This window comes from Carcharhinus amblyrhynchos, chromosome 28 (assembly GCF_965287045.1).
Source record: "Carcharhinus amblyrhynchos chromosome 28, sCarAmb.v2.hapA, whole genome shotgun sequence".
Classification (NCBI taxonomy): Eukaryota; Metazoa; Chordata; class Chondrichthyes; order Carcharhiniformes; family Carcharhinidae; genus Carcharhinus; species Carcharhinus amblyrhynchos.
In genome coordinates, this window is record NC_137351.1 from 6,907,963 (window position 1) to 6,980,051 (window position 72,089).

A 72,089-nucleotide genomic window follows, 5' to 3' on the forward strand; every position below is an offset into this window, starting at 1 on the left:
ATAGTTGAGACAGTTTAGCATCAGTTCAATTGACATGCATGGAGTCGGACAAGTGAAGCAATTGTGCCCACTCAAACAACACTGATTTCTCCTTTAGTTTTAACACATTCTGTGCAGCAGAATTTTGTGGAACTATTGGGCAACAAAACAAGCTTTAGGATCCCCTTTGAAGAAGTGGTCATGGAACACTCATAGGAGGGAATGCTCTGAACCCCCTATATTATTAAGGTAGATGCTAAACATTCGCCATCACGGTTATACCAAATCGCACCGTCTTGGAGTACAGGTTAAAATAAAGCCAGTGCCTCTGATGAGAGTAGAACATCCAGTCGAGTGGCCAAAGCTGTTGGCAGTCATGTGGGTTATGATCAGACTTCATGCACAATCCCCACTGGTTCCCTGGCTGATTCCATGAGGGAAAAGGAGCAACTGGAATGAGATCCAAATTCCCAACCCAGCTCTCAGGTTGATACCGATGGGTGCCACTAATGGCCCCAGCAAAGGAGTACAGTCCCTGCAGCAGTGCAGGGTCAACAATGTCCTGGACTGTGAGGCCAGAGACGTACGGCTGAGGGGAGGGCGAGGGGGTGGGGTAGGGACAGCTGAGATGCCAGCGATGTCCTGGGGTGGAGGATGGAAATGTAAACCAATCTCCTGGTATACTGGAAGATTGGGCACATGAGCAATGGCCCCCTGAGCACACTGCTGCCAACCTCTCTGGCAGTTTAGTCTCTGCCCCATCCCTGCTGATGTGATCTCCTCTACATTGCACAGAGTGCCAAAACTCAACTCACTGAAAAACCAGGCGGGAAAATGGGAGGTTTGACACTTGGGATTACTTTGGGAAAATTGTGCCCGTGGGGTTAGAGTGATAAGGTGGGGGAGAAGGCCTGGATAAGATACTCAAGAGTTAGAGCAGATTCAATGGGCCAAATAGCCTTTTTTTGCATTGTATGGATTCTATGATTCTAAAACACATTTCCATTTCCAAATGCCTGGAACTGATGGAACTGTCAGTTATTCTCAGAGTCACAATGTTTTGCTGGCATCATTCGTTGGTTGAAATCAATTCAGCAGAATACAATCATCGTAAATTTTATTATGAAATGTACAAGAATTTACATTCCAATACAGAATAGTAGCTGCTATATACCTGTCTCTGTAAGTGCAGCTTTGCCTGATGCAATGGGTTACATTTCTATTCATTCCAGCAAGCCTCAACAGATGATGAATTCACTCAGATAATTTCAGAATCAAAGAAGGAGGAGCAAGCAGCATTGGGCTCGAGCCCGCTGACCAGAAGCATCTAAACACTTGCCTTGTCCTTGTCACTTGATGATCGATGGTTGAAAACTGTAGGCATGTTTTAAAGAGGCAGTGTTCATTCTACTGAGAGGGGAGGAGCCGTATAAAGTGGACTGATTTCATTGCTGTGACCCCCCCCAGCTCCATCCAAGGCAAGAACAACATTTGCAATTCATAATCAAAATTTGCCAAAAATGATGGCCAAAAGGATTGTTAAAGACTTCTCCCCTTTAAAGAAAACTGCCAAATGGACTCCGCTGCTAAATAATAAAAGGCCTAGCGTTTGCTCAGTGGCGAATCTCATTGATCAGGAAGTCATCATATTCAACATTTGCATCGTTGCCTTAATTATCTGCATAGAGTTTATAATACAAACAAATTGGTATGTGTCAGTATTATACTTTACACTTGCTGCCTCCCCCAGCCACCACCCTTTTCCATCTGTATATTCTTTTATTCCTTTTTCTCATCACAAACCCATCTCACATCCACTTGAATGCATGAATGCTATTCCTCTCTGCTGTGTGGAGCAGCACGGTGTTGTAGTGGTTAGCACTGCTGCCTCACAGTGCCAGGGACCTGGGTTTGATTGGCAGCTTGGGTCATTGTGCAAACTCCACACAGATATTCTCCCTGCGTCTGCGTGGATTTCCTCCGGGTGCTCCAGTTTCCTCCCACTGTTCAAAAGATGCATTCGTTAGGTATCTGGGGTGTACCTGAACAGACACCGGAGTGTGGCGATGGGGGGATTTACACAGTAACTTCATTGCGGTATTAATGTAAGCCTACTTGTGACATTAATAAATAAAATGTAAATTGGTAGCAAGTTCCATTCTCCCTGGGTAAATAAATTTTCTCCGCAAATCCTGGATTCATTGGTAATCATCTTCTACTGATGGTTTTTTAAAAAATTTGCATATGATATATGACACTGAGTAACAGAACAGGCGAAGGGAGAGTGCAAAAGTGATTCGATTTCCTGAAAACTGTGTTCCAGATAGTGAATGATACAGGCATCTCATTTTGCCTCTCACTATGTTACCCCAGCGAGGTTAATTTATTCTCAGGCAACCCAGGATTCCTGCACTTCTCAACCAGAATAATGTAGCCCGGTGGTTGCTAGGAGGTCAGGTGTAACCGGCTTCAGCCCATTCACAGATTCAACTTTTGGAAATTCAAGGATAAATTCGAAATCCTTGGTTGCTTCCAGGATAATCATGGAAAAGGTTATTCCCAGCTCCAGACAAGAGGGAAAACCAGCAATATAATGCAGCAAGTCTTTGATCTGAAGTTTGTGACGATAGTATGCCTTTAAAAAATGTATTTGTATTATGTTTCTTGTGAGGGACATGTTTAAAATTCAACTCTGGTTTACAAGGCGCTGATTTGTCTGCAAACTAGGCGGCTCAATGCTGAGAATGCCGGAGAATAATTGGTTTTAGATAATGGGGCTGTTTGTTTTAATTGAAGTTAATGTATTTTTGGTTCTTCCCCTGGATTTCAGAGTAGAGTTTGATTAGTTTGATTGACAAGAGGCTAATGGGAGGAGTTAACCTTATTGGGAAAAGCAAGCAGCCTCTGCTTGGTTCTGAAAGAAGAAAGAGGTATTTCTGTCTTTCTATCTCCAGCGGTGTACAAAGACCGTAGGACTGTTAACAAATACATGCACATAGGCCTGTGTGTCGCTAACTGATTTTGAAGAGGAGTTTAAGTCTATAAGAGGAATATTGCTTCAATTGGAACTAACAGAGATAGGTTAGCAGTTAGGAAGTGTACCTCACGATGTTTAAGTAATTCATACAGTATGGGTAAATTATACTGCTAAGTAAAGTTTGTTTTGATTAAAAAGTGGTTCAATAGAATCACATCTGGAATAAAACACCTTATCCTCTCACAAATGTCAAAATAGAAAAAGTGTTGGTGTCCAGTTGGACTTCACAATGTACTTTGGGGTTTCTGCTCAGGCACCCTAAGCAAGTTAAAAGCAAATTACTGCAGATGCTGAAACCTGAAGTTTTCGATGTTGAGACAGGAAGGCTATACCTTCCTCCCACCCACCTCCTCCCACATTTTCATCTGTTAGAGCTTGCCCTCTGATTTCAGCTTCTCTGCTATGTGGCCATTCACACCTTCTATTTTATGGACTGCCATTAGCAGCCTTTCCCCTTGTTTTTTGTGGCTATGACTCATCATTCATTCCCCCACTCTGCAGTATAAATCTCTCCCATTTTCTACGCCTTTTAGCTTTGACAAAAGGTCATCTGGACTTGAAACGTCAGCTCTTTTCTCTCCTTACAGATGCTGCCAGACCTGTTGAGATTTTCCAGCATTTTCTCCTTTGGTTACCCTGACAAGTTGTTAAACTTGATATTGAGCCCAAACGACTAATTGTGATGTTCCTCATTGGAATGGAGTGGAGGCTAAAGGCAGAGAGGTCCAGAGTGGGAGAGGGATGGAGAATTAAATGGTCTGACCTACAAATCTGCATTGCGGGAGTTCAAAGCGATGGCCAAAAAACAATTTTTCTCAGTACAAATCAGTACCTAGCAGGATTTTGAGGGGAGGGGAGAAAGGTGGGAATTACACCGAGCAGTATTTTGATTAGAGGGGCATCCACTATTATTTTACTTTATTTATTTTCCAACAATAATGAAAAGGAGAGGGTTAACCGAGGACATTTATGAACTATTGGGAAGAATGCTTATTTTGTTGAGTGAGCCAAAACAGACGTGCCAAAATAACCACTCCATGAGTGTCAGCTCCTTTACCTTACTTTATATGGATTGAAAATGAATAAACTTAAAATGAGAGCTATATTCCAAGAGACCCTTATTCGGTGAACCCTTCAATCAATCGCTGCTGTTATTGATTTTGAACTCAATCCTGTTCTAAGTGAGACATTTGAGGGGGAGACATATCAGCCGGGCCACAAGCCCCATCGTGGGCTGGAGAGGAAGGTGTTAATAAGAGTTGTCCTGTCTTTCCCCACACAGTGAATTGGAGCACAGTACCTTGCTTTTAACAAGCTGAAACATAATGAATCTGGGCATTCTCCGGATTGTTTGTGTTGGAAACCATTCAGGTTTTTTTCTCTCTACCACCCCCCCCTCCACCCCTCCCTCCCCCACCCAACCTAACAGCCACCCCCTCCCCCTCCCACCACCTCCCCTGACCTCAGGGGCTGAGGAACGTGAAGACAGGCTGCTCCTTGTGTCTGACCACATCCATAGAGCTGGGCTGGTTTATTTTTGAGAACAGCAGTGTATGTTCAAATTTTTGCGCAGGAAGCCCGTGGGGTTGGGGCAGTTTTCACTTGACGGTTGAGCCCAGGCAGAAATTCTTAGCAGAGCTTAACTGAATTTTAAAAATGGAATTGAACAGGTAACAAGCTCCCTCCCCACCGCCCCCTCCCCGTTTAACTCCTGTACAAGATTACAACACACCCAATTTGGGACAATGTAAATTGTTGATCAGTTTTATTGGGAGTGTCCAGAACAGTGGGTTAGGAGGGCATAGGCCAGGATTCTCCCAAGCCCCTGTGCTACTCGAGCAACGCAGCAGGTGATCGCGAGTCCCCCAGGCCTTTTTTAAATGACATAATCAGCCTTGCATCATAAATCGGCATGGGACTGATTACCACGTGGAAATCGCTACTACCATATCATTAGTAGGCCTGGGACTATAATCCCTGGGCCAGCTAATGTCTTCCCTGTGCCGGGAGAAGTCCCCATCAGTAGGGTTTCCAACTGCTCGCCATCAACGGGGATGAGGTGGCGGGGCCAGAGGCCTGGCAGTGCCAGCCTGGTACCCTGACACTGCCCACAATGGGTGAGATGATCGGTAGTGCTGGTGGGGGGGTGGGGGAGTGAACCTGCTGTGCGCTCTGCAACAGAATCGATGGGTGAGGGAGGGTGAAGGCCATTGGGGCTGGCCATGATGGGGGTGCGGTGAACCATCTGGAAAAGGAGGCCAATGGTAGGGAGGCTAGTGATTAGGGCCAGTGTACATGCGCGGATGTCCTCACTGACAGATCGGCGTATGTACAGTGGCCCACTCAGCACTAGGCTGTTGGCCTCTCTAGCAGGATGAGCCCCCCTCCCCGCAATCACCGGCATGAATCTCTCTGAGACACTCTAAGATGTACAGAGTGCTGGAGATTCATTCACGTAAGTACATCCCAAAATAAATGGGTAGGAAAATCTCCTGTTATCCTACCTGTTGGACACAAGTTTTTTTTTGTAAAATCCTGGCCATAATCGATTTAGGAGTCAAATACAAAATTACATAATGAAATGAGAAAATATATAACTCTCTCCCAAAAGGTTGACCAGGCTGGGGAATGTTGTGGTCAGTTGAAACAGAGTTTGGTTAGGCAGAGATATCAAGAGATATGAAAAAAAAAAGTGGATAACCAAGGTACAAAAACCACGAGCTGTTTGAGTGGTGAACAAGCTTGAGGAGCCAAATGGTCTCCTCCTGTTCTCATCACAGATGTGTTTGTTCTTAAAGCCTCTTTTGGAGGCAGGCAGCTCTCTGGGATTGCAGCCAACCAACCGGCCAGCGATTCATGTGAACCTCGGGGTGAACACAGTTAAGTCAGAAAGTCATCAAGGTTTACAGCGTGGAAACAAACCCTTCGGCTCATCTTGTACATGCTGCCCAGTTTTTACCATTAAGCTAATCCCAATTGCCTGCATTTGGCCCATATCCATCTATATCCATCTTATCCATGTAACTGTCTGAATGCTTAAAAGACAAAATTGTACCAGCCTCTACTATTACCTCTAGCAGCTCGTTCCAGACACTCTCAATCCTGTGTGTAAAAAAAACCCCCCTGGACTACTCTGTATCTTTCTCCTCTCACCTTAAACTTATGCCCTCTCATTTCAGATTCCCTACAGTTGGAAAAGATGTTGACCATCTACCTTGAATCTACCCCTCATTATTTTATGGACCTCTATAAGATCACCCCTAACTGGGAAAAAGCCCCTGTCATTCTAGGCTCTCCTTATAACTCAAACCATCAAATCCTGGTAGCATCCTAGTAATTCTTTTCTGGACTGTTTCTAGTTTACTATCATTTCTATAATAGGGTGACCAGAACTGTACCTCCCTAATGTAAGGTGTGGCCTTATCAATGTCTTGTACAACTTCAACAAAATGTCCCAACTCCTGTATTTGATGTTCTCAATGAAACCAAACATACTGAATGCCTCCTTCATTACACTGTCCACCTGTGGCTACACTTTCAAGAAGGTATAAATCTGTACACCTAGATCATTTTGTTCTATAACTCTCCCCAACGTCCTCTTAACTGAGCAAGTCCTTCCCTTGCTCTATCTACCAAAATGCATCACCTTGCATTTATCTAAATTAAACTCCATCTGCCATTCATTAGTCCACTGGCCCAGTTGATCAAGATCCCATTGCAATCCTAGATAACCTTCCTCACTGTCTACTATGCTACCAATCTTGCTATCATCTGCAAACCTACTAACCATGGCTATTAAATTCTCATTCAAATCATTCATATCAATGGCAAATAATAGTGGACCCAGTACCGATCCCAAAGGCACTTCATTGGTCACAGACCTCTAGTTTCAAAAACAACCCTCCACAACCATCCTCTGGCTTCTGTCATCAAACCAATTTTGTATCCAATTGGGTACCTCACACTGGATCCCATGAGATTTAACCTTTTACAACGACTTACCATGTGGTACCTTGTCAAAGGCCTTGCTAAAGTGCGTATAGACAACATCAACTGCACTGTCCCCATCTACCTTCTTGTTTATCCTTTCAAAAACTCAATCAAATTTGTGAGACATAGTTTTCCACTCACAAAGCCATGCTGACTATCTTTGCCTCTCTAAATGTCTGTAGATTCTGTCTCAGGTGTACCTTCTAACAGCTTATCCTCTACAGACATTAGACTCACTCGCCTGTACTTCCCAGGCTTTTCTGCCATCCTTCCCTGGACTGGCTCTAGGAGTGGGGTGGACATCTAACTGCCCTTTGAAAAGCTAATCACTCAAGAACAAGGACAATTAGGGATGGGCAACAAATGCTGGCCTTACCAGTGACACTGCCATCTACTGAAATGTGAAAAAAGGCATTTCTGCATCATGTACAGGTCATTGTGGAGATCCATGAGTTTCAATGAAATCATCGGAATCTTTTGACATCTGGATTGCAGCTTTAGGAATTTCCAGAATGTTACTCAAAACTTGAATATTCATCTAACACTGTGTGTGGCAAACCCAGTGTCCAAAAGTAGGGACAGGAGGTTAGCAAACTGCGTTAGAAACATAGAAATGAGAAGCAGGAGTAGGCCATTCAACCCTCCAGGCCTGTTCCGCTCTTCATCTTGATCATGGCCGATCATCAAATTCATATCCTGATCCTCCTTTCCTACCATATCCTTTAATCCCCTTTAGCCACAAGAGCTGTACCTAATTTTTTCTTGAAATCAGATGTTTTGGCCTCAACTACATTTTGTGGCAGTGAATTCCACACATTCGCCGCCCTCTGGATGAAGAAATTTCTCCTCACCTCAGTTCTCACCTTCAACATTGTTAGCGATTGTGTGGCAGTATGGAACCTGGGAATCATAGAATCCTACAGTGCAAAAAAAGGCCATTCAGTCCATCGAGTATGCACTGATCACAATCTCACCCAGACCCTATCCCCATAACTGCATACATTTACCTAACTAGTCCCCCTGAAACTAAGGAGCAATTGAGCATGACCAATCCACCTAACCCGCACATCTTTGGACTTGGGAGGAACCTGAGCACCCAGAGGAAATCCATGCAGACATGGGGAGAACTCCACACAGACAGACAGTCACCTGAGGCCGGAATTGAACCCCAGGCCCTGGGCTAACCAGTCTGCCACCGTGTTGTCCCAAGTTCTCATTTCCCCTCCACCTCTTACACTGAAGAAGCTGTTAACCTCCTAAGCTCCCATGATCTACCCCATCACTGACAGGAGAGCATAAGTTCATAAGATATAGGACCAGAATTAGGCCATTCGGCCCATTGAGTTCACTCCACCATTTGGTCATAGCTGATATGCTCCTCATCCCAATTTCCTGCCTTCTCCCCATAATCCTTCAAGACATTATCAATTAAAAGTCTTCTAACCCCTAAATGTACTCACTGTCCCAGCATCCACTGCACTTTGGGGTTACTGAGAACCCTACGTTCAGTCCCACACCAAATCATACCATGGGGGAAGAATGTTGAGTTGAAGCTCAAATCAACATTGCAAATCAGCATGTGGTGCTGTTTAAAGATAAAAGCTTAATTTTGGGGATAAAATCGTGATAAACAACCAATCACTTGCTGATCTGGGGATATTAGGGTTACTTTGTTGGGCAGAGTTGCTGCAGTTACTCTTCCAGTCCACCAGAGTGTGCAGGCATTAATTTGCGTACAAGTCAATGGAAAGAGCTGAATTAACAAACAAATTTCATATACAAGTCATTACAGTCTGCAAGCAGTAGATTTTGTATGTATACGGCTAAAAGCTCACAGATGGCAATTAAACAAAATGTCTACGTTTTGGTATTTTGGTTGTTTGCACCAGTTGAATCATGAACAAATATCCCAGCATCTTTCAAAAGGAGGAACCTGAGGCCCAGGCTGGAGACAGCTGGATAGAGTCATAACTGCGAGAGGGAAGGTGGGCAGGCCATTCAAGGCACGTGGCCTTCCTTTGGCATCAATGGCTCTAACCACTCATCTTATAACTTGCAGCCTTTCAGCAGAACTGTACAGATCTCTCCTCTTATGCTGAGCCACTTCAAATAACTCCTCCGAGACTGGTATCCCTTCGCCAAATTTAGATTTATTTACATTAGTTAGCAACACTCTAGATAGCTACTTCCTGGGTGGCACAGTGATTAGCACTGCTGCCTCACAGCACCACAGACCCAGTTCAATTCCCGACTTGGGTCACTGTCTGTGTGGAGTTTGCACAGTAAGTAATCTCACAACATCAAGTTAAAGTCCAATAGGTTTATTTGGTAGCATGAACTTTCAGAGCACTGTTCCTTCGTCACTCAGCTGATGAAGGAACAGAGCTCTGAAAGCTTGTGCTACCGAATAAACTTGTTGGACTTTAACCTGGTGTTGTGAGGCTACTTATCGTGCCTACCCCAGTCCGATGCCGACAACTCCACATCATAAGAACATAAGAAATAGGAGCAGGAGTAGGCCATCTAGCCCTTCGAGCCTGCCCCGCCATTCAATAAGATCATGGCTGATCTGTCGTGGCTCAGTTCCACATTCCCGCCCTCTCCCCATAACCCTTAATCCCCTCTCTTATCAGAAACCCATCAACCTGCGTCTTAAAAATATTTAACGAGGTAGCCTCCACCACTTCAACGGGCAGAGAATTCCAGAGATCATGTGTGGACTTTACATGTTCTCTCGCATCTGTGTGGGTTTCCTTCAAGTGCTCCGGTTTCCTCCCAAAGATGTGCTTGGTTAGCCATGCTAAATTGTCCCTTAGTGTCTGGGGATGCGTAAGTTAGAGGGATCAGCAGGGAAAATATGAGTAATTATGGGGGTGAGGCCTAGGTGGGATTGTTGTAGGCGCAGACTTGATGGGCTGAATGGCTTCATTCTGCACTGTAGGGGTTCTATGATTTCCTTGTGCAGAGCATCAACCCGGAATGCCAATAATCCAGACACTCCACATTATATACACAGGCAGGACAAGCCATTACTGCCTTAATCAGGGAGCTTGTATTCCAAGAATTCCACTTTGTGACCCCCATTAAAGTCAACCTCACACAGTGAAGTTATGGGAGGGTCGCACCTTCCATTCTTAAGGGGGCTCCCAAATCGACTCAACTCAGTAAACATCCAGGCTATTACTGCTCTCTTTCACCACAGTTGTTGTCTGACCTGCTCCAATATTTCCCACAATTTTGGGGTTTCCAGTATCTGCAGCATTCTGTTTTGGTTGTGGAGGAAAGGTCAGGCCTTGAGGAAAAGGACTAGGCAACACAGCCCTCGCGTAGGATCTTAATGATTAAATTTGCTGGTCAGCTTCTTGCAGTTAGCAAAAGAATTTTACTCATCTGCAAAAGGGAGAAGCAGATACATGACCCATGGAAAAGAGGTGTGACTGAATTAAAGTGAGTGCAACTTGACAAATTCAGAGCTGTTGGAATTGTGTTTCTGGGGAATGGTAATTTAATCCAATCATTCTCCATTCAAATGGTGACCGTTTGGTTACTTTGCTGCTGCAGATCTGCCAAGCGCTCCCCCTCCCTTCTCTCTCCCCTCTTCCTCCCAACCCCCCCTCCCCAAGTCCAAACTTGGAACAAGGGTGTGGCAAACACACCCTTAGATAACAGGAGTGTGCCTTATCAGTGAACGCCAGTCGGGACCCCAAGACAATATTCCACTCAGTAGCCAACTTATTGACTAAGACCACTCACGGATTATCTTCATAAATTGGCTGACTACCAAGACTACTATTTCAAGAGGTACTCAACTGAATTTTTCATGAATCATTAGCTCATGCTTCTGGCTTCCTTGTCTAGAACATCACCCATGCGTGTAAGTAACAGCAGAAAAATGTGCAGTGATTGGAGCAGAGTATTGGGAATCGAGGGAGGTGCATTTGTAGCCAGAGTCTGTTCCATGTTATATTTTATGGGAGATTGATGGATTTTGAGAGGGAAAGGGCAGATAGTCAATTTTCACTACTTGAATGGGAAAAAACATTTGAGTTAAAAAAATCTCTCTCCAACACACAGCTGCAAGAGTTCATACGGTTCAGAGTTAAATGCTGTTAAATTCTACTTGAGAGTTCCTGGGGAATGTTTAGAAAACGAATATGTCTGATAGGGAGTAGTGGCACTTTGCCAATGTACATGAGTGGCGCATTGTTTATCCTTAATTTATGTGACAGATCAGTGAGGCACAGAAGAACTCAGGATTAATGTTTTGCTTTATGTGCTGTTACCTAATCTTTTTGTGTCCATTCCAAGAACTTGGAAGCAAAGGTAAATGGCTTCCAAGAAACGATAGCCCGAAACTAATTGAGGCACCAGAAAGCTCCAAGATACCAAGAAAACTAGCACCAGGTGCCATTGCAGAGTAGCAAACATCGTGTGTCATCGTCCATTTTAGTTACGTTGACACCTTCCCTTCATTCAAAACTGAGCCATTACACAACCTACTGGGATGGCACACTGGCATAGTGGTTAGCACTGCTGCCTCCGTGCCAGGCAACTGGGTTGGGTCACTGCCCGTGTCTGTGTGGGTTTCCTCTGGGTGCTCCAGTTTCCTCCCACAGTCCAATGATGTGCAGGTTAAATGGATTGGCCACGCTATATTGCCCCTTAGTGTCAAGGGGACTAGCTAGGGTAAAAGGATGAGGTTATGGGGATAGGACCTGAGTGGGTTTATGATCGGTGCGGACTTGATGGGCTGAATGACCTCCTCCTGCACAGTAGGGAATCTATGATTCTCAGTGGGAAGCTTGCACATTCACAGTTTGACTCCCAGCTTCAAGTCCATACAAAGAGATTAGGAGAGGCTTTCATGCAAAGTTTTGAAATGGACATGTTTTTAAAATACTTAATGAATTAAGGAATGAACTTTATTTCATCTCACCACAGCTTTGGAGCTCTTCTCATGATGGATACTGGGTGAGATGGCATGGAGGGTGCGAGGACAAAAGGTGGTGGGCAGGGGCTGTGTGTTAACATACATTGAGTGGGAGCATGTGGAGGGTATGAGGGGCCGTGGGAGTGTGTAGATAGGCATGCGGTGGCATGCTGGAGTAGAGGGAGGATTGCACAGGTGATGAGAGAGTGGGGATGGTGAGCACTAAAGGATTTATTTGTTTATTTTGTTTTCATTACAATTGTAGGGCCTTTAAACAGCAGGCCCCAGCCCCTAGCAGCCAATGTGGAGTGCCTGCGAATTCATTTTCAGGTTAGAGGACCAGACACCTAAAAACGCCACCCCCAATATCAGTTAGTATTGTATTCACTGGAATTTAGTAGAGTAAGAGGGGATCATATAGAAGCTTCTAAAATTCTAACATGATTACAGAGGGTAGAATCAGAATGAATATTCCCTATGGTGGGGGAGCCCAGAACCAGGAGTCATAGTTTGAGGATTTGGGGTAACCATTTTAGGATTGAGGTGTGAAGAATTTTATCCACCCAGAGAATGGTGAATGTGTGGAATTCACTGCCACAGGAAAGTAGTGGAGGCCAAAATGTTATGCGACTTCAAGAAGAAATTAGATATAGCTCTTGGAGCTAAGGGTTCATGAGATATTGAGGGGGGGGGGGGAGGTGGGGTGCGGTGTGGGGGAGGCAGGATCAGGATATTGAATTTGATTATCAGCCACGATCAAAATGAATGGCGTAGCAGGATCAAAGGGCTGAATGGCCTACTCCTGCTTCTAGTTTCTATGAAGGAAAATCCAAAGATTTCGGAGCACTTCCAGATTCGTAGAGTTAGGAATTTTCTTGCCATTTGTAGGATTTAGAACATTGGTCAAACACCAGACCCTCGCTTTTCCTGTAATTGAATTGCAGAACCCATAAAGCCAGTGAAAGGGCTGCTGAAGATTTATGATGTGGTATCTCTTTAGAAAGCTGTTTATGGACTAAGCACAGAGTCATTTTGCTTCCTCAGTGAGTACGGCATTGTCACCAACGAGCTAAGGGTTGTTAGAATTACTGTTCTGCTGAATGTGACCTATTCATACCTCCGAGTCCTACGCCTTCCTGACTACTTGCTCATCACAGATGTGCTGTGGCAGCAGTGTTCAAGCTGACAGGAGTCACTTGTTAAATCTTGTCTTTCATCCGTCATTCTTTGGGGTGAATTTTCCCATTCCGCCCACCACGGGAATCGTAGCAGGCGAGGGGTGGACCATGGTAAGATCCGTTAGCCGAAAAATCCTGCCCCAGATTTTGGAGTGAACACAGCTGGAAAATCCTGCCTGTCTTTAAAACTCATCATTATTTGTCCACTCAGTCAGGAAGCCAGCACGAGTGTCCAGTATTCCGATATATAATGGACATCGGACTAATCTGAAAAAAAAACAACTTTTCTTGATAGCCACTCTTATTGGACATGTATAATTTATGGGAATAATTTAGTTTCAGATATTATTGCCATAGAGAAAGTGTAAAGAAAGCTCACCAGATTTGTTCCCACGATGGCTGGACTGTCCTATGAAGAGAGATTGGGGAATCTGGGGCTATATACGTTAGGTTTTCAAAGAATGGGAGATGATCTCATTGAAAGAGACAAAATACTTAAATAGAAGAAAGTTGCAGGGAAGATGCTTCACCTGGTTGGGGAATCTAGAACCCACGGACACAATTTCAAAATAAGGAGACAGCCTCTTGGACCCAGATGAGGAGAATTTCTTTTACACAGAGGGTTGTGGATCTTTGAAATTCTCTACCTTACAGGGCTTTTAAAACACTCAATGACTGGGCTTTTAAGTAGACATTGACAGATTTCTACATACCAATGATGTAAAGTGATTTTTTTTTATTTGCAGGAAATGGGGATAATGTTGGTATAAGGCATTAAAATGAATGATCAGCCATGATCATAATGAATGGGAGAACAGGCTCAAAGGGCTGAATGGCCTTCTTTTGCTTCTAGTTTCTGTTTCTGTGAAGAAAAACCCAAAAATTAGCAGAACTTCTAAATTTGCACAGTTAGGAATTTTCTTGCGACTTGTATGATTCAAACACAGGTATCTGGTCAAACACTGGATCCCTCGCTTTTCCTGTAATTGAGTTGCAAAACCCATAAAGCCAGTGAAAGGGCTGCTGAAGATTTATGTTGTGGTATCTTTTTAGAAAGCTGTTTATGGACTAACCACAAAGTCATTTTGCTTCCTCAGTGAGTACTACATTGTCACCAATGAGCTAAGGGTTGTTCGAATTACTGTTCTGCTGGGTTGGTAGATGAATGGAACCTATTCATAACTCTGAGTCCGATGCCTTCCTGACTACTTGCTCATCACAGATGTGCTGTGACAGCACTGTTCAAGCTGACAGGAGTCATTTGTTAAATCTTGTCTTTCATCCTTCATTCATTGCCTTCCAGCTCATCAATGCTTGTGCAGTCAGTCAGGAAGTCAGCATTAATGACCAGTATTCCAATATTCAATGGATATCAGACCAATGTTCCTTGATAGCCACTCTCATTGGGCACATGTAAATTTATGGGAATCATTTAGTTGTTTCTCTTTGGTTTAGATATTATTACCATAGAGGAAATGCAACAAAGGTTCACCAGACTTGTTCCCAGGATGTCTGGACTGTCCTTTGAAGAGAGATTGTATTCTCTAGATTTTCAAAGAATGGGATTTGATATCATTGAAAGAGACAAAATACTTAAAAAGAGAGAGACAAGGAAGATGCAGGAAAGATGTTTCCCCTGGTTGGGGAATCTAGATGTGGAGATGCCGGTGTTGGACTGGGGTAAACACAGTACAAAGTCTCACAACATCAGTTTAAAGTCCAACAGGTTTATTTGGTAGCACAAGCCACTAGCTTTCGGAGCACTGCTCCTTCATCAGGTAAGTGGGAGTTCTATTCACAATCATGGCATATAAAGACACAAACTCAATTCACAAAATAATGGTTGGAATGTGAGTCTTTACAGGTAATCAAGTCTTAAGGGTATGGACAATGTGAGTGGAGAGAGGGTTAAGCACAGGTTAAAGAGATGTGTATTGCCTCCAACCAGGATCTTGGGTTTATATCACACTGTCTGTAACCCCCACAACTTGCTGGCTGGAGACAATACATATCTCTTTAACCTGTGCTTAACCCTTTCTCCACTCACATTGTCTGGACCTTTAAGACATGATTACATAAGAACATAAGAAATAGGAGCAGGAGTAGGCCATCTAGCCCCTCAAGCCTGCCCCGCCATTCAATAAGATCATGGCTGATCTGTGAAGACTCGCATTCCAACCATTATTTGTAAATTGAGTTTGTGTCTTTATACACCCTGTTTGTGAACAGAACTCCTACTTACCTGATGAAGGAGCAGCGCTCTGAAAGCTAGTAGCTGTTGGACTTTAACCTGGTGTTGTGAGACTTCTTACAGGTTGAAGCCACTTGGACCAAGATGGGGAGAATTTCTTTTACACAGAGGGTGGTGGATCAATGAAATTCTCTATCTTAAGAGGGCTTTGAAAGCCCAGTCATTGAGTATGTTTTAAAGTAGAGATTGACAGATTTCTAATACCAATGATATAAAGTGATTTTTGTTTTTTTTAGTGGGATGTGGGCTTCACTGGCTAGGCCAGCATTTATTGTCCATCTCGAGAAATGGGAATAAGATTGGAACAAGGCATTGAAGTGGATGATTAGCCAGAATCAGGTAGAGTGGACTTGAGAGGCTGAATGGCCTACTCCTGCTTCTAGTTTCTATGTTTCTGTGAAGAAAAGTCCAAAAATTCAAAGCACTTCTGAATTTGCAGAGTTAGGAATTTTCTTGCAACTCGTATGATTCAAATCCCACTCCCTATAATTCTAGTGTGTTCCATGTGCCTATCCAATAACCGCTTGAAAGTTTCTAAAGTGTCCGACTCCACTATCACAGCAGGCAGTCTATTCCACATGCCAACCACTCTCTGAGTAAAGAATCTACCTCAGACATCCCTCCTATATCTCCCACCGTGAACCTTATAGTTATGCCCCCTCGTAACAGCTACATCCACCTGAGGAAATAGTCTCTGCACGTCCACTCTATCAATCCCTCTCATCAGCTTATAAACCTCCATTAAGTCGCCTCTCATCCTCCTCTGCTCCAAACAGAAAAGTCCCAGATCCCTCAACCTTTCCTCATATGACCTACCCTCCAAACCAGGCAGCATCCTGGTAAATTTCTTCTGCACTCTCTCCAATGCTTCCACATCCGTCTTAATGTGAGGTGACCAGAACGGAACACAATATTTCAAATGTGGTCTCACCAACATCCAGTATAGTTGCAGCATAACCCCACGGCTCTTAAACTCAAACCCCGCGTTAATAAATGTTAACACACTATAAGCCTTCTTCACGGCTCTATCCTCTTGAGTGGCAACCTTCAGAGATCTATGGATGTGAACCCCAAGATCTCTCTGTTCCTCCACATTCCTTAGAACCCTGCCGTTGACCCTGTAATCTGCATTCTAGTTTGACCTACCAAAATGAATCACCTCACACTTATCAGGGTTAAACTCCATCTGCCACTTTTCAGCCCAGCTCTGCAACCTATCAATGTCTCTTTGCAGCCTGCAAGAGCCCTCCACCTCATCCACTACTCCACCAATCTTGGTGTCATCAGCAAATCAGCAAACCACCCTTCAGCCCCCTCTTCCAAGTCATTGATAAAAATCACAAACAGCAGAGGACCCAGCATTGACCACTGTGGTACGCTGCTGGTAACTGGCCTCCAGTCTGAAAATTTTCCTTCCACCACCACACTCTGTCTTCTACGAGACAGCCAGTTACTTATCCAAGCGGCCAAATTTCCTTCTATCCCACATATCCTCATCTTCTTCTTGAGCCTACCATGGGAAACCTTATCAAATGCCTTGCTAAAATCCAAGTATACAACATCAACTGCTCTATGTTCGTTCACACACTTAGTTACCTCCTCAAAGAATTCAATCAAATTCGTGAGGCAGGACCTACCCCCCACGAAACCTTGCAGACTATCCCGGATTAAACTGCATCTTTCCAAATGGTCATAAATCCTATCTTTCAGGACCCTTTCCATTAACTTACTGGCCACCGAAGTAAGACTGACTGGGCTATAATTACCAGGGTCATTCCTATTTCCTTTCTTGGAGAGGAACAACATTTGCCACTCTCCAGTCCTCTGGCACTATCTCCGTGGACAGTGAGGACCCAAAGATCAAAGCTAAAGCTCCGCAATCTCATCCCTTGCCTCCCAAAGTATCCTAGGATGTATCCCATCTGGCCCAGGGGACTTATCCACCCTCAGGTTTTTCAAAATTGCTAATACATCCTCCCTCAGAACATCTAGCTCCTCCATCCTATCAGCCTATATCACGCACTCATCCTCAAAAACGTGGCCCCTCTCCTTAGTGAACACTGGAGAAAAGTATTCATTCAACGCCTCACCTATCTCTTCTGACTCCATGCACAAGTTCCCACTACTATCCTTGACTGGCCCTAACCTCACCCCCTAGTCACTCTTTTATTTCTCACATAAAAGAGTAAGAAGCCTTGGAGTACTCTTTTATCCGACCCACCAAGGACTTCTCATGCCCCCTCCTAGCTCTCCTAAGATCTTTCTCTAACTCATTCCTAGTTACCTTGTAACCCTCAAGCGATCCAACTGAACCTTGTTTTTTCATCCTTACATCCTTTTTCCTCTTGACAAGACATTCAACGTCCTTTGTGAACTATGGTTTCCTCACTCGGGCATTTCCTCCCTGCCTGCCAGGGACATAGCTATCAAGGACACGCAGTATTTGTTCCTTGAAAAAAAAACTCCACCTTTCATTTGTGCCCATACCTGACAGTTTCTGCTCCCTAATTCTTGCCTAATCGCATCATAATTACCCCTGCCCTAATTATAAACTTTGTCCTGTTGTGTGACCCTATCTCTCTCCATTGCAATAATGAAAGACGCCAAATTGTGGTCACTATCTCCAAAGTGCTCTTCCACAAACAAATCTAACACTTGGCCTGGTTCATTACCCAGTACCAAGTCCAATGTGCTCCCACCTCTTGCCGGCTTATCCACATAGTGTCAGGAAATTCTCCTGCACACACTGTACAAAAAGTGTTCCATCCGAACTATTCGACCTATAAAGGTTCCAATCAATATTTGGAAAGTTAAAGTCACCCATGATAACTACCCTGTGACCTCTACACCTATCCATAATCTGCTTTGCCATTTTCTAGATGGAGGAAAATGATCTGTGGATGTGCCACAATAATATATGAAACACACATCGGGTGTAACAATATTTCAAACAGAACATAGACGGAAAAGAGAGCGAGAGAATTGAAAGAGTTGATAGAGGAAACAGCAGAAGAGAACATTATAACCAAGGCCTAATTGGGAATTATTGGCTTGAGCTTGGAGTTAATCAGTCATTGGCAGGGCAGTGTGCAAAAATGTTCAAACATTCTTCACCCATGAAGTATCGAATTTACAGAGCCATTTCCTTGTGATCAGGTAGAGTGGAATGCCCTGTGGGTACATCATTGCGTCATTCCAATTGCACGACTTCCCAGCAATTTCTGGCCCATTGACTCTAATTTCAACAGGATAATAAACATCTCGGACACATACTGGTGTCTTTCAGTGAGGATAGGCAGACAACCACACACCCGAGGATTCACTGTCAAGGGATCGGCCGTTACATTGTGGTGTACAGCAGCAGCTCAGGGTGACGTGCTGCCTCCTTGGGGAAAATCATTTTGCTTCCAGAAACTTCTGCTGAGACAGGGAACTTACTGATCAGAGTTCGTACTCAGCTACCCTGTGACAATGAGTACAGTTATGGGCAAGATCGCGAGATAACATTTTCAGAAGCTGCAGAACTGGACCATGCATCTTGGATAACAGTGCTACTATTGGACAAGATAATCTCTCACTGCTTTCAGTCCACAATCTGCTGGAAAAACGCATCTCATAATACCGCAACAGACAGTAACATTGTACCCCCGACCGAGAGTGACTCACTTTAATATCTTGTCAAGTTTCAACAGTGAGTTTCCACAAGCAACAGAAACTAAGCCTATCCTGTTCTCAACTAACCTTCATACATGTATATCCATGATGTGGCGATGCCAGCATTAGACTGGGGTGGGCACAGTAAGAAGTCTCACAACACCAGGTTAAAGTCCTGATGAAGGACCAGCACTCTGAAAGTTTGTGATTCTAAATAAATCTGTTGGGCTTTAACCTAGTGTTGTTAGACTTCGTACAATGTGTATCCAGTATGAGCAATTTGGAATTTTTCCATTCAATTTGGGGCAGACAGTTGCCATAACTGCAAGATTTCTTTGCACAATTCATTCAAGGGCTGTGGGTCACATGATGTGAATGCAAGAGCAGTTCCATTGTTGTGAGCTCCGGTGCTACTCACTTTCTAATTTTTTTTATTCTAAAGCACAACCCAGAATTAATTGATCCTCATGTGTGTAATCTGTGCTATGTTTCTGGGAGATGCTGGTTAAATTTGGAACCAAAATCAAGAAAAAGTCAAAAAAATGCTTGTTTAGGTGATTGAAGATGGCCCAATTTGGAGTGGCAGTTTTGCTGGTCAGTGGGCTTACCCCTTGGCAGTGCTGTAAGCATTGGGGTGGTGGCTGCCAAAGTGAGTGAAGCTGTGGATGGTGATCTTAACTCCCCGATATGGTTTATCGGTGCTCACATTGATGGCACAGTGGTTAGCACTGCTGCCTCACAGCGCCATGGACCTGGGTTCAATTCTGACCTTGGGTGACTGTCTGGAGTTTGCATGTTCTCCCTGTGTCTGCGTGGATTTCCTCCGAGTTCCCCGGTTTCTTCCACAACCCAAAGATGTGTGGGTTAAGTTGATTGGCCATGCTAAATTAACAGGGTATTAGCAGGGTAAATAAAAGAGGAACAGGGCTTGGGTGGGAATTGTAGTTGTTGCAGAGTTGATGGGCTGAATGGCCTTCTTCTGCACTGTAGGGATTCTATGATTTGCGAGATATCATAAAGAGAATGGATGAAGCGGGGAAAAGAAATCTAGCAGTCAAGGGGCAGTATCCAGGGTGGGGACCTCACTTTAAGTCCTTGGAAATCCTACTGCATGGTGTTTCAAACCTCCTGGTTGATTCAGGGAGATGGGAGGCCGGAGAAGGAATGTCCATGTGCCCTGTCTCCCGAGGGGTGTTGCGGGTGAATTCTTGGCAAAATTTGATAACTGGCTGCCATGCTTTCATAATCTCAATTTAAGAGCCGCGTGTTTGCAGTTTGATAGAGTGCATTGTATCTGGTCTTCAAGGCCTGGAGCCAGTCAAAAACTCTGACCACTGCTCTTATATTATCTTGTCTTTGGTGTTAGGCTGGAGGTCACAGGTCTTCACCACCAGTCGGGGCTGAGATTTCTCTTTACCCGCGCTTTGGGACAATGAGATGGCGGACTTCAGTGAAACCCTGGATGAACCCTTGATGTTGATTGATGATCCTGTCATAGCCTTAGTCTTTTCAAGCCCCGTGGAAGGTAATACTAACAACCTAAGGTGGTATAAAAACAGCAGATCAAAAGCTTGGCCAACGAGATAAGTTTAAAGACCATCTTAAAGAAGGAGAAGGAGGCAACTTTGAGAAAATTGACAGCCCAGCACGAAACAGTAGTTGTTGAAGAATAAAAAGTTTGGGGTCACCTTAATGCTTTAAGATATAACTGCTGTATTATACGGAAGGTGGAAAGTTAGAGAAGGTGTTCTTTTTGGGGGAGAAGGGGGAGGGTGCACCAAGGGGAGATTGAGATTAATAGAGATGAGGATGTCGTTTCTTTATCACATTACTCCAAGCTCAAATTACCACTGAATTATTGCCCAGTAGTAACATTGTGGATGCAGCCACAAGATAAACCAGAGCGTGACATTTGTATTTGAGAGTTAAATCTTCTTGATTATTCTTACATTAGAAAATTGTGAAAACTGTAAATATCAGAGTGATAAAGTGCTGAAGGAGACAAATTGTGGATGTTCTTGTATTTGGAGAAACTTATAGATCAGGTAGCGTGTGCAAATTGAGATAGATCTGGTCTCCTGTGCTGTTACTCATTGGTAGTTTGAGTTGCAGCATTATCTAGTTGCTAACCTGGCCTGGAAGGCTGCACTGTCGGAAATGCCATCTTTTGGATGTGACATTAAATCCTGGAGACACTCCATCTACGCTATTGCTTTGTGTGTGTGGAGTTTGCACATTCTCCCCGCGTCTGCATGGGTTTCCTTCAGGAGGTCCTGTTTCCTCCCACGCTCCAAAGGTTTGGTTATGATAAATTGATCCTTAATGCCCCAAGATGTGTAAATTAGGGGGATTAGTGGGGTAAATACATGGGTTTATGGGGCAGGGCAAGATGCTCGGTTGAAGATTTGCGCAGACTCGTTGGGCCAAATGATCTCTTTCAGCACTGTAGGGATTCTATGTAAAATTATCCTTCAGTTCATCATTAATCCTGAACTCTGCTCGCTCTGTGTTTATACTCCTGATTGTGATTGGCTGGAATTTTACTGTCCCGCCCACCACAGGAGTCGGAGTGAGTGAGAGTTGGGACATGGAAAGATCCGTTGACTTTGAGCAGGATTTCACAGTTTTGGGATGAGCAAGGTTGTAAAGTCCCACCTATAATCTTTTATCCTGATAAGGGTGGTTGATGTACGAGCAGAGGGGCATTTGTCATCTATTACCCTGTTACACTGTGAAAATCAGGATTAGTTAATCCTGGACTGTATCCCCTGCAATTATATCCTTATCCTGATCCTGCCTCCTTTTTTTTTCACATTGATGGTGGGATAGGTGTCAATGCTCCTCTGTGGCAGCCATTTGCCATCATAAACCCGGTGCCAGACAGATTCAGGCAGCATCCTGGTGCGCAAGTTAAAACTGGACTTCAAACTATCAAGAGCTAAAAAGTTTCCCAGTTGGCATCATCCCTCTGCCCACTCCCCATTCGATTCTGGTTAGAAATTAAAAAGCGGCCTTTTGGTTAGAAAAACGTCTCCACTAAGACAGAATGAAGGTTAAAGGACAACCAGATTGGCTAACTGGTGATTCGATTGTTGGTGTCGTTAAGGGTTTGTAGGCTCACACAGAGAGGTTCAGAGGCCTGTAAATTGGAACAAGAGGGATTACTAGCAAAACAAAGAATTACATACATATTATAACAAAGAATAGTACAGTAGGTCTTCTGCCTCCAAAGTCCCTTCACCAAAATCCCTTTATTTACAAATCTAATAGGGGAGACAATGGCCTAGTGGTATTATCGCTAGATTATTAATCCAGAAGCTCAACTAAGGTTCTGGGACTCGGGCTTGAATCCTGCCATGGCAAACGGTAGAATTTGAATTTCATATAAAAACAAAACCTGAATTAAGAATCTACTGATGACCATTAAACCCATCTGGTTCATTAACATCCTTTAGGGAAGGAAATCTGCAATCCTTACCTGGTCTGGCCTATATGCGACTCCAGAGCCACAGCAATGTGGTTGACTCCCAACTGCCCTCGGGCGATTAGGGATGGGCAATAAATGCTGGCCTTGCCAGTGATGCCCATGTCCCACGAATGAATAAAAAAAAAGCAGTACACCCTGTGCTAGTTAACTATCTGTCTCCAGGGGTGTCAGAGGAACTGACACTCCCAGTTAAATACAAGAACTCCCTGAATGACCTATCAATTGGGTCCTTAAGCAGAGAGCTCATACTTCCAATAGGCCGACCTCAATGGCCTGACTGAAGTCATTACAGTCGCTCAAACCAGGAATTAACTTCAAGTTGACCTCTCTCAGACTCTCTGCACAGCAGTTTGACCATCATGTGACTCTCTTCATCAATGTGTGGGCGGTATTGTTCTCCAGTTCCCCATTAACCCCTGTCATGCCAAACGCCCTTGCGCTACAATTGGTGCATTGCTGGGGTGATAAAAATACATTTCAAATAAAGACAAGAATTAGATTAAAGAATTAAATCTGAGAACGTGACAATCTCTATCACAACTGTTGGTGATTGACAGTTCTTAACATTCTAATAAGAATTCAATCCATTACTTGAAAAGAAGGAATATTAAAATAAGCAGAGAGTTGGATTAAATGAGACAGCTCACACGTAAAGAAAATGCCAGTGTAATTTTGGATGAGTGGAAGGACTCATTTCTGTGCTGGAACATCCTATGAATAACACAAAGAGGAATTTGGTATGACTGTGTTAAGTGTTCAAGTACATCACAGGATGGACACCTTTGCAAACACATTTATGATATCCCTACACTTAGTAGCTGAAGGAATTCGTAAATTGTTGCACATTCAGGGAACTTGTATAAATGGCACTGAACTCTGCCCTTCTGGATTTCTGGGTCAATTATGTTGTTGCTTTATCATCCCCTCCACAGGATATTTACTGCACCACCTTGTTTCAAATAAGAATAGCAACTTTTAGTCAATTAACAGAATTTTACTGTCTTTTTTTAAAAAACTGTGGACTGAGGTTTTGCCTTGAACATCTGGTTTCAGATATCAAGCCCCCAGCAAGGCACTGCTATGCATGGTTTTAGTGTGCGCCTGTCGACAGATTACAGACAATGCTCTCTTTTCTGTGCAAGTCCTTGAGCAGGAAGATGTGGCCCCTGCAATGTGGCAGTGCTGGCACCAGGAAGCTGCACCGTGTGCTTGTGCTAATAGCTGCACGACCCAGTTCACAGAAGCCGTGAATGAATCTCTCCCGTTTCTGCAGACGTTACATAATCAGGGGGCTGTGGTATCGTTGGCTGGGACTGCTGATGTTTGCAACAGTGATTCCTTATGTGCCGCACAGCACTGCCATTCTTTTAAGATGCTCTCTGACAAATCTGGTAAACTTGCTTTTTATTTTGGAAGGGGAGGTCTCTTCACCATTTCAAGGTAAGTATAAGAAACCAGTTCCACCAATCTCAGTGTCACACCAACCATGGTGTATTTCCATCAGTATCCGGTCAAAAGAGGCAACTTTAATCAGTTCGAATTAGAGAAAAAAAACACATTTACAATCATACGTTAATTTTTTTCTATTTCAAAAAATTATAAACAAAGAATCAGCGGAAGAGAGAAGGCAGACGGGGTGGGGTGAGAAAGAGAGTGTGAGCGACAGAGTTTTTTAAAAAAAGTTTATCCGTTAGTCACAAGTAAGGCTTACATTAACATCGCAATGAAGTTACTGTGAAATTCCCCTCGTCACCACACTTCGGCGCCTGTTTGGGTCAATGCACCTAACCAGCACATCTTTCAGAATGTGGGAGTAAGTCGGAGCACCTGGAGGAAACCCATGCAGACACGGGGAGAACGTGCAAACTCCACACAGCCAGTGACCCAAGGCAGAAATCAAACCCAGGTCGTTGGTGCTATGACGCTAACCACTGTGCAATCCATGTATTGTGTTCGTATCATAAAGAGACCTATCAAAGATAGAAGGATACATCCTACTTATCACAAGGTTCAATGTCACATTTTGCTACATAATTGCTTCTGCGAAGCACCTTGGAATGTTTAACAAAGCTAAATTTCTATATAAATGCAAGTTGATTTTTTTTTGAAAAGCTTATTTATTATTGTCACAAGTCTGCTTACATTAACACTGCAGTGAAGTTACTGCGAAAATCCCCTAGTCACCACACCCTGGCACCTGTTTGGCTTCACTGAGGGAGAATTTAGCACGACCAATGCATCTAACCAGCATGTCTTTTGGACAGTGGGAGGAAATCCAGAGCACCTGGAGGAAATCCACACAGATACAGGGTGAATGTGCAAATTCCGCACAGACAGACAGCTAAGGGGGGATTGAACCTAGGTCCTTAGTGCTGGAGAACAGCAGTGCTAACCACTGTGCTACCATGCCGCCCATGAGTGAGAGTATAAATGAGAGAGTGTACAAGAGTATAAGAGTGAGAGTGTTTGTGTATGTGAGAAAGATCCTATGTACAGGAGCTATGAGAAATGGCCCAGGTGAGTTTGGATGCCAAGCTTAAATCCAAGCTCAGTTATCTGGAGAAGGCAATGCACGAATCATTTGTCACAATATTACACAAATGCAGATTTTTAAAAATCATTCACTGCTGAATTAGGCCTTGATGGAATTCCATTTGGTTTTAGGAATATTTTAACTCAGTTTTAAAATGTAAAGTTAACAAATGGATGAAACAGTGTGGATGTACACTACAAAGTATGAATTTAATAGATTTAAGATTTATTAATACTTGGGATGCAGGTGCTGGAAAGGGTTTGCAATGTCGAAAGGGTGAAGCACCCCCATCATTACCTGCACATACCAGAAATAAAGCTTCAACTCAAAGGGAGCCTGTCAAAAATTTCACTCTTTAATATTTGGAGTAAATACTTCAAAAAAAAAGTAAACATCAAGGTCATCGACCTCAATGTCAATCCACTCAATGGTGTTGTTCTCGGAATCACTTGCATTGTGATCTAAACCTTAATGAAAGTGAATATCCATACACAGTTGTTTGAGGTGAAGGCATCCTCTCAGGAGATCACTTCCTGAGTTCCATTGACTTGCATTCAACTCACTAATTCCACACCATCTTCTTTCAACTTGCTCTTTCGTCATTAATTTTACTTCCCCGATTGGCCCTTATCCACTTATTGTGGGTGATATCTCACACAGGTCCATGAGTGGAGAGACACCTAATGGAGCGTGCTTCTCCTTTAAGCCTGAACGCTGAATGTTGGCCTAAACAGTCAATCATACAAAGAGCATCACATCTATAAATCATGGACTCCATACAGTGCAGAAGGACGGAAGCCATTCAGCCCATTGAGTCCATACCAACTGTCTGACAGAGCATCTTACCCAGTAACCCTACATATTTACCTCACTAATTTCCCTAACCTATACATCTTGGGACAATAAAAGGACAATTTAGCATGGCCAATCAACCGAACCTGCAGATTTTGGATAGTTGGAGGAAATCGGAGCACCCAGAGGAAATCCATGGAGACATGGGAAGAACGTGCGGACTCCACATAAGACAGTCACCCAGTATTGAACCCCGGTCCCTGGCACTGTGAGGCCAGTTAGTTCCCTCTATCCACGCAAGCTATCCATCCAGACATGTGCAGCAGAGACCACTGGAAAGGGCAGTGGGAAGCCCTGGTGGACCTTTGTCCAGGATGCTAATTCCAATTGCTTTGCCGGGATCAGCTAACTCCATTGAGATTGAGGAGATAACCCTGTTCCGAATGACTCAGCACCACATTGCTCCAGGCCGCAACCAGCACTGTCGTTATTAGCAGGACATCTGCATCTCTTTTATGTGGAGCAGGGGGGAAAGTTTAGATCTGAGCAAACATGTATTTTATTGAACTGTATGTGGGATGTGAACAGGAAATATAGGATTATTTTGAAATTAAAGACTTGGATGTATTGTGGTCACAAGTATCATGAAGATAATATATATGTATAGGGCATTGGTGAGGCCGCAGCTGGAGTACTGTGTGCAGTTTTGGGCGCCGCACTTACGCAAGGATATTTTGGCCTTGGAGGGAGTGCAGAGGAGGTTTACTAGGCTGATACCAGAGTTGAGGGGGTTGAGCTATGAGGAGAGGCTGAATAAACTGGGTTTGTACTCGTTAGAGTTTAGAAGAATGAGAGGAGATCTCATTGAGACGTATAAGATGATGAATGGGATGGATAGGATAGAGGTGGAAAGACTCCTCCCGCTCAAAAAAGACAATAGGACTAGGGGGCACAGCCTCAAGATAAAAGGGGGGCGGTTTAGAACGGAGTTGAGGAGGAACTTCTTCACTCAAAGGGTGGTGAATCTCTGGAATTCTCTGCCCGTTGAAGTGGTGGAGGCTGCCTCGCTAAATATTTTTAAGACGCGGGTTGATGGGTTTTTGATAGGAGAGGGGATTAAGGGTTATGGGGAGAGGGTGGGAAAGTGGAACTGAGCCACGACAGATCAGCCATGATCTTATTGAATGGCGGGGCAGGCTCGAAGGGCTGGATGGCCTACTCCTGCTCCTATTTCTTATGTTCTTATGTTCTTAATGGGTGGCACAGTAGCACAGTGGTTAGCACAGCTGCTTCACAGCTCCAGCGACCTGGGTTCGATTCCCGGCTTGGGTCACTGTATGTGCGAAGTTTGCACATTCTTCTCGTGTCTGTGTGGGTTTCCTCCAGGTGCTCTAGTTTCCTCCCACAGTCTAAAGATATGAGGGTTAGGTTGATTGGCCATGCTAAAATTGCCCCTTAGTGAGTCCTGAGATGCGTAGGTTGGAGGGATTAGTGGGTAAAGTATATGGGGGTAGGGCCTGGGTGGGATCGTGGTTGGTGCAGACTTGATGGGCCGAATGGCCTCTTTCTGTACTGTAGGGATTCTGTGACTATGAGGCCTGGGGAGCTCTGATTGCTCAAGACAGATACAGTTTCATTTAGCAGTTACTCATTTTATGCTAATTTCCAAACCAGGGCCCTTTTGACAATAATACATTTTAAAAGAGTAGGAAGCATGGCCCATATTTGCTTCACAGAGCTAAATCACATTTTGTATCTACTCTGAATTTGGCCCATTTTGGAACACCGGCCCACTGTGTAAAAAAGTAAAACAATGCAGGCATTCAAAAAATATTCCAAATCTGATAATAATAAATAATGGAATGTAAGCCAGACTTAAACAACAGGATTCAAAGGTTGAGTAAGATGCGAGTCAAGTCCGTAGTGGAATATATACCAAAAAATAGAAGACAATCTAAATTTCGTCATTGGGTGGCACAAAATTTTGCTTTAAAACGTCTGGGGATAAGTTTTGAGATGTTTTTTGTTAAGGATGTGATTGCACTGGACGGAGTGCAGGGAGATTCACCAGGATGCTGCCTGGGATGGAACATTTAAGTTATGAAGAGAAGCTGGGTGGGCTTGGGTTGTTTCCGTTGGAGCAGAGAAGGCTGAGGGGCGACCTGATGGAGGTGTACAAGATTATCGGGGTGGATGGGGAGCAGCTGCTTCCCTGAGTTGAAAGGTCAGTCATGAGGGGACATAAGTTCAAGGTGAGGTGCAGGAGGCATGGGTGGGGCGGGGGTGGTGGTGGGTGGGGGATATGATTCTATAAGAGATAAAAGAAAGAGTGAGTGACTTGTAACAGGAGATAATGTGATGAACACAAGCGGAGGTAGGACCCCATCAAGTTGAAATTTAGAAGAAGCCAAAGAAAGAGTTCAGATGATCAATGATGATTGCACTAATAACAATTTTTTTTCCATTGATTCATTGGTGTTATAAATAGGCTGTGTGGAGTTTACACAATCTCCCAGTGTCTGCATGGGTTTCCTCTGGGTGCTTCAGTTTCCTTCCACAGTCCACAAAATAAATGGGTTAGGTTGATTGACCATAATAAATTGCTCCTTAGTGTTAGAGGGATGTTAGAGGAATTAGTAGGGTAAACATGTGAGTTTAAGGGGATAGGATCTGGATGGGATTGTTGTCAGTTCAGACTTGATGGGCCAAATGGCCTCCTTCTGCTCTGTAGGTATTCTATGACTATATTCTAGGCTTACATTAACACTGCAATGAAGTTACTGTGAAAATCCCTTAGTTGTCACATTCTGGCATCTGTTCAGGTACATTGAGAGAGAATTTAGCATGGCCAATGCCTCCAACCAGCACGTCTTTTGGACTGTGGGACAAAACCAGAGTATCCAGAGGAAATCCATGTCGACACAGGGAGAACCTGCATAGTCACATAAGCTGGGAATTGAACCCGGGTCTCTGCCGCTGTGGGGAAGCAGAGCTAATAAAATCAGGCAGATGTAAGATTTTTTACTGGGATGTGATATCAGTTTGAAACGTTTCCCTCTGGGTTCTGGGGAAGTGCTTCCTGCTGTTCAGAAATAATTTTTCCTAATTAGTTTTCTTTCCCGTTTCAATACTTCTGAGCAGCTTGCATTACACCAGAGTGCAATTATCCTAATCCTACCGTGTGACAGCAAGGAGTATTTGGACACAAGAAAAGTTAAACAGCCATTTTACTCGCTGCACTGCGTGTAAAGTACAACAGGCACAGAGTGAATAGAAATAGGTGGCTATTCTGAGGCTGTCACATTTTCTTATGTTGTCAGTTGTAGCCTGTTCTTGAGTACAGTCAAACATTGCGGGTTTATGGTTGAAGTTTAATTTCACATTACTTGTAATGAAAACCAATGACATTCTTATTTTCCTTTTGCTTGATGTTGAAGGACATTAGAACCTTCAAGGTTTAATATTTATTTTCAGTAGCTTTTGTTGGACTTTAGAAGGATGAAGCGGGGAATCTTATTGAAACTTATAGGCCTGGATAGAGTGGACAAGGAAAGGATGTTTTCACTAGTAGGAAAAACTAGAACCAGAGGGCACAACCTCAGACTCAAAGGCACAATCCTTTACAACAAAGATGAGGAGGAATTTCTTCAGCCAGAGAGTGGTGAATCTGTGGAGCTATTTGCCGCTGAAGGTTGTGGAGGCCAAGTCATTGAGTGTCTTTAAGACAGAGATGGATAGGTTCTTGATTAATAAGGGGATCAGTGGTTATGGGGAAAAGACAGAAGAATGGTGATGAGAAAAATATAAAGGAAAAAAGTAAAGTTTATTAGTCACAAGTAAGGCTTACATTAACACTGCAATGAAGTTACTGTGAAATCCCCCTAGTCGCCACACTATGGAGCCCATTCAGGTAAATGCACCCAACTAGCATGTTTTTCAGACTGTGGGAGGAAACCGGAGCACTCAGAGGAAACCCATGCAGACACAGGGAGAATGCGCAAACTCCACACAGACAGCGATCCAAGCTGCGAATCGAACCTGAATCTCTTGTGCTGTGAGACAGCAGTGCTAACCAGTGTGCCATCATGCCGTCCAGCCATGGTTGAATGATAGAGTGACTCGATGGGCCGAGTGGCCTATTTCTGTTCCTATGTCTTATGGTGTCTCTGATACCTGCACAAATTATCTGCTTTAATCCAGAACAGTGGACACTTACATACTCTTCAATCCTGTGGTTCATCAAGTGGAGGGTGATCTTGGTTACGCAGGTCATCAGACCCTTCCCATAGGGATAGTAGGATCTAAATCAGGAGTAATCCTGTTGGTGTTGTTCCATCCATCATCTGCCCTCATTCAGGATAGTGAGATTAATTGTGATATCCTCACTGCTGTCACATGGCTTATTCAACTCAAGCAAAGGTTTGCCTGTGAAACCCATTCAGTACCAAAGTAGGCAGTCAATTTTATCAACATTTGAGGACTCTGGGTCTGTATTCAATAGAGTTTAGAAGGATGAGCGGGGATCTCATTGAAGTTGACAGAATACTGAAAGGCCTGGATAGAGTGGATGTGGGGAAGATTGCTCCATTAATGGGAGAGACTAGGATCTGAGGGCACACCCCAGAGTAATGAGATGACCCTTTAGAACCGAGATGAGGGGGAATTTCTTCAGCCAGAGGGCGGTGAATCTATGGAATTCATTGCTACAGAGGGCTGTGGAGGCCAGATCATTGAGAATAATGAGGGGGGTGCAGAGGAGATTCACTAGGTTGATTCTGGAGTTGAGAAGGTTGGCTTATGAGGAGAGACTGAGTAGACTGGGGCTATAATCATTGGAATTCAGAAGAATGAGGGGAGATCTTATAAAAACATATAAGATGATGAAGGGAATAGATAAGATAGAAGCAGGGAGGTTGTTTCCACTGGCAGGTGAAATTAAAACTAAGGGGCATAGCCTCAAAATAAGGGGAAGCAGATTTAGAACTGAGTTGAGGAGGAACTTCTTCACACAAAGGGTTATGAATCCGTGGAGTTCCCTGGCCAGTGAACCAGTTGAGACTACCTCATTGAATGTTTTTAAGGCAAGGATAGATAAATTTTTGAACACTAAAGAAATTAAGGGTTGTGATGAGCAGGCAGGTAAGTGGAGCTGAATCCACAAAAAGATCAGCCATGATCTTATTGAATGGCAGGGCAGGCTCGAGGGGCCAGATGGCCTACTCCTGCTCCTACCTCTTATGTTCTTATAATTAAGACAGTGATAAATAGGTTTTTGATTGGTAAGGGGATCAGAGGTTGCAGAGAAAAGGTGGAAGAATGGCTTGAATGGTGAAATAGTTTCGATGGGTTGAATGGCCTAATTCTGCTCCTACATCTTATGGTCCGAAGGGAGGGAGGATTGCATTTAATGTTGTGTTCTTGAGCACGACAGGATATCCCAAAGCTCCTTATAGTTAATTAAATACTTCTGAAGTAAAGTCGCTATTGTAATGAAGGAACTACAGAGCAGTCTGCATTCATATGCAGCAAGACCGGGACAACATTCGGGCTTAGATTGACAAGTGGCAAGTAACATTCATGCCACACAAGTGCCAGGCAATGCCATCTCCAACAAGAGAAATTCCAACCATCTCCCCCTGATGTTCAATGGCATTTAAGTGGCTGAATCCCCCATTATCACTGTGGTAATGCCATTGAGTCACATGAACAGCAGTGGTTCCAGGCAATGACTCACCATCACCTTAAAGAGGAATTAGAGGTTAGCACTGCTGCCTCACAGCACCAGGGACCTGGATTCAATTCTCCGCTCACTGTCTGTGCAGAGTTTGCACATTCTTCCCGTGTCTGCGTGGGTTTCCTCTGGATGCTCTGGTTTCCTCCCACAGTCTGAAAGGCGTGATGGTTAGGTGCATTGGCCATGCTAAAGCCTCCCTCAGTGTACCCAAACAACTGCCAGAGTGTGGCGACTGCGGGATTTTCACAGTAATTCATTGCAGTGTAAATGTAAGCCAACTTGTCACTAATAAATAAACTCCTATTTTTTTAAATAAATGCTGGCCTAACCATGACATCGACATCCCATGGATGAATATTAACAAAAGAAGTTATATCGTGCAAAGCAAGTTTCCAGAAACATCCGTTTTGTGATGTTGATTGGGGAATAACAAAAGACCAGGACACGGGATTAACTTCCCTTCTCTTGTTTGAAATAGTGAACCTGACCTTGTGATCCTCCTTCTCCTCCTCTCTTTTCCTCCTTGGTTGCTTCCCAGTGGAATATACAATCGCCAATCTGTTAATGTGGAAATGACACTGTCCCGCATAGTGATGGCCACTCAATGGAAATAGAGCATAGAACATAGAACACTACAGCACAAACAGGCCCTTCGGCCCACAAGTTGCGCCAATCACATCAATACCTACCAATCCATAGACCCATCTATAACCCCCAATCCCATTAAATCCCATATACTCATCCAGAAGTCTTTTAAAAGACCCCAGCGAGTTCGCCTCCACCACCACTGATGGCAGCCGATTCCATTCACTCACCACCCTCTGAGTGAAAAACCTACCCCTAACATCACCTCTGTACTTGCTTCCCTGCACCTTTAATCTGTGTCCTCTCGTAGCGACCATTTCAACCCGGGGAAATAGCCTCTAAGAATCCACCCCATCTATTCCTCTCAACATTTTATAAACCTCTATCAGGTTGCCTCTCAACCTACGCCTCTCCAGGGAGAAGAGTCCCAGCTCCCTCAACCTACCTTCATAAGACATGCCTCCCAATCCAGGCAACATCCTTGTAAATCTCCTCTGTACCCTTTCAATAGCTTCCACATCCTTCCTATAGTGAGGCGACCAGAACTGCGCACAGTACTCCAAGTGGGGTCTGACAAGGGACTTATAAAGTTGCAGCATTACCTCCCGACTCCTAAACTCAATCCCAAAATGCACCAGCAGAATCAACAAAGCAGAGATTGCAAACTAAAGCTGAGAAAGCAAATACTTCAGAAAAATCGTCAACAATGAAGCAGCAACAAACTCACTGAATTCCTAACAACTCACACAGCCAATGTTCATAGTCATAGAAACTCTGCAGTGTAGTAATAGGCCATTCGGCCCATCAGGCCTGGTCCGACAAAGCATCCCACCCAGGCCCTAACTCTATAACCCCACACATTTACCATCAATAATCGATCTAACCTATCCATCTTTGGAGTGTCGGAGGAAACCAGAAGACACTGGGAGAACATGCAAACTCCCACATGGTCACCCAAGACCAGAATTGAACCCAGGGCCCTGGTCCTGTGAGGCAGCAGTGTTAACTACTGTGCTGCCCCAACGAGCCCAACCTTTCCTCCTAAGAAAATCCCTTCATGCCCAGGTTCAACCCTGTGAACCTTCTCTGGACTGCCTCCAATGCCACTATGTATTTCCTCCATTTCCCCCTCCCACAGCCAGATGTGGAGGACAACTGCAGCATTCTCGGTTGTCACCTCAGCAGGGATCAGCTAATTTCAGCCTCGCGTTCTCTTGCATTTCACCACAATATTGATTTTACCCAGCAGGTTGTGAAAGAAACATGGGGCTACTTTCTGTAATGTGTCAATGTTCCCTCAGTAAAATCACCAGCACATATTGTGCTCTTTGTTACTTTACCTTGTCTCACTTACAGGAACTCAATGCCCAAGGTAGCAGCTGAAGACTGCAGAGTGATGAAAGCATCTTTATATCGACCACAATAGCTTTCACTTTCGAGTGACTGACTAAAAGCTGACTCACGAGTAAAGTGGCGTCGAGTCAGAGACATAAAAAACAGTTACCCAAAAATAGTGCCCAACAGATGTTAAGCTACAGGCATATCGGGAAATCAAGGTGGATTTGAGGCAAAGGAATTTTTTTTTTCAAAAATGGACGTGTTGAATGTTTAAATATTTTGCTGAAACATTGGAAACTAAATTCTCAAATTAATATTGTGCAGTGGATTATCCCAGACCTGTTTCTGATTTGATTTGCTTTATTATTGTCACATGTATTAGCATACAGTGGAAAGTATTGTTTCTTGTGTGCTGTACAGACAAAGTATACTGTTCATAGAGAGGGAAACGGGAGAGTGTAGTGTTACAGTTATAGTTAGGGTGTAGCGAAAGATCAACTTAATGCAAGGTAGGTCCATTCAAAAGTCTGATGGCAGCAGAGAAGATTTTGTTCTTCCGTCAGTTAGACTGTGACCTCAGGCTTTTGTATCTTTTTCCCAAAGGAAGAAGGTGGAAGACAGAATGACCGGGAGTGTGTGGGGTCCTTGATTATGTTAACGGGTTTATATTTAGTCTTTTTTCTATACAATGTATTAACGATGAAATTCTTACAAAATATTCAATTTATTGAATCCTTCACTATTTGTGCATGACAGCAAGACTTTAAGAGTGCGAGTGAGCTTTAGGAGAAATACTTAAATGCTGTATTATTTGGTTGACACTCCCAGTGCAGTTGCAGAGCAGGTGGCTTCTTGCAACATAGCAAACCATAGGAAAGGTTGGGCCAGTCGAGGCAGCACAGTGGTTAGCACTGCTGCCTGACAGTGCCAGGGACCCAGGTTCGATTCCAGCCTTGGAGTGTTGGAGCAGACCCGATAGCTTCTTGCACCAATGTCTGCCCTCTTTGTATAGATATAAAAGAATACAGGCAACCATTACAGAGAGAGAGCTGTGGGAGGAGAGGTGCAGGGACAGGGGGTGCAGGGTCAGCAGAGAGAGAGAGAGAGAGAGAGCAAGATGAAAGGGGTCATATATCTACAGATGAAGCTGTGTATTTAGATGTCCAGTTCAACGCAGCACTCATGCTGCTCATGGACTCCTTCATGACAGAGATCATGGCAAGCAGTCCTTCAGTGACCTCTATCAAATCTTCCCATTGAACATCTAGCACCTTCCTCTTGTTGGGCAACTCCAGAGGTTCACCATTTGCCTCAGACTCAACTTTGTGCTGGTCTCCAGCTGTCCGCCAACATCTGGCTCCATCAGCTCCTCATGTGAGAGTGTCATATTTCTCCATAGTGCACAACCAACTGAGCCAATGAACTAAAGTCCATCAACATACTTGTATCTGGGCCAATTTCTGGTAGCAAAGAAGGGTATGACATGGGTCGATGTGTCCGTGGGTGCTCTTCAAGTGTCCTCTGGTGCCTCTGGAGAACGAATACAATGTCAGTGTATCCATCAGAGCAAAGTCAATGTTCATTCAAGTTGGGCTGGTGAGATGACGAACAGCATGGTTACTCGATCATTGGTGCTGACCACTGTGGAGTTGGCCTCTCAGGCCTTCCCACAGCTGGCTCTCCTCCCTGGTATGCTCTTTCATCCTGCACTGTCTGTGGCCTCTTAGGCCTCCCGAACTCCTGGTGCCTTACTGTGGAGCTGGCCTCTCAGTCCTTCTCCATCACGTGGACCTTCTAGCTGGATCCCTGCCCTCTCCAGCTGTCTCTAGTGTACACTCTTATGCACTCTCTGATGTATAGCAATGACCCATGCGCTCACATCTGAAATCTCCTGGTACTGATTTTTAAGAACCTTCATTAACCCCACTGGCGTGAAGTCATGCTAGTGGGTCAGACATTCCAGTGGGGCTGCCCACTACTGATATTATAATGGATTCAGTGAGGTCTCACAACCTTCCTGGGCATGAACTGCATTATGTCAAGGGCATGGAGGATTAGTGCGCAAATCTTACTTCCCGTCTTGTGAGATTTTGCACCCTCTCACCAATTAGCCCCAAGGCATACTGGGGGGAGGGGGGGGCTGCAAAATCCCAGCCACTGGACCTCAATCCTTGTGTCTTTGTTTTCCAGCTTGTTAATCTACTAAAGGACCTCAGAACTTTTTCTTTTGCATGCAGCGTCCCTCTATTTGACTCATATTGCCCAACTCAAAGTGTTAGACAAACTTTCAGGTACTGAATTATATAGAATCCTACAGTGCAGAAGGAGGCCATTCAGCCCATCGAGTCTGCACCAACCACAGTCTCACCCAGCTCCTATGCCCATAACCCCGTGCATTTATCCTAGCTAATTCACCCTGACACTAACGGGCAATTTAACATGGCCAATCAACTTAAGCCGCACATCTTTGGACTGTTCATTTGTGGGACATGAGCGTTCCTGGCTGGCCAGCATTTATTGCCCATCCCTAATTGCCCTTGGAGGGCAGTTGAGAGTCAACCACATTACTGTGGACCTGGAGTCACATGTAGGTCAGACCAGGTAAGGACAGCAGATTTTCTTACCTAGAGGACATTAGTGAACCAGATGGGTTTTTCTGACAATCGGCAATGGTTTCAGGATAGATTCTTAATTCCAGATTTTTTAAAAATTAAATTCAAATTCCACCATCTGCCGTGGCTGGATTCGAACATGAGTATTAGTTAAGTCTCTAGACTAATAGTCTTAGTGATAATAACACTACGCTATCACCTCCCCATACTGGCCAATTGGAGACAATACGGGGAAGTAACAGTTTCTGTTTCAGAGTTTCTGATGGTAACATTTATAGTGAAAGTTTTGGAAAATGAGTATTGAAATTTTCAAATCAACACATTGCAACACAGGATGAATAGTGTCTTTGTGAAAGCCCCACTATGTGGCCATTCATAACAAAACGGGCATTGCAGGTAAAGCAGCAAGCTGGAACTCTGACTACCAACAAATATGGATGAAAAGGGCTTTGCAGTTCAAATGTAAAAAAGATTTCCTTCAGATACCCTGGTCCGACTTCTTGGCATTCAGTATTCTGTTTGAGTAAGCCCTTTATTTAAAGAGAGGGGAGAGGACTCGAGCCTTGGAACATCTGGTAGCACCACAGGGAGCACTGTTATAAAGCAAAGTGACTGCCTGTTCTGTTTCAAAATCAACACTTGACTGATTAGGCTAAAAGGATTGAGACTGATTTATACAGCAGTGCCAAAGGAGGCTTCTCAGAAATACATGCCCCTTTTTGTTCAGGTGTATTCCAACACTCCTCCACTAAATAACCAACTAAACGTTCATTTCAGCATGTCTTCTATTTCAAATTTGTGTTGTGTTTGTGTTAATTTAATACAGAGATAGGTAAATGGACCATATCAGAGTCCGTTCTATCATGAAGATTAATGATTGGTGACATAGTGAAGGGTTCAAAACTCCAGGATGTGTAATAAAAATGAAGAATATAAGAAATGAGACAAGAATTCAGTATTTCCTCCCCACCCTTTAGAGTATTAGAGATAAAGAACAAGGGAAGAACATTGACAGCAAACTTTTCTGGCAGAGAAGGGATTGAGAGACATGGTAACACAGCAATTAGCAACGCTGCCTCTCAGCGCCAGGGACCCGGGTTCAATTCCCGCCTTGGGTTACTGTCTGATTAGAGTCTGCACATTGTCTGCGTGGGTTTCCTCCCACAGTTCAAAAGATGTGCTGGTTAGATGTATTGGTCATGCTAAACTCTCCCTCAGTGTACCCGAACAGGCACCAAAGTGTGGCGACTGGGGGATTTTCACAGTAACTTGATTGCAGTGTTAATATAAGTCTACTTGTGACACTAATAAATAAAACCTTTAAAACAAAGAAGAGGTTGATTCTATTGAAAAGGGGCAAAATTATTGTGGCTTCATCTAGGTTTTATCATTCAACTGGCTGACTGTTGGTTTCTTGAAACAATGTCTGTAGAAACCTTCTCTTTTTGAAAAGGCTTTCCTCCATCTAGATACTGAACTTAAGCTACCAAACAAAGTGAATTGGGACTAACATCAGCAATTGAACCGGATACTCCCACCAATGGCCAGTGGCCAGTCGGATTAATGTATCCACAAGCACATGTTTTGGTCAATACAATTTTTAAGCTCATTGCCTGATTATAGACAGGTAATGTTGATTGACACAACCTCCAAAAGGTTGCTGTGGAGAAATTGTATGGAGTTTGTATCTCAGCTGAGTTCAGTGCAGAATAAACTTGCTGAAGGTAAAAGAGAAACTGCTCCTCCGTCATATACTCAGTTAGTATTACTGTGGTAGCAGAGGATTGATTCATTGCTGGAAAAGAAACATACTCCTGCTGATAATGTTAAATTACAGGAGGGCAGAAGGAAGATGCAAAATGTCACTCTTTGATCATCCACCAAGTTTGAGCAATGGCAAATTGTAGTCGAGATGTGGACACTGGTTACATCATTACCCAGAATGAAGACTTTATCATGAGCAACAAACGGCAAAATAAAGAGTAAAGAGTCAATGTGAATGATTTTGATAATGAAGAGGGATTTGACTGTCTGTTACAGTTTTTGAATAGGGGTGGCACAGTGGTTAGCACGCTGCCTCATAGTGCCAGGGGCCTGGGTTCGATTCCCGGCTTGGGTCACTCTCTGTATGGAGTTTGCACGTTCTCCCTGTGTCTGCGGGATTTCCTCCCGCAGTCCAAAGATGCACAGATTAGGTGAATTGGCCATGCTAAAATTATTCCCCAGTGACCCAGAACAGACGCCGGAATGTGGTGAATAGGAAATTTTCACAGTAACCTTGTTACAGTGTGAACGTAAGCTGACTCGTGACTAAAAAATGAACTTAAAGTTCTACAAAAAAAGTGACTTATAGGAAGGATGGCAATGCCTGTTCAGTCATTGATAGATTTAAGGAAACAGATGACCAATTCATGGAGGAATATATCATAGACTTTGATAGATAAAGGTAGAAGAAATCTGAACTTGATATCCCGGAGTTTAAATTAGTTATTAAGTTACACATCTGTGCATGCAATTCTCACGTGGATAGACTTTTCGTATTGACGGAGATTCGATTCCAAAATAAAAGACTCTCTTCCAGACCAAATGATTGCTGGCCTAATAAAAATTCTAGAGAAATAAACAGTCATTTCCAGTTGCTCTCCTATCCAATACCAGCAACTGTGCAATAAAACAACAGGTGAAGGATTTGATGGGGGCTGGGTTTGGAGATTGGCAAAAATCGACAGATTTGAGTACAAAAGCTGAAGTTATTGATAAGTATTGGAAGATATTGCAGACAGCTGGACCAAGTTTGAAAAGGAGTGGCATATATATTGTGCTAGATTATCAGAGAAACCCAAAAGGTAGAAGCTTGCACCTTACGAAAACTAGTGGACTCTGAGGCCATCGAGAAGTTTGAAGCATTTGTATTTCAAATGGAGGAGGAGAAAAAGGACACCCAAATAATTCTCAAAAAGTTTGAGAGCATTAGCTTGCCTGTGAAGAATGTACTGCTTGGCAGGAACACTACAACCAAAGACCTGATGAATTGATACAATCGTACACAGCAACTTTGAAAATCTTGGAAAATAATCTGTTTGTGCCACTCTGATGATTTAGTTAGAGTTGGAATCGTCTGTGGGGTCCACAGCAACCCAGGCTGCAAGTGGTTGCTACAAGAGAATGCCGGGTGTTATAACAACAAAATGGAAAACTCATCTTTGCTTTATGTTTTGTGTTTCTAAATACGGTAAAAGGAATGCATCAACTTTAACATAACTTTGTTTCCATTTGTTTGGATTGAAAAACAGTTTCCTAAGTTTTTTTTTCCTAAAGCTTTAATTCAACAGAAAGAGAGGGGAATCTGTCAATGTGTCAGCAAGTGAATGCAGTGCCGATTACATTGTTAAGCTCATTTCCTTATTAAAGGCAGGTAATGGATATTGGCTCAACTTCCAGAAGAGTATAACTGGAACAGTTGCTGGAGATAACTTGTACGGTGTTTGGAAATCAGCCAAGTTGGATGCAGAATAAACTTGTTGGAGGCAAAAGATGGACAGCTGCATTATTCCTCCATCATATACTAACAGTTAGCACCAACAGCCTGCCTTTCCCATTGGAAAACCTGCTGTGGGAGGTCCAGAAAATCCTGGCCCAAAATCAATTTAAAGAAAGCTGGAGTCCTGCACTACGCGGCACCCCAAGACAAACATAAAAGACCATGTGTTGTCATTGAGGAAACTGAGTTCAACGCCATCAAACAATATATCCATTCAGGAGTGAGAGTCATCTTGTTTGATGCCACCATAGACAAAGAAATGGTTTTCATAATCAAACAGCACATTTAGCAGACTCTACAAACAATCTCAGAGAGCAGACCAAACTCAGTGTACAAAGCTGTTCCTCTCCTCTGAGGAGTCAGTTAGCTCAGTTGGTTGGACACTAGTTCATGATACAGTGTGATGCCAACAGCACAAGTTCGATTCCCAGCTGATCAGGGCTTTATATGCCCTCCTCTGATCAGAACCTTGCACACACCTGGCGAAGGAACACTGTTTCCGAAAGTTGTGAGATTACTATCAAATAAACTGGTTGGACTCTAACCTGGTGTTGTGAGACTTCTTACTTGGTGTTGTGAGGCAGTAGTGCTAATCACTGTGCCTTATGCCAGTGAAGCTCTTGGGTGATAAATGCATTCAACTCTTCCACGTGGAAGGCTTATCTCAGTTCCCTGGCAATAAAAGATTAACCTTAAAAAGCAAACCTTAAATGGAATATGGATATTGAATAGAAACAGAAATGTGAATGATTCTCTGACATGTTTTCAGAGAAATACAAGCATTACAACAGGAGAGAGAAAAAGATGACAGAATAGGGAGATATATAAAATCCAGTTTAAATGCCAATTAAATTTTAGTGCTAGTTTTATGATGATATCAATATCCACTTGATGATCTTGGCTCAAGCACAGTCTAGTGTCAACTAGAACAAGCTCAGACACCAGCTAATTGCCCCTGTTACACCCTTGATGGTGTACAAGAGTTGTAGAATGTCTATTGGGAGTCAGCTGCACAGATTCAGTTACTATTCATTAACAATAAAATAACCGTTTGCTGAATGTCTGTTCTGTTTTTGTTTAATGCTTGATTTCTCCATGTGGAGAGGCAGGAAATAGAAAAATCATTTCACAGGAACAATCCCATCCATTCATTCACACCCCAGGTTTCTATTTCTTTGCCTCTGAAATGGAAATAAAGGATATAGGTGCAGTCCATCTGATTTTAAAGGGGCATTGTCTTCTTTGCAAGTTTCCTGATGGCTTAGTAGAATGATGTACCATACAAGTCAAAAGAAAGAGTGTTACGGGTGATACAATGGAGCGCGACATTTCTGTAGGCTCTGGATTAATGCTGGAATGTATTTTCACAGGTAATAGATTCTATGTTGTATCTCTGCAAATTAATGTTTTGTCTAAGCCCAGGAATTCATGGTGAGTGCCTAATCTTCTTGTCCACACTAGTTACTCACACGTGTACTTTCCAGTTGGGATTGGGAGCGCAGCACAGACCCTGGCTGACTCCAATTCTTTCCCTTGAACAACTGAAGCCAATGGAAACCTGCCTTGTTTGTCATTAAGTTAACTTGATCAAGAATTGAACTGCAATCATCACCAAAACTTTGAAAATAAGAGCAGGAGGCACTCGAGTCTAGTCTGCCATTCATTATGATCATGGCTGATCATCCAACTCAATAGCTCTCCCTCAGAGTGTCATCCCAACAGCAACTTAGCCAATGACTGACTTTTAGAATTTTACAGCACAGAGAGTGGCCCATTGGCTATCCTCAGCTATTGTTGGCCTGTATGTCGATTGTAAAAAGAGGCCTTGTTCAGAAACAAAAACAGAACAATGCTGGAAAATCTCAGCAGGTCTGACAGTATCTGTGGAGAGAGAATGGAGCCAACATTGAATCTGGATGACCCTTCTTTAGCTAGATCAAAAGATTGGTTTCATGCTTTGACGAAGAGGCCTGTCAAAAGGTCATCTAGACTCAAAACATTGGCTCTCTTTCCGAAGATGCGGTCAGACCTGCTGAGATTTTCCAGCATTTTTCTGTTTCTGTTTCAGATTCCAGCATCTGTAGTATTTTGCGTTAAGCCTCATTCAGATTTCAATATTTCCAGATGTGCACCAAGGATTTTCCTTCATTATTATGACACTACTTGGTGACTTTGCTAACAAATAGTTTCCAAATGTAATATTATGAAAAAGAGTTGGTTGAACTTTTTAAAAATATAGAAAATGTGTGCCTGATTAAAGTTAGGATGAAGAGAAATGCTGGTATCTGTCCAGATCTCAAGGCAAACAAATCAAAATGAAAGCAAAAAAAAAATGATAAAGCCCCAAATCCTTGTGGGTTTGTGCAACACAAGCAATGTTCTAGGCTCAGTGCCCAGTTGGTTGAATCCAGATTGGGTAGGTTTCACTTGCCAAGTTGGGGTGGGGGAATGTCAACAATGAACATGAAAAGGCCTGCTGAAGAGTTAAATATAGCTCAAGATGTGTTAACACAGAAGAGACAATACCCGAGACCCACAGATCTGTAAAGTCCGTTCAGTCTGGACTGCACAAAGGTGAATACAATTCACTACTGACATTAAGCATTATCACCCTGCCCACCAAGGAATCGGAGTGGGCGAGGGCGGACAATGGAAATGTCCATTGACCCCGGGCGGGGGGTGGAGTTCCAGTCTCACTTGAGGCTGTAAGATTCTTCCCCATATCTTTGATAGGCTTCAAAGTGGGGAAAAAAAACGCAGTGAATACCTGGTGAACACAGTGTAAAATGGATAAGCCTGGCCTCAGAATAAATAGACTTCTGATTTTATTAAGCCGGCTAATTTCCTTTGTGTAGGGTTGTCAATGTAAATATTTCTGGCAGAAGCAGAGAGACATTTTAGCTTCAGACTTGTTGCAAACCAGTTAGTAAGATTTTAACTAGATTAGGACATGTGGGAAGTGCTGGAGACACACACAATATAGTGAATATTATTTAAAGGGAGACGCTTACCAGCAGAAATTCAATTCAAACAATAGTTTCATGGTGAAGATCCCACTTAAAATTCAAAGCAATAATGTGGAATTCCATTTCAGGCATCTGCCACCAACAGTAGGCACACGTAGATAAAAATATCTCAATATCAATAGCTCTCCCTGCAACACCACTGTAATACCTTTCCCACATTACCATTCCATAGCCTTGGAATTTCTATTGTATGCCTATTGTACTGTGTGCCACTAAGAATTGACCATATGTACAACCAGAGGGAAGAGGAGAGAAGAAGTCAGAAGGGAAAGGACAATAGGGAGAATCATAGAATCCCTACAGTGCAGAAGTGGGTCATTCAACCCATTGTGTACCAACTCTCTAAAGAGTTCCCACCCAGACTCGATCCCCATAACCCCAAGTATTTATCCCATTAACCTACATATCTTGGAAAAAACTAAAGGGACAATTTAACATAGCCAATCATAGCACATTTTTGGACAGTGAGAGGAAACCCATACAGACACGGGGAAACATACAAACTCCACACAATCATCCAAGGCCAGAATTGAACCCAGGTTCCTGTTGCTGTGGGGCAGCAGTGCTAACCACTGTGCTGCCCCAATTTTTCCCTTTTTTTGGTTGATCTTAATATCCTACTTCTAGCTGCCTATTTACCTGCTCCCTGTCCCAGGTTTCCAACAAATGGCTCCATTATGAGAGATTAAAACTCTTCAAAGCACCATTAAACCTAATAGGTAAACAAATTATTCCACTCCCAACCATTTATTCTGGATAAAAAGGACTCAAAAAGCAAAAGGCTAACCAGCCTTTGGTTCAGATCCGCTGTTGTCGCGCAGTCTCCTGAAAGCTTGTGACCAGTTTCAAACTGGCCTCAGGGACAAAGGTAAACTAGGGCAAGAGCGAGGCCATGTTCTTTGGGAACTGGGCTGACCAATCCTTTGTCCCCTTCACTGTTAGGTCAGATTACCTGAAGGTGCTGGGAATGTGGGTTGGATTGGCCAGGATACATGCCAAAAACTGGGAGGAGCACATTGCCAAGGTAAAACAGAAACTGGGTTTGTGGGAATAACATTCCCTGTCCGTTGCGGGCATGAATCTAGTCATCCAGTGTGAGGTACTCTTGGGGTTGGTGTATATGGTTCAGGTCTGGCTCATGCTCCAGTCCTACGCAGCAGCAGTCACCTGAGCCATCCTCAAATTCATCTGGAGATCCGAAGTAGATTGAGTCTGAAGGAACACCAGGCACAAATCTCCAAATACACTGCAGTTATCCTGATGGCCACCTTTGGATGAGGTTGCATCAAACTGTGTATAAGTAAACAACAAAAATGACCACGTACTGAGGTTCTACCTGTCCTGGGGTTGCGAAGGATGGGTCTGGTTCCATTGTCAAGGAATGCTCCAAGTAGTTGGACAGTGTTATATCACCTGTCCCACATGGAAAAGCTTGTTCAGAAAAATGTCTATGATCACAAGTCCATCAAGCAGTGGTCTGCACGTAATGTCCTCAAGACATGAGGGAAAAGGAGATGGTGGATCCTGTTGGATGTTTTCCTGAGCACACTTTCAAAGTCATTTGGCAGAATACCTCATCACCATTGGAACATAAGAAACAAGAATGGGAGTAGGTCGTTCGGCCCCCTTGAACCTGTTCCACCATTCAATAGGATCATGGCTGATTCAACATTCCTCATGTCCACTTTCCTGGCCTTTCCCTGTAACCACTGATTCCCTTACTGATCAAAAATCTGCTATCTTAGCCTTAAATATACACAAGGCCTCGGCCCCCTTTGTCGCAAAGAGTTCCAAAACTCACAACCCAATTCTTCCTCATCTTAAATTGGTGCTGGGACTGTGCCCTCTGCTCCTGGACTCCTCCATGAGGGGAAATATCTGTCAATCTCCTGAAGAACCCTATTCAATGAGTTGAGCCCCAACCTGTTTAACCTTTCCTCTTAAGGCAATGTCCCCATACCGGGGATTACAAAAACTTTCAAACAAGCACCAAGATCTAGCTTGGCTGGTGGTGAGAAGGGCACTCCCTGTCAGATCCTTCATGCACGCCTGAGGTACCTGCGCCACCTCATCCTGCTGTTGAAGTGGCTGCAGGGATGGGGTGCTGGGGAGAAGAGAGTCATACACCTTGTGGACTGTGCCTTTGCAAAGGAGGTCTAGAGAGAGGTGAGGTGATATTTGTCGGGATTCATCCCAAGCAGCTCCATGACGTAGGACTCTGTGCTCTACGGGCTGTTCCCAGGGACACACATCAAGACAAACATCAGCTCTTGCTGGAAGATCATCAATTTGGTGAAAGACGCTCTTTGGTATGCCCGAAATTTGCTGATCTTCCAGTGCAAAGAATTGTCCTCAACCAAGTATTGCAGACTGGCATATTCTAAGGTCCAGGATATGTGCTGAGAGACGCACTGAAGTTTGGGGCAGTTGCTCAATAGGGAAAGGCCAATGTGTAAGGCCTTTCAGCCAATGTACACCGAGGGGCTAGTAACCCAGTGAAACTGTAGGCTTTATCCTAATGGCATGAAGCACTACGGAGTGCAACATTACCGATGTATGTAGTTTGTAAAGAATCGTACTCACTGTAATGAACATAATGAAATATTGTAATGTTTTCATTACTGAACTGGGGAATCCCAGAGCACATCTCTGGAGAATTTTTTAAAATTTATTCATTCATTGGATGTGGGATCACTGGCTGGGCCAGCATTATATTGCCCATCCCTGAGGGCATTTAAGAGTCAACCACATTGCTGTGGCTCTGGAGTCACATGTAGGCCAGACCGGGTAAGGACGGCAGATTTCCTTCTCTAAATGACATTAGAGAACCAGATGTTTTTCGCCCCCGACAACCAACAATGGTTTCATGGTCATCAGTAGATTTCTAAATTCCAGATTTTAATTGAATTCAAATTTCACCATCTGCGGTGGTGGGATATGAACCCAGATCCCTGGAGCATTAACCTGCATTACTAATCCATTGACAAGACTACTACCCATCGGATATCAAAGCACGTTACTGTTACAACATGGTGGGGCAGTGGTTAGCACTGCTGCCTCACAGCGCCAGAGATCCAAAGTTCAATTACTGCCTTGGGTCACTCACTGTGTATTTTGGACATTCCCCCAGTGTCTGCGTGGGTTTCCTCTGGATCCTAAATTTCCTCCCACAGTCCAAAGATGGGCGGGTTATGTTGACTGGCCATGCTAAATTGACCCAAATGCTAGGGGAGTAGCAGGGTAAATATGCAGGGCTACAGGAATATGGCCTAGGTGGGATTGTGGCCGGTACAGACTCGATGGGCTGAGTGGCCTGCTTCTGCACTGTAGGGATTCTGTGATTTGATAACTTTTGTAATGAGTATTTATACTAATAAAGCACATTTTTTGCAATAAATAAATAAAGGGATTTGTGCTGGGACTTGTTGGTTTAATAAACGAGTGAGTGTACAGCTGAGCCCAAACTGATGCCTCGTGTAGATTTTGTTCTGGTAATTCCAGGATCCAAAAATTGCTGTAAAGCTGAAGGGAACAAAGCTCCTTACACATCACTGAACTGACAATTACTTCAAGCCCTACTGCCAGTTTCCTGGTCTGGGGAAAAGATAGTTTTTTTACTGGAATCTCTCTCTTCCTCTAACTCAGCCAGGAGCTTAGATCAGAGCTCCAGTCCTTATCTCAGCCATGAAGTGGTTTTGGAAATAGATATTGGCCTCAGCCCCGTGAATTCCCACTTTGCATGAGAAAAGTGGCAACCCTTCAAAAGCATTTGACTGACTCAGAACAACACTTCAGGACATGGATATTACTCTATTAAAGCAGTTTTTCTTCTTTCTGTTCATCAATTCAGCAACAACAACTAAAATCGCCATGCATATATCAGATGGAAACAGGATCGCACACAACTGCAATCCCCCCCAAAACTTGGATCAACCAGATAACAAATTGTTCATGAGTGACTCTAGAATCATAGAATCCCTACAGTGCAGAAGGTGGTCATTCAGCCCATCGATTCTGCACTGACTCTCCGACAAAGGATCCCACCCAGACTACCATGTGCCCCAATCACATAACCCCACAAATTTACCATGGCTAATCCCCTTTATCCACACATCCTGGGGTACTTAAGGATCAATTCGTCATGGCCAATCTGCCTAACCTGCACATTTTTGGAGTGTGGGAGGAAACCAGAGTACCCGGAGGAAACCCACGCAGACATGGGGAGAACGTGCAAGCTCCACATAGACAGTCGCCCAAGGTTGGAATTGAACCCGGGTCCCTGGCGCTGTGAGGCGGCAGTGCTAACCACTGTGCCATCAGACAACAATTACTTGAACAAGGAACCCACTGGCTAGAACTTAGCGGCCCGCCTGCCACAGGAATCGGAATGGGTGCGGGGTGAACAATGGGAAGGTCTGTTGACAGTTTTGGGATGAGCGCTGCTGTAAAATCCTGCCCGCTATTTTATTGACAGTATAATTAGAAAATTTAAAATGAACAGCCTTTCTTCTTCCAGATTCTAAACCTGGTCTTTAATCGTTGATCAATTCGCGAACTTAAACAGCAACTTATGATTTGCACTCATCAGGATTAAGCTCTGTAAGTTTATAGAAACAAACATGATCCCCCATCCAAATTGTCTGGCCTGCCCCGAAGGAGCACAGCAGCACAAAGCACCTCTTGTAATAATTCCCCAGCACGGCACAAGTTCAGGATCATAAAAGAAATCTGAAACAGCAGCTTGGAATAGCCAACCAAAATGGATTGATTGGTAAGGTGTGCAATACTGGCAAACCTGGTGAAGTTTAATTATTCAGGGACTGAAAATAATACAAGCTAGAAACAATATTTAAATATGTTTCCATTTGTTCCTTCTCCTTCCTAAAGCTCAGCTTGCCGCATAGTTCCACAACCAATAGTAATCCTCAGGCATCGTGCTGTGCGTAAGAGGATAGCTTTCAGTGAGCTTTGATAGTCAGTTCCTCCACTGGAGACAACAGCCTCAAATGACTTAAGTTATGGAGTTTGGAAGATAGTCAGGGAAATGGGTGTTACTGAATGCTATTTGCTGCCAATCTCCCCAGTTGCCTCTAAATGGAGTGGATTGCTGGCACATTTGAGGGCCAATCGTAGAATCCTTACAGTGCAGAACGAGGCCATTCAGCCCATCGAGCCTGTACTGACAACAATTCCACTCAGCCCCTAACCTTGTAACCCCGCATATTTACCCTGCTATCCCCCCTGATACTAAGGGGCAATTTAACATGGCCAATCAGCCTAACTGTTTTGGAGTGTGGGAGGAAACCCACACAGATATGGGAAGAACATGCAAACGCCTTTAGCTTTAGTAAAGACTTTGATAAGGTTCCTCATGGCAGGCTGATACAGAAAGTGAAGCCATTTGGGATGTGAGGTGAGCTGGTAAGATGGATACAAAACTGGCTTGGGCATAGAAAGCAGAGAGTAGGAGTGGAAGGGTACTTTTCTAACTGGAGGTCTGTGACAAGCAGTGTTCCACAAGGATCAGAACTGGGGCCTCTGTTGTTTGTAATATGTATAAATAATTTGGAGGAAAATGTAGATGGTGTGATTAATAAATTTGTAGATGATACAAAACTTGATGGAGTAGAAAATAATCAGGAGGATTGTCAGAGGACACACCAGGATATAAATCGGCTGGAGACCTGGGCCGAAGGATGGCAGATGTAATATAACACAGATGAATGTGAGGTGATGTGATTTAGAATGTTGATTGTAGAAGGAAAGTGTACAGTAAATGGTAGAATCCTTAGAAATATTATCCTAGAGGGATCTAGGCGTGCAGATCCACAGTTCTCTGAAGGTGGAAACTCAGGTGGACAAGGTGTTCAAGAAGGCCTATGGCAAACTGGCTTTCAGTCAGTGTGTTGTGTCTAGGAACTGAAAAATCATATTGCAGTGTATAAGATTTAGGTTAGGCCGCATTTGGAGTATTGTGTACAATTCTGGTCACCACACCACCGGAAGGATGTTGATACAGTGGAAAGGGTGCAGAGGAGATTTTCCAGGATGTTGCCTGGTTTGGAGGATCTGGATTATGAAGGAAGATTGAACAAACTTGGATTGTTTTCATTGGAGCATCAGAGGATGATTGGGGGGACCTGATAGAAGTTTACAAGACGACAGGCACTTCCAAAATTAGAATCTGAAATCCCAGTATCTATTTTAAGAAAATATAGAAATTTTAAGAGTAAAGACCTGGGGTTCTTGGCCTCCTTCCTATAATAGAGTGGATTTAGATTTTAAATGCAGCCAGTTGAGGAGCCTCCAGGTCATCAAGACGAAGATCCTTCCTGCCATTGGAGAAAGTGGGAAGTCAGAAATTGGACAAAATTAAATTATCAGGGCATTGGGGTTCCCTACTTCCTTGACAACCCGGTGTTGAATCGCTGGCTTTGATTTAATGGTTTTAGGGAGTCAAATTTTATCAACATTCTTACTTCAAAGTAATGCATACCCCGCTAGGAAATTTTTATCCATTGGTAATGTTCTCTGCAGGAGATGTAATACAGTCAATGAAACTATTGGGCATAGCTTGAGATACTGTCCATACATCAGAAACACGTCAATGACTTTAAACGTGACCAGCAGTCAGTAAACTGACCTTTCACATCAGAGACTTGACTTCAAGACTGAGAAAGGTCAATGCAACCACCACTGGAATCTCCCAAACCGCATGGACACAAGTGACCAAAGACACATTGGCTGGAATTTTATGGCACCTTCCCTGCCCATCAGAAGGATTTTCCTATCCTGCCGAAGTCAGTGGGCTTTTGAATGATTCATTGCATTTCCCAGCCATGACAGGACTGTAAAATCTCATCCATTGCATTGCACGTTTTAAAGTAACTCTCGCTCCTCTTCAGGCTGAAGAATTGGTACTGGACTGAATTAGATTTGTCCTCAGACAAGAATGAGCTCTCTCATTTTGATTGAATGGCATTTCCGTAAGCTCCTTCATGAGTCTTCAGGACTTCACCTCCAGTTTTGCAGGATAGATGCTTTTGTATCCTTTAAACCAACCCAGCAATTCTAATCCATTTGTATCAAAGTTAAAGTTTTTGAAGTTTATTTATTTGTGTCACAAGTAGTCTTACATTAGCGCTGCAATAGCCTAGTTGCCACACTCTGGCACCTGTTTGGATACACTGAGGGAGAATTTAGCATGGCCAATGCATCTAACCAGCACGTTGTTCCGACTGTGGGAGGAAACACACGCAGACACGGGGAGAAGGTGCGGACTGTACATACTCAGTGATCCAAGGCAGGAATCAAACTCGGGTCTCTAACAATGTGAGGTAGCAGTGCTAACCACTGTACTACCCTGTAACATCTACTTCAGCCATATCCATTAATAAAGGGCACTGGAAAGAACGATCATGGAATAGATCTCGTTTTCTGCTTACTGTGTCTTCATTCATACCACCATACTTAAAGGTTTCCTCACATTTTTACTGTAGCATCTTTAATTACACTCACTTTTGCTCCACCTATCAACCAATCCTTTAATCTTTGTTATCCCAAGATTGACCCCTTCGCTTACTACCTGAATAGTTTCTATAGTTAGTTTCTTTTTATTTGATTTCTAATTACCTTGTCAATCCTCCTATCCTCACTAAATCTTGCACATACCTTTTTCCAATTATCCCCTCAGTACACCTTTGAAAATCTTTCATTGTCAACAGGTTGTTGATTAAGAAGTTTTCCTACAAGTCAGCTGGGAAACTGCTGTTTAGTTTTCCCTTCAAGTCGCTGACATTTTAGATTAAGAGTACCTGGGCATTGGACTTCAAAACAGTATCTAAAAGTCAGATCATATCCATTGTATTCACAGGATGTCAATAGCGCACATTTAGTTCTTAACTCCAAATTGCTTACTAGGCATCAAATCACCCACACAGTGTGGCAGTCAAGGCAGATGGACATTAGAGTAGCCCAGGTAAGAATGTCAAGATCCCTTCTTTGATGGATATTAATGAACCAGTTAGGTTTTTAAATAATCTGCTAGTTTTCATTTACTTTTTTGATGCCAGGACATAGCTTGATTTATCACATTCAAACTCAAGCTCTTTGCCGACTCTCAAATATTCTCTTTTCTTTTTAATTCATTCATGGGACATGGGCATCACTAGCCACATCAATAGTTATTGCCCATCCCTAGTTGCCCTTGAGAAGGTGGTAGTAAGTTGCATTCTTGAATGGTTTGCTAGGCCATTTCAGAGAACAGTTGAGAGTAAATCACTTTGCTCTGGGTCTGGAATCACAGGAGGCCAGACCAGGTAAAAATGGCAGATTCCTTCCCAAAAGAACATGGCTAGTCCACACAACTGGGAGGCGAGTCTTACAATTCACTGCACCAAGATAGCTAGACTTGAAGCCTTAGCCACAGCTCCATTCTTGAGTAAGGAAATGAAGTGTGCATCCATATGTGCCTTCAGGGCATGACTGCTTAACAAGATTTTCTTAATTATCTAGCCTCTCATAGGCTGGTCACTCATGCAATCAATTTTCATTGAGGCCTGTTCAGCTTTAGTTTGGGATTATCAGCTTTAAATATAATTGGTAGGTCTGGGGGGAGAATGGAAAGGGATATGATTGCAGCCTCAACAACATTGCTTCCCTCAAAGAGATTTGTTAAAGGCCCAAGAACAGCTGTGAAATATTTAAAGGCACCTCATTACAAGCTTCTCTCAATTTCAAACAATTCCTATCAATAAAAATCCAGTAGTGCAGGGCAAAAGCTGGAATTCTTTATTATTGTTTTGGTAAGAATTTCTAGTGTTTAGCTGCATTTTCTGGTGTTTATCCCTATTTAATTTTTACTCCATCCTTAAAGTTACAAAGCAGAATGGACTGAGCAAACACCCATTCCTTGCTTGCTCCAAAAACCAAATTCAAATTGATTCCAATTCAAGATCCCCATAAGACAGGCAAACAAGGTCCAAGTTGATAAGATAAGGCATTGCAGCTCATCATGGGCTTGATCTGATGCTTGTCAAAGGTTATCTTCTCCATGGCCTGTCCTTGGTAAACTCCACCGTCATTTGTGGTTATGGGAACTACCTAAACTATGGCAAATGCTCATAATTGAAAATCCAGCTAGGGTCAAGTGGTATTGGGGCTTCATGGGTGGCACAGTGGTTAGCACTGCTGCCTGACAGCGCCAGGGATCCAAGTTCAATTCCTGGCTTGGATCACTGTCTGTGTGGAGTTTTCACATTCTCTCCATGTCTGCGTGGGTTTCCTCTGGGTGCTCCGGTTTCCTCCCACAGTCTAAAATATGTGCTGGTTAGCTGCATTGGTCCGAACAGGTACCGGAGTGTGGCAATTAGGGGAATTTCATAGTAACTTCATTGCAGTGTTAATGTAAGCCTTACTTGAACAAAAACTCCTCCCTCACTGTGGTTATGGGAACTACTTTAATTATGGCAAATGCTCAAAACTGAAAATCCAGCTAGGATCAAGTGGTGTTGGGCATCATGGTGGCACAGTAGTTCGCACTGTTGTCTCACAACACCAGGGACCCAAGCTCAATTCCCGGCTTGGGTCACTGTCTGTGTGGAGTTTGCACATTCTCCCCGTGTCTGCATGGGTTTCCTCCGGGTGCTCCGGTTTTTTCCCACAGTCCAAGGATGCGTGGGTTAGGTACATTGGCCATGCTAAATTCTCCCTCAGTGTACCTGAACAGGTGCCGGAGTGTGGTGACTAGAGGATTTCACAGTAACTTCAATACATTGTTAATGTAAGCCTACTTGTGACACTGATAAATAAAGTTTAATTCTTTGATAGAGATGTTGTGTCTTGTTGGAGATGACCTCACCATAATCAGGGAATCTTATTGCTCTCTGAGTTTTGGCGGAGGTCTTATTTTGTTTTTCTTTATTCTTTCATGAGGTGTGGGTATTCATTGCCCATCCCTAATTATCCTTGAACTGAATGGCTTGCCCCAACATTTCACAAGGCAGCTAATAATCAACCACACTACTATAAGCCAGGAGTCACATGTAGGTCAGACAGATAAGGATGGCAGATTTCCTTCCCTAAAGGACATTAATGAACCAGTTGGGTTTTTAATGACAATTCATGGCCACCATTACTGAGAGTAGGATTTCAGTTCCAGATTATGTCAGCGACTGTGGTGGGACTTGAACCCAGCTAGGGCCTCTGGAATGCCTGTCCATTGATATTTCCACTGTGGGAAGTGACCCTACATCTCGGCCAGAATCTCCAGGTTTTAAGCCCACTTTAGGACTTGATGGCCATTGAAGTTGAATGCATCACATAGAGTCGTAAAAGTTTACAGCATGGAAGCAAGCCCTTTAGCCCAACTTGTCAATGCCACCCTTTTGTTAACCACTAAGCTGGATCCATTTGTTCCCCACCCTTCCCCCTGCACCCCCCCCCCAGTGTTTACTATGTTTAGTAGTATGCTACTATGTTTAGCAACATCATTGCAGTGTTAATGTAAGCCTACTTGTGACAATAATAAATAAACTTTAATTCCCTCTTTTCCGTTGCGCTGTCCTTGTCTTCCCGCTGTAATGTGTTACAGCTAACGGAAGGAGCTCAATGGTCAAAACCTATTCGGCTGCCCCATGCATTTTGAGGAGAGGTTGCATAAACTTGACTTTAATCAGTGGAGTGCAGGAGGTTGAGTGTGGTGATCAGATTAGGGCCTTTGATACGATATAAAGGGTTCGGCTGTGAAACTACTTTACGTGGAAGAAGTCAAGAACAAAGTGGGAAAAGATCTTAAGTTTATTGCTGGACGAATCAGGAGTGAATTCAGAGAAACATTTTGTGACGCAAAAGCAGATAGAAATCTACAAATTTCTTCCGTGCTCTCCCACTCACAGCTAAAGGCAGTGATGCCGGGCAGATAATTGGAGCATTTTGGACAGATTTTTGTGAGGGAAGGCTATCGATGGAGCACTTGAGATGCAGGTCAACCCTGAAAGGTGGAGCAGGCTCAGGGAGCTGCAGGGTCTATTTCTCCTCCAGGAAAAGATGTCGCTTGACCCGCGAAGCAGATCCAGCTCTTTGTGCTTTTTATATTTTACCCATCACTCCCACCTAGTGGCAACATGTACAAAAACATCCAGCCTGCATCAGTTTACAATGGTCTCCAATTCATGTAATCTGGAAACATTGAAGGCTGCTTGACGACGAATTGATTCATATCAGCGGATTAATGTTCAAAATTAAAGTTTAAGTTTATTTCTTAGCTTCGCAAGTAGGCTTACATTAACACTGTAATGAAGTTACTGTGAAAATCTCCTAGCCTCCACACTACGGCACCTACTTGGGTGCACTGAGGGAGAATTTAGCATGGCTAATGCACCTAACCAGCACGTCTTTCAGAGAAAACCGGAGCATCCCAAGGAAACCTAAGCAAACATGGTGGGGGGAACGTGCAGACTCCACACAAGACAGTCACAAAAGCCAAGAATGGAATCTAGGTCCCTGGCACTGTGAGGCAGAAGTGCCAGCCTTGATGCCACTGTGCCTCATACTGCAACTAAACTGAGGTACAAATGGATTGAGACATTATGCCCTTTAACTTAACCCAAGGGCAACTAAGGATAGACAATAAATTTGCTGCTCTAGCCAGCAATGTCCACATCCCACAAATGAATTTAGAAAAAACAGAGAACCGCAAACGAAAATGTTTCTGTACTCTTTAAGGTAATTTAGAAACCTCACTTTCCATATGGCAATGAAACTAAAATCTGAGTTCTTCATTACTCTGGGGCGGTTCCGTTTTCTGGAGCCAATGTCAGCTTTTGGAAGAGCAAATTGCATTTGGCTCTATGGCAGTCTGAAAAGAAAGAGGTTTGAATTGGACAGATCAGAAGCTGATTAAGAGAAACTTTAACATCCAAATGGCAAGAGAACTCGACTGTTTCTTTTCAAGAAGCCCGCGTAAAATGCCAGTTGTGGAAGATATTATAGTTCAGGCTTTTACCCAAAATTCAGTGTACCAGAGACTCAGGCCAAGTATTTTGTCCCAGTGTTGGGTGCGCACAGTCAGGAGGATTCACTGGAGGGAACTCCCCTGATCCTCTTTGCAATAGTACCATGGGACATTCTACATCTGCCTATGAGGGCAGGTGGGATGTGGGTTGAGTGTGTCATCAGCAAACTGGCATTAACGTTTGTTTATTGGATCATCAGTATATAGAAGCAAGATTTTACAAGTTGCTAATTAGCACAATATTTTAAAACAATTGCATTAGAATCAGTCCACATGGGGTTTAATAAAACTCTGGATTTTACCCAGTCTGATACAAGACTTTAGGGATGAAACAGTGAAGTTTGATCTCCATGTGGAACTCCCAGATGTAATGTTATGGAGTCATAGAGAATTATAGCATGGAATCAGGCCCTTTGGCCCAACTTGTCCATGTGGCTAGTTTTTACCACTAAGCTAATCTCAATTGCTTGCATTTGGCCCATATCCCTCTATATCCATCTTACTCATGTAACTGTCTAAATGCTCCTTAAACGACAAAATTGTATCCACCTCTACTACTGCCTCTGGCAGCTTGTTGCAGACACTCACCATTCTCTGAGTGAAAAATTTGCCCCTCTGGACCCTTTTGTATTTCTCCCGTCTCACTTTAAACCTATGCCCTCTAGTTTTAGACTCCCCTATATTTGGGAAAAGATATTGACTATCTAGTTGCCCCTCATTCTTTTGTAGACCTCTATAAGATCACTCCTAAGCCTCCTACACTCCGCGGGAAAAAGACTCAATCTATCCAGCCTCAGCTTTATAACTCAAATCCTCAAATCCCGGTGGCATTCTGGTAAATCTTTTCTGCACTCTCTAGTTTAATATTGTCCTTTCTATAACAGGGTGACCTGAATTGTACACGGTGCGTGATCAGTGAGGCAAATCTTAAGTTATCCGTGGAGTTCTCATCTCTGCTGGAACAAAAGCATTCAAGATAATTACCAAGACTCCTATTCAAATTCTTCTGCAATCAGAAATGTAAATCATCCATGATTAACTCTTCAACATTGGGTTAATCTATAGAATAGGAGAGAAGAGGTGTTTTCATACCTGAGTCGGTTTTGATGCTTTGGTATCAAATCCCACGTATCCATGCCAGTCTATCTCACCTCGGTCACAAACAGCTTACTGTTTTTCCTTCATTTCTGATGAGGAAACGCAGCTGCCTTTTTGACAACCTTTCAACCCAGTGTGCAATAAAATCTAGAAATCTCTCAAGTCTCAACAACGCTGAAAATGATGGGAGAGAACGTGACAGACCAAAAAACAGACACTGGGTGACACCAGGCTTGGAATTTGAAAGTTTGGAAGTTGTTGAAAGGGGGGAAAGATCTGTTTGGAAGTTAAAGAATACCACGGGTTGGAGGTGCTAGAATGAGACAGAAGCAGTGCAATGAATTGTAAACAAGTTGTAAACAAGGAGGAGGAAAGTTGTCTTTTTTTAAAAGGTTATTTATTACAGTCACAAGTAGGCTTAGATTAACACTGCAATGAAGTTACTGTGAAAACCCCCTAATCGCCACACTCTGGCACCTGTTCGGGTACACTGAGGGAGAATTTAGCATGCTCAATGCACCTAATCAGCACATGTTTCAAACTGTGGGAGGAAACCGGAGCACCCGGAGGAATTTGATTTGATTTATTATTGTCACAAGTATTAGCATACAATGAAAAGTATCGTTTCTCGTACACTATACAGACAAAGCATACCATTCACAGAGAAAGAGAGGAGAGAATGCAGAATGTAGTCTTACAGTCACAGCTAGGGTGTAGAGAAATTTCAACTTAATGTGAGGTAAGTCCATTCAAAAGTCTGACAGCAGCAGGGAAGAAGCTATTCTTGAGTCGGTTGGTATGTGACCTCAGACTTTTGTATCTTTTTCTGATGGAAGAAAGTGGAAGAGAGAATGTCTGGGGTGCATGGGGTCCTTAATTATGCTGGCTGCCTTTCCAAGGCAGCGGGGAGTGTAGACAGAGTCAATGGCTGGGAGGCTGGTTTGCATGATGGATTGGGCTATATTCACAACCTTTAGTAGTTTCTTGCGGTGTTGGGCAGAGCAGGAGCCATACCAAGCTGTGATACAAACAGAAAGAATGCTTTCTATGATGCATTTTATGGAAATCCACACAGACACGGGGAGAATGTGCAGACTCCACACAGACAGTCGCCCAAGCCAGGAATCGAACCTGGGTCCCTGGCACTGTGAGGCAGCAGTGCTACCATGTTACCCTGTGCAGAATTTGGTGTGCACTAATGAGCCAACTCTATTGGGAATTTATAAACCTCGGATTATGACAATGCAATTCCAGTTAAGTCGAGTGGTTTAACCGTCATTTAAATAAAGACATGTTATTTCAATCCTACGTCCCAACTTGGAGCTTTAACTCTCCCAGTCCTGGTTTATTGATAGTTTCCACTCTCTTCCCACCACCTCCTTTCTGTCAACCATCAATGGCACAGCTGTCAGCTGTAATATCCCTCCTGATCTGGAATTCACTCCTGGAATTTCTTCCCTCTTGTTATCTCCCTTCCCAACCTTCAGAAACCTTCTCAAGTCTTTTTCACACTGTTTTCGACCACCTTCCGAATGATGTCCTACTCTTGCTCAATTCTGCGTTGCAACTGTTCTATGATTCTATTCGTTCAGGTTTCTTACAAGTTCAGTAACAGAACCGCCATGCTACAATGCCTTCAAGATGTTTTTCCCATCCAGAAAGGATTGCCAGCTGTTAGTTAACTCATTCAATATGAAAATATTCCCAATATTTGCCGGAGATGAACTAAAAAGTCTGAGTTTAAGCACGCAGCTTAGTCTTCCAGTTAGACTCAGACAACAGTGCGATTGTACATGAAACAAGTTCTCACAAATCTGTCCGAACTTTGACCACTGGAGCCATGAATGGCATCTGTGATGCTGCACAAGACTGCTCTTTTAGAGACGTAATGATGGGCTGATCTAAGCCGGCACTGTTTAAAAAGAATAAAGAGTGAGACCTGTTGAAAGGCAGTATAGCAGAGTACAAGTCTCGCTGCACGCTCCCAAAATACATGCACTCGGGCACGTTCAGTGCTGCAATTAGGCAGTACATGCGAGGGAACAGCTTGCACCACAGGCCTTCCATTCACTATAGATGGCTGCTGAGAGAATCTAAAGTATGGCATGAGGAAAACTGCCAGAGACAGGACATTAGAAACAGGCTTAAAGGCACGGTGGCACAGTAGTTAGCACTGCTGTCTCGCAGTGCCAGGGACCTGGGTTCGATTCCCGGCTTGGGTGATTGTCTGTGTGGAGTCTGCACGTTCTCCCCATGTCAGCGTGGGTTTTCTCCGGGTGCTCCAGTTTCCTTTCACGGTCTGAAAGATGTGCTGGTTAGGTGCGTTGGCCATGCTAAATTCTCTCTGTGTACCCAAACAGGTGCCGGAATGTGGCGACGAAGGGATTTTCACAGTAACTTTGTTTCAGAGTTAATATACGCCTACTTGTGAAACTAATACATAAAATTTAAGGCATATCCTCCTGCAGAAATGAGGGGACATGTTGAAAACTATGAACAACACATAGTAGTTTGTATTTTAAAGATAACGGGGGCAATTTTCCCAGTCCACTCTGTTGCTTTTGTAGCACAGCAGGCCGCGAGACTCAAATGGAGGCCGTTTTGCAGGCTTCCCACTGGGAAACAGTCTTCGCGAGTCTCCAGCCACCGGATTTCCAGCACTGTCAGCTCCGCACCAGAAATTGGCATGGAGCTGCATAATGTATCCCCCCCTTGCCAGGAGTGTTTCATTCCAGCAGGATTTACAATATCTCTCCACTTGCGAGAAGCTTGCATCTGACCCTGCCGGGGTGACGGAGGGGCCATCGAGAACTCCCACAGGGTTGGGGTAAGGGGGGGTGCCCCCTGGGCATTGCCAGCCTGGCAGTGCCAGACTGGGCCCTCTGTCATTGCCCAAGGGGCCCCCTGGCACTGCCCACTGGACATTGGGCAACGGCAAGGGGAGGGGCCTAATGGAGGGCAGGGCTTTTGTGGGGGGGGCGGAGATTGGTGGAGGTGGGTGGGGGGGTCCTGCTGCCACTCTGCACTCAGGCTTGGTGACAGAGGGAGGGAGGCCAGCAGTCAGGACTGGCCATCAAGGTGGGGGAATGGGTTCCTTCTGGAGAAGGGAGTCAGGGCTACTGCTGGGTTGGGGGGGGGGAGGGGTGGAGGTGGGATCATGAGATTGGGACTGCTGGGGGTGGTGGGGGGGAGAGGGATCAAAGTGGGCCCAGGGTTCGAGGATGGCATGGACATCACCTGGGGAGGCCAGCAATCACGCCATGGTGGTGGGGGAGAGAGGTGGGGTGGGGGGTGGGGGAGTTGGGGGGGGGTGGTGGGGTTGGGGTGGTGGGGAGATTGCACAACCAGTGATGCAGCGCTGCAAGGCTGGGCAGCTTCAGCTCCTCTATCATTGGTTCCTTCCTCGTCCCTTCATCATAAAATGGCAACTCTTTCAGGCATCACAGTTCCACGCTTTGAGTTTCGTCTCTAAACCTTTCCAACTTGCCCTCTCCTTGCTTTTGAATGCCTCAGAGAAGTCCTCCTTTTGCACCATGCCTCTGTTTCTACCATCCCGCTGCCCACTAAATTACTTGCTGTTTCTGTGGTAACAATTTCTTGAAGGGCAACACAGCAGAGTAAGGGTCATTTGTGACCAATTGGGACTCAGAGTGGAGAATCATCAGAGGGGGAGGAGTTTTCTTAGACGGGGCAATTCTGGAAGTAGCTGTAGAGATGGCTGCTGTTCTTGTAGATCCTTGTTACTAATTTGGCACAGTGGTTAGCACTACAGCCTTGTAGCACCAGGACCTAGATTTGATTCCTGACTTGGGTCACTGTCTGTGCCGAGTCTGCACGTTCTCCCCATGTCTGCGTGGGTTTCCTTCAGGTGCTCCGGTTTCTTCCTATAGCCTGAAAGACGTGTGCACTAGTCTCCCTCAGTGTACCCGAACAGGTGGCGGAGTGGGGATTTACACAGTAACTTCATTGCAATGTTAATGTAAGCCTACTTCTGACACTAGTAAATAAGTTAATTCCTTTGTTGTTGATTTCTTCCGTATAGACATCACTGCCAGCGAAAACAGAGAATTTGGCATTCAAGGCTCCGTCCACTGCACCAGAGAATCTCAGATGCAGACAAGGTCGGGAGTTTCCGGCGGAATCTCTGACAGTGCATTATTAGGGTTTCCTTCCTCGCTCCGATCAAACGCTCAGATATATCTCTCTGTAATGAGGGGCTGTCTCGAAATGCACAGTTTTATTTTTTTTCATTTCACTCCTCAAGTGTGAACCAGGCTGGCAGATTTTCCACCGCCCCAAAATAGTGATGGTGTCATTTTCCAGCTTTTCCTAAATTCAATCAACCAACAGCAGAGCTTTGCCAATGACTTTGCAGACTGGGCACCGTGGTCCAATGCACATCTTTGTCTCCACTGCCGGGTACAAGAGTTGGTCTATCCACACTGCTTCTCAAGTACAAGCTGCTGAATTAATGATGTCAATCCATTCCCCTCTGTTATCATCATTAACAAAGATAAAGAAACTCAGTAATTTGCTATGAATCGCTGTGCTGTTGGCCGATACAGAACCGTCGCCAGCTTACTTTGGCTGGAGATTATGTTTTGAGTTTGTTTGCGTTCGTTTATCTCGAGCTGGCCAACTGAATCAGTGATCCGAGTGTTTTGACTGGAAATGAGAAAGTCAGTTTGACTCTTTACGATGTTAAGTGATTTCACTTTTCTTTCTTCTCCACAGTGTGCCCTGTCACCGATACAAGCAGCAGAGTGAGGCGCATGAATAGGCCTGTTTCAACTTGGGTTGGCAGCCAACTGCATCATTCAATGAGAAGCCAAGGCAAAAAAAACGAACACGCAAGATTGCAACATTTTGCAGGGCCCTCTGTAATAATGAGAAGATAAACTGCCTGGCATAAAAAGACAGTCCTGTCCTTGCCTGAGATAGACCCCTTTTTATCAATGAACAGTAATAACTTATTTCTCGATCTGTGGTTTTTGGCTTGAAGCCAATTTGCTTTGAGTAGTTGCTAAAGGGAAAATGAAGTAGTCATTTGGGACGAGAGGGTGATCATTCAATGCACTTTATTCTTCCTCCTCAAGAACCTTCACAAGGATACACACATAAATGGGCCCATGGCTAATTATAGCACAACACAACAATGACAACGTGAGTACCGTGGCAGATTATCATAATGCTTTTTAACTTTTGGGTGGCACAGTGGTTAGCACTGCTGCCTCACAGCACCAGGGATCCGGGTTCAATTCTAGCTTTGGGTCACTGTCTGTGTGGAGTTTGTACATTCTCCCCGTGTCTGTGTGAGTTTCTTCCGGGGGGCTCCGGTTTCCAAAGATGGAAGTATGTTAGGTTGATTGGCTGTGCTAAATTGCCCCTTAATGTCAGAGGGATTAGCAGGGTAAATACATGGGGTTATGGGGATAGGGCCTGGGTGGGATTGTGCTCAGTACAGACTCGATGGGCCAAATGGCCTTCTCCTGTACTGTAGAATCTATGATTCTATGACTCCCAGCCCCTATTCACTGCCTAAAAAATCCCACTGGCAATCCTACTGATAAACTAGTGGCATTTGCTACCAAATCAACTTTAACCTGGTGTTGTGAGACTTCTTACTGTGTTTATCCCAGTCCAACACCGGCATCTCCACATTATGAACCCCACTGATGGCTGGTTAGACTGTGGCATCTTATGAGGCTGAAAATCATGCTGGCATTAAGGGCCTGATGGGATTGTGGTCAGTGCAGACTTGATGGGTCGAATGGCCTCCTTCTGCACTGTAGGTATTCTATGATTCTTTTCACATGAGGGAACTCTGCAGACGTGGATGCTTTCCCGCCAATCCCTTTGTTCCCATAAAAAGGCCACAGAAATATCTTAGCCCATGCTTTGGCTACTACAGTCACCTCCCCGCCACGTAATGGCAGGAGTTTTGGGTGCAATGAGCAAGAAAAGAAAAAGTCCTCCCAGTTAACGTCAAGGAGGCCTATAACACAACAGTGTCTCACCTGTGCCATTATGAGCTAAACGCAGCTCTCCATCGTTGATGTGTCATGATTTTCGGGATTGGAGGATTGGGGTTTTGCCATTTTCCACACTGTGAATTTGAAAATGTTATTGCACACATCATTCTAAAACACACTTTTTAAAATGTATTAAAATGACGATCTCAGTTATGGAAAAACAGGCAATTCTCTAAGTATCCTGGTCATCTTTCCTCCCTCAGAGGACAACACATTAAAAAGAAACAAATTAATTGGTCATCTGTCTCTGGTGTCTTGTTCCTCAAATGCTTTCTACGTTTATCTGTTTCAGCTGCGGTGTTATTTCAAACTAATTCATTGTGTTTCACTGGGAACCATATCTGACAGATTATGATAAGAAGCTACATCAATGCAGCTTTGGCGTCATGGGAATGTTACTGGCCTAGTGACTTAGAGGCCCAGGCTAATGCTCTGGGGTGTGTGAGTTCAAATCCCACCACAGCAGCTGGTAGAATTTAAATTCAATTAACAGCTGGAATTGAAGATGAGTTTTAACAATGGTGGCCATGAAATTGCTGTAAAAACCCATCTGGTCACTAATGCCCTTTAGGGAATGAAAACTGACATTAGTTGGTATGGCCTACAAGTCACTACAGATCCACAACAACGTGCTTGACTGAAATGGCTTCGGAAACCATTCAGTTTAAGCTTAGGCATAGGCAGCAAATGGGCAGTGATGCTCACATCCCATGGAAAAATACATTTTTTGTAAAAGCCTGTCAGCATCAGAAAGACCGTATAATGTGGACACTGATAGGATCCCCCACAACCATCAACATTATTATCGATGCCTGGCTGAGGGACAACACACTCCGTGTGAGGTTAAGTTAGCTGGTGCATTCAGAGAGAGAGAGAGACGACAACTGGGGACCGAAAGCATAAAAAAGCTTCTCTCATACAAGCACAGAGCACGGCTGTGTTCTGGGCTAATTTTCCCTCCTGGGCATCAGCATGTTTGACATATACAGAGACAGAGGCTGTGATAGCCAGAACACTCTGGTCTGCACTGAGGTTAGACTCTGCCTTAAAACAAATCATTTCACATGATTATATCTTTCCCCAGTGGAATGCTGCTTTGATATGAGGCACTCATAGATGCCAGTACTGTTGGCCCCAGCTGTCATCCATGCAGCAGACTCACTAAGGCTGTATTATATCCCTCTGTGATATCTACAGTCTGACGAACAAGATTTCCTATCAAAGCAGAGGCTGAAGCTTTCGAAATTAGGGGACAGTGCTGCCTCTGGTTAAGCCTTGACCCAATTTAGATTTCAACGGCCGCAAGAGTGAAGAGAATTGCCTAATTAGAAATCACTCACACAGAGTGTAGCCCTAGCTCCCAGTGCTGCTCTATGCTGAGTTAACTGATTACATCGGTGGCACAGTGCCTCACAGCGCCAGGAACCCGGGTTCAGTTCCAGCCTTGGATCATTGTCTGTGTGGAGTCTGCACATTCTCCCCGTGTCTACGTGAGTTTTCTATGGCTGCTCCTGTTTCCTCCCACAATCCAAAGACATGCAGGTTGAGTTGATTGGCTATGCTAAATTAACCCTTAGTATCAGAAGGATTAACAGGGTAAATGTGTGGGGTTACTGGAATAGGGTCTGGGATTGTGGTCAGTACAGACCTGATGGGCCAAATAGGCTCCTTCTGTACTGTATAATCTATGATTCTATGACTCCCAGCCCCTATTCACTGCCCAATATATCCCACTGGCAACCCCACTGATGGCAGGTTAGACTGTGGCATCTTTTTGAGGTTGATTACCATGCTGGCATTTACAACCTCTTGCTTCCTGCATGAAGTTTTATCACTTGGTTGCACATGCCTCTGATGGCCCATCAGCCAATATCCTGTGGATTCTTACCCATTGCACCTCCAAGAGAGGAACGATGAAATCTTGGAAAGGGTTTCATAGAATCCCAACAGTGCAGAAAGAGGCCATTTGGTCCATCGAGTCTGCACCGACCATCAAGGCCTCACCCCCATATCCCTACCTATTTACCCACTAATCTCTCTAACCTACACATCTCAGGACTCTAAGGGGCAATTTTTAGCACAGCCAATTAACCTAACCCATACATCTTTCAAGTTTGTTTTAATACTTGAGAATTGTATATCTAAACTTATGGGATGGTTCATTTTGACTTTGGCTGATTGTGCAAAACAGAGGAATTAAAAACTGAAGAGATGTAATGGACAGCTGATCAGAGTAATGCCTGTTTTCCCCCGAATGCAAACTTAAAATGACTCAGCTGTCTTTCCAGTTCCCGTGTTAAGCAATGATGTGGAGATGCCGGCTTTGGACTGGAGCGGGCACAGTAAGAAGTATCACACCACCAGGTTAAAGTGCAACAGGTTTATTTGAAATCAGGAGCTTTTGGAGTGCTCTCCTACATCAGGAGAGTAGAGAGGGGGGTTCACAAACATGGCATATATATAGACAAAGACAATTACAAGATAACGGTTGGAATGCGAATCGCTGAGCAGAAACTGATAGCCAAGTTCCGTATGCATGAGGAGAGCCTCAACTGGGATCTTGGGTTCATGTCACACTGCATGTAACCCCACCATTTGCAAAATCCTACTGACTTGTCCTGGCTTGAGACAATTCACATCTCTTTAACCGGTGATTATCCCTCTCTCCACTCGCACTATCTGAACCTGTAAATACTTGATTATCTGTAAAGACTCACATTCCATCCATTATTTTGTAATTGTGTCTTTGCCTATATATATGCCATGTTTGTGAACCCACCTCTCTACTCATCTGATGTGGGAGCAGCACTCCGAAAGCTCGTGATTCCAAATAAACCTTTTGGACTTTAACCTGGTGTTGTGAGACTTCTTACCATGTTATGCAAAGTGGATGAATTCATCACTGACCACTAGATAATCTAAGATAAAGGCAAAATATTGCAGATGCTGGAATCTGAAACAGAAACAGAAAATTCTGGAAATACTCAGTAGGTCTGACAGCATCTGTGGAGAGAGAATAGAATCAATGTTGCAAGTTTGGATGATCCATTGAACGATTTGGATGAATATTAGAATAGAATAAATCATACAATCCCTATAGTGCAGAAGGAGGCCATTTGGCCCATCAAGCCTGCACTGACAACAAACCGACCCAGGCTCCATCCTGTAACCCCACGTATTTACCCTGCTATCCCCCTGACACTAAGGGGCAATTTAGCATGACCAATCCATCTAACCTGCACATCTTTGGAGTGTGGGAGGAAACTGGCGCACCCAGGGGAAACCCACACAGACACAGGGAGAATGTGCAAACTCCACACAGACAGGTCGGAATTGAACCCCGGTCCCTGGCGCTGTGAGGCAGCAGTGCTAACCATTGTGACACCATACCATCCTCAGGTGCTCATTAGATGAGCACAGAACTTGTACTTATTTGAAACCCAAACTTTGATAGACTTTTAGACACCAGACAGTTTCCTTCTATTGAAAAGGGCAAGATCCAGAATGCAGGACAGGTTGTAACGAGAAGGAGAGTAAAAGAAACACATTAGAAATGAATAGTTGATGCCAAGCTTGGGATTTCAGTCCCTTTGGATTACATCTGGAAGGGAAGTCCAAAAGAGGTGAGATGTTCCACAGTTTGGGACTCTCAGGCAAGGATGAGGAGACTGTACAATGAGTCTCATTTTCAATACGGTAAATGTATTATATCAGAGGCTGTAAAACAGAATATTTAGTGCTGTAAAGATACAAGAGAGGAAATTCAAAGAAGCACAGAGCATTGGAGAAATATGTGTATAGATAGGTGAGTGCCCAAGGATCTGGCAAATGGAGTGTATTGTGGGAAAATGGGAGGTTGTCCATTTTGGCAGGATGAACAAAAAAGAAGCCTTTTATCTAAATGATGCAGAGCTCTGAAATGCAGAGGGATCTGAGTGTCCTTGTGTATGAATCACAAAAGGTTAATATGGTGCAACAAGTAATTAGGAAAGCTAGCATAATATTATCATTTAATGCAAGGGGAATTGAATACAAGAGGAGGGAGGTTATACTTAAGTTATACAGGGCAATGGGGAGACCACATCTGGAGTACCAGTACGATGTACAGTATTTTAAGGAAAAAGTAAGTGCATTGAAAACAATTCAGAGAAGATTTACTTGATTAATATCTGGAATGGGCAGGTTTTATGATGAAAGGTTGGATTGTCTAGGTTCATATTTCATTGAGACCAACAGTCATAGAGGTTTACAGCATGGAAACAGGCCCTTTGGCCCAACTTGTCCATGTCACCCTTTTTTGAATCCATGAAGCTAGTCCCAGTTGCCCATATCCCTCTATACCCATCTTACCCGTGTAACTACCTAAATGCTTTTCAAAAGACAAAATTTGACCCACCTCTAGCAGCTTGTTCCAAACACTCACCACCCTCTGTGTGAAAAAATTACCTCACTGGACCCTTTTGTATCTACTGGAGTTTGGAAGAGTAAGAATGATTTGATACATATTTCCAAAATCCTGAGGGGTCTTGACAGGGTGGATGTGGAAAAGATATTTTCTCTTGTGGGAAAATCTAGAATGAGAGGATCAGTGTTTAAAAATAAATGATCGCCCATCTACAACAGAGATGAGGAAAGAGTTTTTCTCACAGAGCATCCTGAGATTTTGGAATTCTCTTCCTCAAAAGATGGTTGAGGTGGACTCATTGAATATCTTTACAGCAGAAACAGATTCTTGATCAGCAAGGAGGTGAAAAGTTTTCTAATTTATTCCTTCATGGGACAGGAACATCGCCAACTAGCAGCACTCATTGCCCATCCTAGTTGCTCTGGAGAATATAGAATCATAGGATTCTACAGTGCAGAAGGAGGCCATTCAGTCCATCAAGTCTGCACCAACCACAATCCCATCCAGTCCCTATCCCATAGTCTCATAACCCCACATATTTACCCTAGCTCGTTCCCCCTGACACGAAGGGGTAATTTAACCTGGCCGATCCACCTATCCTGCACATCTTTGGACTGTGGGAGGAAACCGGAGCACCAGAGGAAATCCATGCAGTCATGTGCAAATTCCAGACAGTGATCTAAATTGAATTGAACCTGGGTCCCGGGTGCTGAGAGGCAGCAGTGCTAACCACCGTATTGCCCTCACATCCTTGTGTCTATCATTCAAAATCTATGCTGGAGGACCAACTGATCAAATGTTCACTGTCAGCACCTCTGATAGGTGTCAGGAGAGGTGGGTGGGGGGGCATTGTAAATCAGAGGATTGTCTTTGAGACCGGAACTTTAATTTTGCACACATCATGAACAAAGCAATGTCAAGAGGCTAGAGTCTGTTGACAAACCATTCCCTCCCAGCAGTGCCATCTGGAGTCATTACAGCTGACTACTGCCACCTACTGCTCATCAGGCACTGAGCAAACTTAGCAAAGCGGCAACAGAAACCTGAGTCTGAGACATACGGCCACAAAATAAAACCATAATTTTGAATACAGGATTTCTTCACTCTCCGCCAGCTTGTCCCAGGTGCAATTTTGCTTCAACCATCAAATTTCCCACTCAGTTTAACAGAGTTTCTGAGTATTAACCACCCTTCTGCAAGTTGATTATTTATCCCAGTCCAACAATACCGGACTTTCAGAGGTCCTTAGCGTTGGATCAGCATATTCCTGGAGAGAATATGCTACCATAAGACCTGAAGGCAGCCATTTGGCCCATCTAGTCTGCTTCACCATTCAATAAGACCGTGATTGACCATTCAATAAGACCATGATATTATCCTCCACTTCACGTTCCCACCTTATCACCATAACTCTCGATTCCCTAACTGATTAAAAATCTATCTGCTTCCATTCCATCCTGATACTGCCGTTATTGGTCAACTGAATCAACAAACCAATACATTTTTTGGGTGGGATTTTACAGCCTTGCCCTGCCTGGGGGGGTCAATGGAGATTTCTGTTGTTGGTCCTTCACCTGCTCCCATTCCGCAGTGGGTGAGATGATAGAGTTCCGGCCTTTGTTACCGAACTCGTGAATTATTGGCTTTCCAGCAACTCGCAAACCACCCCCTCCCTCTTTTTCTTAGTTTTTTGTCCTGTACAACTAATAAAGAACAACGTTCAAAGGAATTATTGTCTACAAACCATAATTCTATTATTGCTGTGATGATTTTTAAGGCAATGCCCTGGCGATTAATGTTTAATTCCAGAGACTCCAGGATAATCCTAAAGGGTTAGCAACTCAACAATCATCCAATAAATGTACACTAGGCAGCTTGAGGTAGGTACTGGATTGGGTGGGGTGGTTTATTCTGTCTGTTTTAAGATAGGCCTCGTTTCTTTTCTTACTGGCAGTGTTTGTTTCATTGATGAATACCCATTTACCAAATTAGGCAGCAACTAGTTCAGTACACAGATTAGTTTCCACTCTCCCCTCTGGATCCTATCCCTGTCCATAGAATCACTACAGTGCAGAAGGAGGCCATTTGGCCCATCAAATCTGCACCAAACACAATCCCACCCAGGCACTATCTCCATAACCCCAAGTATTTAACTTGTCAATCCCTCCTGACCTTGGGTCAATTTAACATTGCCAATCCAACTAACTCGCACATCTTTGGAGTGTGGGAGAAAACTGGGGCACCCAGACGAATCCCACACAGGCACAGGGAGAATGTGCAAACTCTACACAGTCACCTGAAGCCGGAATTGAACTCAGGTCCTTGGTGCTGTGAGGCAGAAGTGCTAACCATTGTGTCACTGTGCCACCCCAGTACAAAGACTAGGTTCCGCTCTCCCCTCTGGATCCTCTGCCTGTCCATGGAATCATAGAATCCCAACAGTGCAAAAGGAGGGCATTCAGCCCATTGGGTCTGTGCCCACTCTCTGTTAGAGTATCTTACCCAAGGCCTCTTCCCCAGCTCTATACCTGTAACCCACATGTTGACCATGGTTAATTCCCCCTAACCTGCACATCTTTTGACTATGGAAGGGAACCAGAGCACCCAGAGGAAACCCATGCAGGCATGGGGAGAACATGCAAACTCCACACAGACGATTACCCAAGGGCAGAATCAAACTCTGGTCTCTGGTACTGTGAGGCAGCATTATTAACCACTGTGCTGTCCAGAAGCCAAACCCCAACTGCTGAAAAACTCAGCTCTTAAGCACGGATTTCAATGAGTATCAGCTGCTCTCAATTCACTCTGAAGCAAGGCCTGATTTACTCTTAAAAGGACCTGCATTTCTAACAGTGTCAGTATTGGATGGGAGAAGGGTTTGTACTGTGATGACAGGGTATCATGGCTGCAATAGGTTAGGGTAAATGGGGTTTTTCCTGTAAGCAATTTTCATTGGTTTAGGAGTGACACGCTGGCACCATGGTTCACACTGGTGCCTCAGAGTGCCAGGGATCCAGGTCCAATTCCTGGCTTGGGTCACTGTCTGTAAGGAGTCCGCACATTCTCCCCATGACTAAATGGATTTCCTCCGGGTGTTGCAGTTTTCTACCACAATCCCAATGACGTGCTGGTTAGGTGCATTGGCCGAGCTAAATTCTCCCTCAACGTACCCGAACAGGCGCCAGAGTGTGGTAACTGAGGGATTTTCACAGTAACATAATTGCAGTTTAAGCCTACTTTAATAAACTTTAAAACTTTAAACTTTAGTTTGCTGGGTAATGCAGTTAGCATGTGTCCTGTCATTGTGCTGTGCAAATCTCTTTGGGGTGATCCAGGACAATGACATGACAAAAGGTAGACTTGGGAGTGATTTTAATCCTACCTATGGATACTGAGTGGTTGGTAGTTAAAGTGACTAAATCAGGGTAAATAATTGATAGAATCTTAAATCCCTTCAGTGCAAAAGGAGGCCATTCGGCCCATTGAGCCTGCACCGACAACAATCTCACCCAGGCCCTATCCCCATAACCTCACATATTTACCCTGACACTAAGGGACAATTCAGCACAGCCAATCCACCTAATACAAAAAAACAGCATTGACACTCTAGCCAAGGCAGGAATGTCAACAGAGGAGATTCTGATTTGAAAGTTCTACCACAAGGCAGCAACAGGTTGGCTGTCGGAGCAGTTTGATATTTTAGCCCCAATTTTAACTGGGTGCTGCTCATTTTTGCTGATGCATTCAGGTGTCACCCCCTTCAACAAAAGAGGGATATTTAAATTCCTGGATCTCATTTAATCCAGCGGTCCAACATCCCACTCCTACTCCTCCAAGCAGTGCAATGAAATAAGGGGGAAAACATGTAATCGTGCTACTTTGGGCATCTTTTGGTTTTAGCTCACTCCTGCGTTGAGTCATTCTGCTGAGAAACTCAACTGTCTTTTCCTGCTTAGTTTTTCTCACGAAACTTGTAGTCAGGTCCCATTGGCAACTCAGGCCTAATGCTATGTTAACAGAAGGGGTCAATTAAGCACGGCCAATCCACCTAACCTGCGCATCTTTGGACTGTGGGAGGAAATTGGAGCACCTGAAGGAAACCCATGCAGACACAGGGAGAATGTGCAAAATCCACAGACAGTGACCCGAGGCCAGGAGTGAACATTTATATCAAGTTTGCACGTTCTCCCCTTGTCTGCGTGGGTTTCCTTGAGGCGCTCCAGTTTCCTCCCACACTCCAAAGATGTGCGGGTTAGGTGGATTGGCCACGCTAAATTGCTCCATAGTGTCAGGGGATTAGCAGGGTTATGGGGATAGGGCCTGGTGAGATTGTAATCGATACAGGTTCGATGGGCTGAATGACCTCCTTCTGCACTACAGGGATTCTATGATTCCATCAACTCCAAGGCAAGGAAGAAATCTGGTCACTTTAACTACCAACCACTCAGTATCCACAGGAAGGGTTAAAATCACCTCCAAGTCCACCTTTTGTCATGTGACATATGCCAACTGGATAATCCTCATGGTGTTGAGGCAGAGAGGGGAGTCCAGAACCGGAAGATGATTGTAATTTAGAGCTAAGGCATGCAGGATTGACCTCAGGAAGTACATTTTCCTGCACAGGATAATGGGAATCTGAGACTCTTTCCCCCATGTGCTGGGGTCAGTTGCAAACACCCAAACTGTGCGTAATAGGTTTTTATTGAGAAAGGATGAAACCAGGTTGAGTAAATGAAGTTAAGATATAGACCAGCCATGATCTAATTGAATGGTGAAGCATCTGGAGGAGCTGAATGTCCTCCTCCTGTTTCTTTATGCCTGTTGAATATTGGATGGATCATGATGCCCTGTTGATGAGCAAGGTGCCAACCTCTGCATTTGAACCCAAGTTCTTGCAATGAAAGGTCACTGTCTAACTACTTACCTGGATGAGTACCCAAATACCAACACCTGGAGGTTACCATTGACCAAAAAAATGGGTTGGACCAACTATTTAAAAACTTTGGCTACAAGGGCAGACCAGAGGGAGAGCATTCTGCAAAGAGTAACTCATCCGCTATCTCCCCAAAGACTGTCCACCATTGACAAGACACAAGTCAGGAGTGTGATGGAATACTCTCCACTTGCCTGATTGAATGCAGCTCCAGCAACACTCAAGAAGCTTGACACCATCCAGGGCAAAGCTTGATTGGCATCCATCCACAAACAGTCACTCCCTCTGCAAACGTTAGCACCAGTATGTACCATCTACAAGGTGCATTGCACAAACTCAGTCAAGGCAGAACCTGCCAAACTCATGATCATCTAGAAAGACAAGGGCAGCAGAAGCACACTAACATCACCTCCTGGAAGTGCCTTTCCAAGTCACTCACCATCCTGACTTGGAAACATATCATTTCTCACATTTGCAGGGCCCAAATCCTGGAATTCCATCCCCAGCAGCACTGTACATGTGCCTATACTTCAGGGAATGCAGCAGTTCAAGATGGCAGCTTATCATCACCTTCTCCAGGGTACTTAGGGATGGGCAATAAATGTGGCCTGGTAGCCAAGGCCACATCCCGTGGATGAATATTAAAAAGAAGTACCTACCCACAAACTTCAAGGGTAGACAAACGCCAAAATTACCAAACGTAAAATAAAATGCTTTATTTCCTTTCACAATTCGAATGTACAGACAGTAAAACCAGCATAACAAAAATATATCAAATAATTTTCCACAGGTTTAACAAAATAAACATCTACATGAAAAAATACTTAACTTAATATATTTTTCAAATGACTAAGTTCTCAGAATATGTCAGGCCCAGAGGGATCCTAATGTTGCCATGGAAACCAAGGGACCAGCTGCAGATTACCATTGTTCTCTGCGAA

General features: G+C 43.9%; 1 long non-coding RNA gene across 1 annotated transcript; it reads left to right on the forward strand.

Annotated features, from left to right (window-relative positions):
- The first annotated feature begins 20,391 nt into the window (after nt 1–20,391).
- LOC145359660 (uncharacterized) lies at nt 20,392–40,185 on the forward strand. Its single transcript, XR_013889612.1, has 2 exons — nt 20,392–20,544; nt 39,512–40,185. It is a non-coding gene; the product is annotated as an uncharacterized LOC145359660 (long non-coding RNA).
- The last annotated feature ends 31,904 nt before the right edge of the window (nt 40,186–72,089 follow it).